At 39.1% G+C, this 71,806-nt stretch overlaps 4 protein-coding genes across 7 annotated transcripts in view; 1 reads left to right on the forward strand and 3 right to left on the reverse strand.

Moving 5' to 3' along the window:
* The window catches only part of LOC115436935 (BTB/POZ domain-containing protein 2), a 6,035-nt gene extending 4,827 nt beyond the window's left edge, over positions 1–1,208 (reverse strand). The window contains exons 1-2 of the mRNA XM_030159955.1: positions 652–1,208; positions 421–540 (exon numbers count right to left, since the gene is read on the reverse strand). Coding sequence (XP_030015815.1) covers positions 421–540; positions 652–1,208 — 677 coding nt within the window. The remainder of the gene's footprint in view (positions 1–420; positions 541–651) is intronic.
* Positions 1,209–6,126: 4,918 nt separating this feature from the next.
* On the forward strand, positions 6,127–42,710 carry LOC115436922 (protein unc-13 homolog A). 3 transcript variants are annotated; one of them, XM_030159923.1, is made up of 43 exons: positions 6,127–6,538; positions 11,473–11,502; positions 12,453–12,552; positions 13,745–13,862; positions 15,156–15,279; positions 15,943–16,013; positions 16,233–16,287; positions 16,727–16,756; positions 18,257–18,470; positions 20,049–21,143; positions 21,553–21,655; positions 22,629–22,672; positions 23,246–23,324; positions 23,716–23,721; positions 23,841–23,915; positions 24,012–24,231; positions 24,963–25,190; positions 25,283–25,424; positions 25,797–25,966; positions 26,141–26,256; positions 26,644–26,807; positions 27,367–27,520; positions 27,809–27,877; positions 28,104–28,193; positions 28,526–28,660; positions 28,915–29,042; positions 29,591–29,676; positions 29,895–30,021; positions 30,119–30,215; positions 31,934–32,077; positions 32,188–32,265; positions 32,765–32,842; positions 32,928–33,016; positions 33,129–33,272; positions 33,471–33,596; positions 33,978–33,981; positions 34,243–34,302; positions 34,398–34,478; positions 36,776–36,923; positions 37,194–37,250; positions 38,060–38,146; positions 38,247–38,403; positions 39,412–42,710. In XM_030159923.1, exons 1-43 carry the CDS (start codon positions 6,517–6,519, stop codon positions 39,698–39,700), a joined length of 5,634 nt encoding a protein of 1,877 aa, XP_030015783.1. In that variant the 5' UTR covers positions 6,127–6,516; the 3' UTR covers positions 39,701–42,710. The 3 variants fall into 3 exon arrangements, with proteins under 3 accessions (XP_030015783.1, XP_030015784.1, XP_030015785.1); XM_030159924.1 differs by lacking the exon at positions 33,978–33,981 and adding an exon at positions 33,733–33,738 and having other exon boundaries at positions 33,471–33,594; positions 34,246–34,302; XM_030159925.1 differs by lacking the exon at positions 33,978–33,981 and having other exon boundaries at positions 33,471–33,594; positions 34,246–34,302; positions 39,412–39,700.
* Positions 42,711–44,929: 2,219 nt separating this feature from the next.
* Positions 44,930–54,137, reverse strand: LOC115436931 (RNA-binding protein MEX3B). 2 transcript variants are annotated; one of them, XM_030159941.1, is made up of 4 exons: positions 53,748–54,137; positions 52,640–53,216; positions 50,534–50,775; positions 44,930–49,936 (listed from the first exon to the last, which is right to left on the reverse strand). In XM_030159941.1, exons 2-4 carry the CDS (start codon positions 53,148–53,150, stop codon positions 48,725–48,727), a joined length of 1,965 nt encoding a protein of 654 aa, XP_030015801.1. In that variant the 5' UTR covers positions 53,151–53,216; positions 53,748–54,137; the 3' UTR covers positions 44,930–48,724. The 2 variants fall into 2 exon arrangements, with proteins under 2 accessions (XP_030015801.1, XP_030015800.1); XM_030159940.1 differs by having other exon boundaries at positions 48,725–49,936; positions 53,744–54,137.
* Positions 54,138–68,869: 14,732 nt separating this feature from the next.
* On the reverse strand, positions 68,870–71,799 carry uqcr11 (ubiquinol-cytochrome c reductase, complex III subunit XI). Its single transcript, XM_030159979.1, has 3 exons — positions 71,668–71,799; positions 70,583–70,713; positions 68,870–69,237 (listed from the first exon to the last, which is right to left on the reverse strand). The coding sequence occupies exons 1-2, from the start codon at positions 71,715–71,717 to the stop codon at positions 70,593–70,595; spliced, it is 171 nt and encodes a 56-aa protein (XP_030015839.1). The 5' UTR covers positions 71,718–71,799; the 3' UTR covers positions 68,870–69,237; positions 70,583–70,592.
* Positions 71,800–71,806: the final 7 nt, after the last annotated feature.

Here is a 71,806-nt window from a genome sequence, read left to right on the forward strand (position 1 = left end):
AAGTGCAGAGGAGGGACAGTGAATATGTGGGTAGAAGGATGATGAAGATGGAGATAAGGAGGAAGAGCAAAGAGGAGATTTATGGATGTGATGAAGGAGGACATGCAGGTAGAAGATGCAGGGGACAGGGTCAGATACTGTGGTGACCCCTGAAGTGATCAGCCAGGAGTTGTAATCGATTTTGGAAAGAAAAAACAAATATGAGTAACACTCTCACTCATTGGTTGATTGTATGTTTTCACGGTGTGATGCTATATTTCATTATGTTTAGAGTGTGACAGCATAACGACGTGAGATTTCTGATTGTAGTTTGTGATGTTTGAGAGCCTCAAATGACTATACTGTCTAAAGGCTGACAACAGTTACACGCCTACTTGACATGACACTACTTCCATTGTGTGTCACATTATTGGGTCTTACTTTAGAAGGGCCAGAAAGGCAGCTGGTTCCACATCTGGGAGCTCGATTTCCGTGGAGGTAGTCGCCATGCCGCCGTTGAACATCGCATCAAACACAGCGCTCCCCACAGCCAGAACGAACCTGACAAAGGTGGACAAAGAGCGACACAACAGGACAGACGTTACCTCCTGTCGGCTTGCACACACACAGCTAGCTTGCTAATGTTTTGATGACTCCAGTTAACCCTCTCACCTGTGTGCAGGTATCCTCTGAACACCCATTCCTTTGCCCACTAGAAAATGAACGTCACTGAGCACCTCGTTGTTAAAGAGGAACGCGAATCTTTCTTTGACGGTGCTTTTTGTCGCCTGCCAGTTGTAAACGGGCTCTCTGTAAACCAACACGGACGCCGCTGCCAGAGTGGCGGTCGGTGCTGTGGCCGGGTTCGCGTTTGACGCTGCGGTGGTTGCCATGTTGGACGCCGGGGTGGCCATTGCTCCGGCTGCCGCAGCACCTGCCGCAGCGGGCTGCTGCAGGGAGTTCTGCGCAGTCGGCGGAGCCCCGGTCGAAACACCGTTGCTGTCTCCTCCTCCAGGCCCCAGTTGCGGGTTGGGACGCCGCGGTGGCCCCTGTACTCCCCCGGCCGCACCAACCGCACCGCCGTTGGACGCAGGCATAGAGAAAACGCTGTTGCTGGGTTGACTGTTTCCCAAAGGACCCGGACCGGAGAAATTAAGGCAAGGAGGCCTGCCGCTGTTGTCTCCAGCAGCCATCTTGAACTTAGCGTAGGCGTAAACAACACACTTCATCGCTTTGTAGTTTGCTGGTAATTTCGCTGGACACAAATACCTACTCTGCCCCCTGGCGTTTGATTTTGGAATGACAGGCTGCTCTGTTTACTATGGGGGTAATATTGACATGTGACACGGGGGTGCCACCAGGGATCTGGGGCCCCGTAAAAATATTACTTCGGGGGCTTGTACCATACAAACCCTATAAATACAACACTGCAGGCATGGATCATTCTGCTTACAACAGATTTTATGATTTGATGCAAGATTGGTGTGAGCCTTCTCTAACATATTAATAATATTTTTTTTAGGGTAACAGTGTTAAATTGCCTTTATAATGATATAGAAATACAAATAAAATATAGTTTCACTTTATGAATGGACATATACACTCTCAAAAATAGAGGCACGAGATCAGAACATTTATGTACCTATAAGTGCATTTTTTAAGAATGTTCTCTCAAAAGTACAATATTGGTCTTTAGGAGGCCAGAATTGCACCTTTAGACTATGAAAAAGGGTCTATAGTTCTGTAAAGTACAAATTTGTACTATAAGGTACCCTGCAGCATTAAAAAATGTGTGTAGACCATGAGAATAGGCTATAGGCTAGGATAACTTAACAGTAAGCCTAATTATAGTTAAAACATTAGGCTTAGCACATTATTTATTATGTATCATACTGTAATTACTCTATATTATATTTAATAATAATTTGTGTTTTAATTTAATAGCCCAATTACCTCAGTGATAATAGCCTAATAATTTATTTAGCTTATTAGAACCTCTGATTATTGCCATAATCTCTGTTTTATCAAGTTTTCATTCACACCTCCATGTCTTGATGTCGCAGCTTGCCTATGCTGTTTTTTTTTTTTCTCAGTTAGGCCACCGGTTCAAACTTTAAACATCATGGCATTATCAACTATATGAGAGTTTTCTTTCTATGTAAAGTACTTAAGGTACAAAAATGGACCATTTCAAAAGGGTACAGAAATGTCTCTCAAAAAAGTACACCCCCAGCGACAAGCATTTGTACCCTTTTAAGTACAAGCTGGTACCTCTGTTTTTGAGAGTGTATTTACTAGCATTAGCTAGGAGCTCTGGGGGGGTGGGAGATTTTCTTCTTCTTCTGCATATAACGAATATGTTTATTGTGCCTTGAGAAGTAAACATTATATATCTATCTATCTATCTATCTATCTATCTATCTATCTATCGATCTATCGATCTATCTATCTATCTATCTATCTATCTATCTATCTATCTATCTATCTATCTATCTATCTATCTATCTATATCTATCTATATCTATATCTATATATATATATGTGTGTGTGTGTGTGTGTATGTGTGTGTGTGTATATAAATATAAATATATATATATATATATATATATATATATATATATATATATATATATATATTTTTTTTTTTTTTTTTTTTTTTTTTTTTTTTTTTTTTTTTTTTTTTGGTGGTGGTGGTGGGTAATACCCTGCTGTTTTTAGGGCCTCTGTCAGTCATGGGCCCTTAAAATTGTCACTAATTTTCTCCCCCTTATGGTGCCCCTGATGTGACACTTCAGGTCATTGTCACTATACCTTCCACGAGCTACAACTTCATGGCTTTGTTTAATTCAGTACTAAAAAAAGTAAGCTAGTGTTATTTGTTCAGAGCATTTACACACAGAGTTACACAACAAAATTTGAGTTACAGTAAGTCAGTTACACCACATCATCTACCATATTTAATAATCATTTTAATCATCAACAGCCAGTAGGTTAGTAGTTTACAAGGACCAACAAATGAAATACAAATTACAGTAATATTTTGTCTTATTGATTTGTCATGTACAGTATATGTACATGTACTACCTATGTATATATGTATATTACAACATGGCAGCTCCTTAAACTTTTTTTCCCCCAAAATACTTTACAAATGGTACAGTGACCCACTGTGTAACGTTTGAGTCTTCTTGGTTTTTGATTCTTCTGTTTGCACCATCTTTCTTTCCTGTCATCTGCTGTCTGAATCAGCACTTATGAGATTCATATTTGATAGCTCCCATTTCTCAGGAGAACTCAGCTTTTTCCTTCATCTCAGATGTTTTTCTTTCCTTGTCAGTTTGGTGAAACTGATTCTTATTGTTCAAATACTGACTCAGTATATTGTAGGGTGATGATTTTGGTACTGTATATATATATATCTATCTATATCTATATCTATAGATAGATAGATAGATAGATAGATAGATAGATAGATAGATAGATAGATAGATAGATAGATGGGCAGACAGACGGACGGACGGACAGACAGACACGCAAGCAACATGGCTTTTTTTTCAAAGAAATTATTACAGTACATTTACAGACTAATGTTGGCGAACCTGGAGAAGTGGCAGTATGCACTGGGAAAAAGAGGAATGAGTCAGCCAGAGCAAGGAAGAATATGTGAATGAAAGGAATGGAACAGTGAGGATGCAAGAGGGGCAACTGTTCAGAGCAATGGGGAGGTTTGATTGGTGGTGAAAATGAGAGTGCAGGCAGGGTGGAATGGGTGGAGAAATGTTTCTGGGGTAATGTGTGACAAAAGAGCATCTGCAAGAATTAAAGGAAAGGTGTAGAGGATGGTAGTGAGACCAGCAATGATTTAAAGATGGCTACACTGTCCAAAAGACAGGAGGCAGAGCTGGAGGTGTTTAGATTTTCTTTGGGAGTGTCAAGGTTGGACAGTATTAGGAACAAACACATGAGAAAGACAGCTCAGGTTGGACGTTTTGGGGTCAAAGTGAGAGAGGCCAGATTGGGTTGGGACCATGAAGATGGAGCTGCCAGGCAGGAGGCAAAGAGGAGATTTATGGGTGTGGTGAAGGAGGACATACAGGTAGTTGGTGTGGAAGAAGAAGATGGAGGAGACAGGGTCGGATGGAAGCAGATGGTGTTGCTGTGGCGACCCCTAAAGGGAGCAGATGATAGTTGTAGTAAGACAATTACATTTATTTGTATAGCACAGTTCATACACAGGGTAATTCAAAGTGCTTTGCACAAATTAAAGACAAGTGATAAATACATAAAAAATAAAGATGAAAAACTAAAATATATAATTTTAAATAGAATAGTTCAAAAAATTTAAATAGTTAAAGTAAAAAAAAAAACACAATGGAGCAGATAAAACCATTTCAGTGTGTGTCTGCAGGTTCTTATGGCACCAGCATCTCAGAGATACTGTGGTACTAAGCCATGAAGAGACACGAGCAGGGCTGTTTGAAAGTCTATACTCTTACAGCTATAGGTTAGCTTTGGCAGACTGTGTCGGCTAAACTTTCTTGTAATAGTGGTAGTGTTGAGTTTTATAGGTTTATAGAGTTTTAGCAAATGGGTATCCAGGACCCCTTTTGCATACATTTGGAAAGGTCAAATGGGAAAAAAAATAAAGCAGAGAGCAAAGAGCAATGTGTCTGCACTCAAAGAAAGCAGGAAGTGATATGTAGATTTAGCAGGGGTGTCAAACTCACTTTAGTTTATGGGCCACCTACAGTCCAATTTGATTTCAAGTTGACAGGACTAGTAAAATAATAGCATAATAGCCTATAAATAATGAAAACTCCTAATTTTTTGTTTTAGTGCAAAAAATGTAAAATTAAATTATGAAAACGCTTACATTTACAAACAATCCTTTCAAAAAAAAAAAAAGTGAAATAACCTGAATATTCTTAAATTTCCTAAGAAAAATAAGTGCAGTTTTAACAGTGTTATACACAGCCTACAGATCATAGTGGATCTACAAATGCATATTTTATAGCAGGTATAGTATTATTAACATTTTGGAGATTAGATTTGTAACTAAAAGAGTTTGACACCCTAGACCACAGGTGTCAAACATGCAGCCCGGGGGCCAAATCCGGCCCGCCAAAGGGTTCAGTCCGGCCCTTGGGATGAATTTGTGAAATGCAAAAATTACACTAAGATATTAACAATCCTTTTAGTTCAGGTTCCACATTCAGACCAGTTCAATCACATAATAGCATATAAATACTCACAACTCCAATTTTTCTCTTCGTAAATGTGAATGTTTTCATGTATTTACACTAAAACAAAGTGTAATTTCGCAAAAACTCTGAACAACCTGAACAAATATGAACAAGCTGAAATGTCTTCGGAGAAGTGCAGTTTTAATAATATTCCACCTGTTCCTAAACATTTTGTGTATCTGTAGATCCACTGTGATCAGGAAGTTATAATGTACATGTGGAAATGATAAACTAAAGCATAATAATGTTACAATTACATTTTTTTTCAGTTTGTTCATGTTATTCACATTGTTTGAAAGGATAGTTTGTAGATGTAAACATTTCCATAATGCAGTTTTACTTTTTTCACTGTAAAACATAGAGAACAGTTTGGAGTTGACATTATTTATTTATTATGTTATTATTTTACTGGTTTGGCCCGCTGCAGATCAAATTTAGCTGAATATGACCCCTGAACTAAAATGAGTTTGACACCCCTGCCCTAGACTGTTAATCTTCAGTGTCATTTTTGCACTTTCATCCTGCAGGCCAGATTTGAACCTTTGGCGGCCCGGTTTTAGGTCGCCGGCCGTATGTTTGACACCCCCTGATTCCGAGTAATGTTGTTTTTCTTTGAAACTGCAGCCTGAGAGTGACTCTAAAGGTTTATGACAGCAGTAGTGGCCAAAACAATGAATGAAATTCCTCTCAGTGCTGATGTTCATTCAGTGCATTAGAGCGGTGTGATGGTATTAATGAGCCCCATCCCATCTCCGTCTCCTCCATTCACCCCATCAGAGCCCACTAACCCCACCGCCACCCCTCCCCTCCCCTCCACCCTGTACCCATCTCCCCCACCTTCGCCTGCTACTCATCAACCGTGACGTCAGGGCGGCGCGGCGCGGGGGAGCTGTCCTCGCGCGCAGGGTGCTACTGCTGAAACAAGATGGCTGTACGCGCAGGTGGAGCAGCGGCGGAGAGCTGAGGCAATGCAGAGGAGGAAAAAGAGGGGGGCGAGGATTTTTACTCCAGTGTGTGTGTGTGTGTGTGTGTGTGTATGTCTTGTCCTGCCAAAAGAGCAACAGCCCCGAAGAGAGAGGGAGCAAGAGACAGAAACAGAGAAAGAGAGAGAAGAGACACGAGCGCTTCTGACATGGAGCTGATTTGTTTCCGTTGCCGTTGAAGGTAACGCTTTGGCGGTTTGATAATTCAGTCTTTTCCCGTAACCAAGAGACAAACAGACTCACCAAACAAATCACGGAGCAGGCACTCAGTCAGTAGAGGACAGCCGGGGACGCTCACGCCGCTATTAGAGATGTCCCTGCTATGTGTGGGAGGTAAGACAAGGAATGAAAGTGGCAATGAGAGGCTTTAGGTTTGGTGTGTTTGATGTATGACTTGCCCGCGGTTTAACTGCACCAGTTGTCTGACAGAGCCTGCGGGCTATCCGCTCCGTGGAAAAGTCTGTGTAGCCTGTGAGCAGTCGATGGTTTGTGCTGAATAGTCATTAAATCACACAGCGGCTGAGCTCGTCTGAACGGAAACACAACACGTTTTCAGTGGAGGATACTTTTAACTGCACTGCTGCTAAATGTCATACTGTCCAATTTTACTGTTTGACCTCAAATGCGCCTTGGTTGGACTGTTTGATCTCAGGAGGTTTTGGGGGTAGCCCGGTCGTGACTGTAATGACAAACACTGACAGGCAGTGGAGTTTCTATAATTGTCTACATGGAGGAGGAGATCCACTGTTTCCTCCCTGAGCTGGTACTGTTGCAGCTGTACTGTGTGTATGTGTGTGTCATCCTTTCTGTTCATTCATGCGTGGGCAGTCAGAGGAGGAGGTGGACGAGGAAAAGCCCCTGCCTTTGCCGCTGCCGCACCGCTACCGCTGCCGCACCGCATGCCGCTCTGCTGTAGTCGTGAGGGAATACTCGCTGCCGGCTGGAGGTGCGCGTCACTTCTTTAACGTTTTCCCTCAAAGGATGCGTCACCTCCTCCCACCCGACTACCCGAAAGCACTTGATGCTGACACTGTTGAGTGTTAGAGAGATGAATAAGCACCTGCTATGACTGCTCATAAAGTTATACAACCATAATATTATGGAAGCTGACAAAGAGGGCCACAGTAACTACCACATCATTACTCAATAATCTATAATCAAACCTGAATGTCACAGATACTTGAAGCCAAAATGACACATTTGCAGGAAAAAACAATGGCATTATGTGACATGTTGAAGTATGTGTGTGGATCTGTTGCTGTAGAGGAGCCAATGAATATTTAAGAAGTCAGGAGAAAGTATAATGATTTTTGTTGAAAACCTGATATCGCTGTAAATACTGTGATCATGGATGTAGGAGATGGTGATAGTTGTTACCTTAAATGGAGTTTCCATAGCGCTCAGCACAAACAGACTTTAGCATTGACTTAAAGAAGGGAGACAACAATGCACCAATACTGTGCATTTAATATATTCAAGTTTCTTCATAACCTGGCTGTCTCAATAAGAAAAGAATCTGTTTTATGTGATAGTATTGAGAACAAGAAATATGCATCAAAACAGCAGTCAGTCACCAAATTAATGAAAGCACATACAAGAATCATAAAAATATATAGTATGAAGCTCTAAGATCTTCCAAGGGAATGCAAGACTTTATATTGAGGACATTTCCATTTAGAAGGTGCAATACAGCTGTATTAGTGCATACATGACGGATATCTGTAGTTCCTAGATGTAAATGAGGTCAGCATCTGGAAGTATCTGGAGTTTAGCTTTACAAATGAACATTACTGACTGAATTGATTGTATAGAAGATGGAAAGAAGCAAAAATGTGATGCAGGGACAAGTGGAAAGTTAAGAGGAGTTCAAAGGCACCTTTTCTACGTCAGTACCTCCTCATTCTGTTCCACCAAATCCACCCACTGACTGTCCCTGCTCTGAGTCAGTCCCAGGTGTCCATTAAGACCCTAAGTCTTATTCATTCATAAACACCGGCTGCGGCTGTCAGTGTCGTAGTCTACGAGACTTGGCAAAGAGCCCTCTTTCTGTTCATGTTACATCATTCATGCTTACCTGACTGGAGCTATTTCTGGCCTCCATAGAAATGCTGCCTCTTGAACAGGCAGCATTTCTTTGGAGCATCTGCCGACAAAGCAGAATTCAGACACAGATACAGATTAACTCTGAAAAACTTGGCTTCTTTTCCTGCAGATATCCAGCATACTTTCAAGTCCAGTTTTCTCCTTGTCTTGATTTGGACATTAAATCAGGGATCATAATGTCTCTGTCAGCAGACATTTCCACCGGTCTGTGTGTATATATGATTACCTTAGAATAAGTCACTATCTATATGAATCAAGTCATCCCTCATTTCATCACTGGATGGCTGAACTCAGTTCACCCAGTCTTTGTTTTACATTTCCTGACAGTTCCTGTTGAAGGGTTTGTTTGATTCCCTGTTGACGATCTGTTTTCTTGGCAATCAGCTTAGTTCTCATGAGTCAGAGTCTGCTGTGTCAGATGTACTTCCTGAAGAAAGTCGCTGTTCAAAAACAGCACAAAATTTACTGGCACGTCTGACAGATTGCACCGTGTATCTTCTGATTAAAAATCACAGCTTGATTTGTTAGATGCTTTAAGTCATTTAATCAGTCTTGATGTATAGTTATGGCTTTGCCCTCGTTTTCTGGATCTAAACTATGCACCCTTAACCTACATTCGAGCCAGTTGATCCTATGTGACAACCTTTAACAGGTTTATTGTCTCTGAGTTATAGACACTTACATGTGTGCTCAAATTATGTTTGTGTGGACTAGTGGACATTTCTCACTGTAACTCACCCTGTCACTAAGATTTATGATTGTGTGCTGTTATTAAGCGTCAGCTTTCTGCTGTTGAAAATCCAATTCCTTTTTTATTGATCCTCCTCACGTACTGATATATTTTCAGACCTATTTTCGTCTTGACACCAAAACACAGTAAGAATCAGGTTCCGATGTGGTCAGCCTAAAGAATCTAAAGGAGAGCAGAAATATAGCCTGGTTCAGTCTTGACATAATTTAATTTTCTGTTCCCATTTACAGCAGGGGAAGGCTTTCAGCTGCAGCTTTGAAAACTGAACTGGGCATCAAAGGATGTTAAGCAAGTGTCAGAGTGGAATTTTCAAAAACACACAGATCTACATGCAGTCGCGGAAAAAATATTAGACCATCCAAAGTCATCTAAAACAATGGTTATGCATCAAGTACTAACTCCTGTGTGTATCATGTGACTAAAACAGACAGAAAAGAAAACATGGAATGCGTAGAAGCACTGTTTTTGGCAGTACAATGCCATAGCTACTGATGTAAGAACTTAAGTGATTTTGGTTATTATCAAAAAAACCATGGAAAATGGCTGGATATCAGCTCTTAAATTAAACTCTTATGAGCTATTTTTGTTGTTATCATTATATTTGTCCAAACAAATTTACCCTTATTTCTACCAGGCATTAAAATGAACAAGAAATTGAAGAAAACAAGGGTGGTCTAATAATTTTTTCCGTGACTGTATAGGGATCTGTGCTGAACTTTAATGTTGTTATGGCACCAACTGAACTCTTTAGATACTGAGCATTGAAAAATGTTGGCTAATTGATAACAATACGTAAGAAGTTAATCTGAGTGTCTGTGCACACAAGCACACATGCATGATGTTTTTTTTGTTTTTTTTTGTTAGTTAATAGAATGATCACAGTAATGGATCTCTTGTGATAAATAGGATTTGTTATTATGTTATGAAACTGCTTAGAGTGCATAAAAATACAGATGATCTGAAGAATTAAACAAAAGATTTGTACCATTATGTGTTATGTGATTTTCCTTTTTGTTAGAAAGGAGAATTGGTACTGGGGAAGAAAAAACCTAGCTATCACTCTCAATGCTGGCAAAACAATAATTACCCATTTAGTGTGTGCATGTTTTTGTGTGATTGGATGTAAAGACATAAATGAAAGCCGATACTGTAGAAGTCACTGCAGTTATGTGTATGCCTATCTGTGTGTCTGTGCCATCTGATGTAACAGCAGGGCACTTAAGCTGCAGATTTAGGAACAGAAAAAGCATCTTGCTGACTCAGGGCAATTTTACATTAACTATCCATTTTGAAGTGGTTACTATGGTGACTGCCCGTCTGGTCTTTGGGGAACATTTCGAGAATGTGTGTTCATTTTGCCCGTTAACAAATAGGTGTGTCGAGCTTGGATGCAGTCCTTTAATGCACATGATGTGTGGCTACTGTGTTCACACCTGCAGCAAAGTGGAGGTACCTTCAGGAGACTGTGTGTATGCGTGGTGGAGAACAGCAGGTAGTAGAGCATTAAAAATGTATGTGTGGATTACGTCAAAGCTGGTAAAAAGGTGCTGCAGTGAGAGAGCCTGGGCTTTAACTGTACACTGAAAAATCCACTGACACATCATGTTTGACAAAGGTGGAAAATTTTCCTTCAACTGCTGTAAAATAAAGAAAAAATTCCAAAGTTAACACATATAATTGATCCCTGAGATATAATTTTTTATTTGCACGCTGGTTTACTATATTTTCTGTTTTTAGAGAGCACCTCCCAGTGTTTTTTATATTGTTTCCTTTTATTTAAAGCTTGCGTAAGTGCATTTTTAGTCTCTATAACAAGCAAGGTAATATGTAGAACCATGATCCAGTTGTAGTATCCATTTGTAGTGTTTTGAGATGTATCAGTCATTAGTATCTGTTTACAAGTAGCATGCCTTGACTTAAAGCTGAACAGTTAATAGAAGTATGATCAAAATTGCAGGAGGTGCAATCATATGATGAAAGTCAAATAAATGCCCTGAGCTACAAATCATATTCTCCAGACATAAGGGAACATTCTTGTTTGTATAGACTCCAACAAAAATAACATGTTCAGGGTTTTTTGCAGTGAAAGTGAATTGCAGAAAATACCATTTCCAAAAAAAAGTCTTGTATTGCAATGTTAACATCTGTCAAAATATATATAATAGCCTATATATTTTTATTGTTCAGCTGTAGTACTGTATGTGTTGTATGCCATCATTCAGTTTCTTTTTAACATTTGTATTCGAGTAGTAATCTACATCTTTAATTAACATCTACCAGTTTTATTTGTCATAAGCTTCATGTCAGTGGTTGCTTTGTGTGTGAAAGCCTGATGAGAGGGTGCATATTTTTTTAGAAGTAAAAACAGATGGTGCTCCTGTGTGTGACTTTGTCCCTCTCTGTGTTTTCACAGTGAAGAAAGCCAAGCTGGATGGACCCCAAGGTAAGACCTGGGATCCTGGAAATAGAAAGCAGTAGATCACACAGGGCTAGAGACTTGCTCTCATGTGACATATATATTCAAGCACTGGCTGGTTGCAGACTAGTACAGATGAGTTCATACTGCATTACATGAATAGAAATGAAGGAAGGAGATCTGTGTGGAATAAAATGTTTATGTCCAAGCCCACCCTGTTCGCCCGAATAAAATGTTACCATTTTATGTTTCTGAAAACCATGAATATATGCATATGTAATCTCAATACTTCTGGACCAAAGATGTTTTTTCTCTCAACATTTCTGCATATGTGTATATCAGTGGTATAGGGATTTAAATGGTCATGCATTTTTAACATTTTTAAAGACCCAAATCAGGTTATATTAACAACTGTGCCTGTCACAGTCTGTCACTATGGCACTATTGCGCTTTTGCACTTTTGTACATTTATGTGTTGTTATTTATCGAGCATTTTTTTTAAATTTTCTATTTTCTAAATATAGAGTTATTGTCATTGATATTGTCTCCAATACACCAAGAAAAAAATCCTTGTATGTGAAAATATACTCTGCAATCAAGTTTGTTCTGTTTCTGTCCAAAACAGCTGTATTATTAAAGTTTTTTCTCTGAAGTGTAGACACTGGCAACACTTGATTTGTCACAGAAAGATACAGAGGTTTGGTTTAATTCAGAGGAAGATCACCAAGATTATAGAAAAGTAACTCACATCCAAGCTCCTCCACAACCAGCCTCTGCATGTCCACCTCTACTGAGGAAAGGCATAAAGTAGTGGATCTTTCAATGACTAATTATGTTTGAATTAATCCACATTTTCTACAAACATACAAGGGCATTATTTTCCCCTGGTGACTGGGTTGTCAAACCTGTAGGAATGATTTTTTTATTACTATTTTATACTGCAAAGATGAAACTCATCTCTTTTGTCTTCTTAACAGAGAAGTTCAACACTTATGTGACTCTAAAGGTACAAAATGTGAAGAGCACAACCATTGCTGTCAGGGGCAACTTGCCCAGCTGGGAGCAAGACTTCATGTTGTGAGTCCTTCATCTTCTTCTGACAAAATCCTCTCTTCTCTTCCGCCTGTCCCTCTCACTCTTTCGTCTGCTCACTGTTCTCTCTTTTAATGCTCTCATCTCACTCTCCTCTCCAGCAGCTATCAACCCTTCTCCCTCCCCTTTTTTCATTCTTCCATCCCAAGTGCCCTTTATTCCTGTATTGTTTCTCAAAGCTCTTCCTCTGCTTTCATACATTCGCCTCCAACAACTGCATCATCCTCTTTTTCATCTGCTTTCCCTTGGCACTTCTGCCCCTCTCATCCTTGTTCTCAACCTTGGCTCTCTCCCAGCCCTCCTTTCCTCTTCTCTGTCGCTTCCTCTAAACACGACTCCTTGATCTTCATCTATTCAGCCCCTCCTCCTCCTACTCTCCCCATTTCAACCATACTTTCCCCATGTATTCTCTATTCCCCTCATCCCTATTCTTATTCTCTAGGTAATAGTCTTTCCATTTTTAAATTAGCTTGCTTGAGCTTGTATTTCAATTAGTAATTAAATGGTACCTTGTTGCAAGCACTAAGCCTTTATGTAACCCCAAGTGTTTGGCATCATTGATACCATATGGACAATAAATGGTAAGAATCATTTAGCATGTGGGATGTGTCAAGCTGAATGCAGAGTCCTGTGCATTTGTATGATATTGAGAGGCCCTGAACATTATAGTGGGTGTGCATCAGTGAAGCCATGTTATGTAATGTTTGGACCACAGAGAGTCTATCCCTTCCTTCAAACTGCCTTAAAGTGACTCTGGCCTCTCCGTCACTGCCATGAATCAAACAGGCACTTTTCTTAAAAGGAGTCACCACTGAGACGGGAAATCCAGTCCCCTATTTCTTAATTAAAGTTCCCACTTTCTCCCTCCAGGCGTGCGATACAATCACCTCCTCCAATGCCTTCATCACACTCTTTGCCTCCCTCCCCTAATTCATCCCTCTCTCACTCTCTTCCTTTCCTCCTTTCTTTCTTGCTGTCTTGTGTTAGGTTCTCTGAGGCTTATTCCCACAGAGACATGTCTTATATTTGTCACAGCGAAGCCCAAAAGTAATTACTGCATCTTGTGTGTTGGGGTGCCTTTGTGTCTTCATCATTTATCGTCATCTTTCTTCTACTACTCTTTCACGTTTGTGTTGAATTGTAAACTTTATATCTCCCTTTCTTTCTCTCTGTGTAGTGAAATTAACCGCTTGGACCTGGGTCTGACAGTAGAGGTGTGGAACAAAGGGTTAATCTGGGACACAATGGTCGGTACTGTGTGGATACCCCTCCGTAGCATCCGACAGTCAAATGAGGTTTGTCACAAACCATCATAAGAATTACAGTAGCAGAACACACTGTACTCAGCTGTACTTAAGAGACATAAAGTGGTTGTAATATTGATATTCAAAACTATCAGCACACCCACACCCACAGCCACAAAAACCACCAACAAATTAACACATCTCCACAGATTCTACTGTATTACTCACAGTAGAAAGTGTTAAGCTCATTGTTTGCACATTTCTGTATTATTCAGAAGGAACACTCACATCATGTTTCAAGCCATTTATTGGAACAAATGATAATACAGTTAAAGTTGGCACTGTTGGCTCTTGGATGCTTCTTGATTTTTAGCCCAGCACATGCTAAGCTAAGTGCAAATTCCCCTATTCAAGAGCTGTGTAGGACAAATAAACATACAGCCTTTGAGAACTTAGTCTAGAAGATGGAGGCTGGGTGGTGGTGACAGTCACTGAGCAGGTTCGAAAGAGCAGAAAGTACTCAGTGAAGGATTTGAGTTTAAATAGACTAGAAGAGAGGGCGTGACAGTGAGCTGAGATTGGATGACTACTGTGATCAGCTGACCGTCACATCACAGCTGGGCACCTGACTACCGTGTCCTGCATGAATTTATGCTAAGCTTCATTAATATCAAGTTTAAGGATATTTTTTCGTCAGACGGCTCAGTTAAAGTTTACTGTGTCACTGAGACAGTCAGCTACTGCATAGCATTCACTCACCTGTGACTCTCACGCACTCCTTCAGCTCCACTCGTTTTGTCCAAATATAGTCACTTCACTTTTAGGCTGCAGACACCCAACATAGTGATTCCCACATTGCAAACTACTGCCTAGTTCAGAAAGCAATGGGTGATGTCACGATTCTTTTGTTTACTAAGTATTTTCCATCCATTCTTTTACTTTAGAGCTGTGTGCAATGGTGATAACAACAGCAGTGCTTCTGTTTTTTTTATCACTTTGTTACTTTCTTTAACTCTAAAAGTTGTCATTAAATGGTTCTAATTGTCAACTCGGCCTTTATTAGTTTTGATCGGCATGGGAGACAGGGAGTGTCTAACTACTCCTTCTTGTGGGCGCAGACATTCACAGTGTGGCTGGGAATAAATTCAGTGCATATCATCGCTATACAATACACTGACATCAGAAGTCTATTTTAAGCGCTATAATGTTATTTTTTAGTGCTTTCAAGTATAAATATTACATATAGCTTCTTTCAGCGCAATGTTGCTGCTGAGTAGATCTGAATCCTCCATTTGTGGACCATGTTTATTGTCTGTCAGCTGTGAAATGTATTTCTGTGCACAGGAGGGTCCAGGGGAGTGGCTCACATTAGATTCTCAGGTCATCATGGCCGATAATGAGATCTGTGGCACCAAAGATCCCACTCTCCACCTGGTGCTGCTCGACACACGCTTTGAACTGCCACTCGGTAAGAACACCAATCCATCACTTTTACAAGAAAAATCAATATTCACATCAAAATCAGACTCTGTCAATAACACCAGAAGATGAGAATATGAAACTATAGGAAATCATAAACCCTCCAGGTAAGGAGATGATGGCATGAATAAATTATGTCTTTCTGTGTAGTTTTCACAGCAAACAATGATTAATGAACAGCAGTAATCTTTGACTGATTAATTAAAGTGGCCTACATTCCAGTTATATTCATTCAGGGCTATGAGTATATGTGTGCGTGTAACACGGGGGTGTTTGTGTCCTTTCTTTCTCAGTGATCAAGCTGTGTTCCTCTTCACATTGATTAGGTGTCATTTTTCTACTGTTTCCCCTTCCTCAAGTCGATATTGCTCACCTGACTCCTCAGTTTGTGGACCTGACCTATTTATAGAGCTTTGGCTTTAGTGCTCTAAATGAAAAAGCCAGATTTCAATGTCAGTGTTTTTAGGCCAAAGTATCTTCTACACATGTTACTAAAAACAGACTTGATCTGGATTTTCATTGGTTTACATGTCATAATATTGGTTATGTTAACAACACATGAGGAAGTTCTCGTAGAATTTTTAAGGAATCATATGTAAGGGTAAACATGTAAGTGGTACACTGCATAAGTTTATCTGGCTTTAATTTTCAGATATCCCTGAGGATGAGGCACGGTACTGGGCCAAAAAACTGGAACAACTTAATGCCATGAGGGACCAAGATGTAAGCTGTCACCCTGTTTGATTTAATACCATTGCATTTCTGTACATTTTAGGAACATGGTTCGCATGATTAATTGAGGGGGGAGCAGTAAGTACTTAAGACTGTTTTTCACACCTACCAACATCATCTCCTGGGTATAAGTGTAGAAATGTCAGTTTTGGTCACTAGTATATTTGAAGTTTTTAATGTAGTGTATGTTTGTCACTTGTCTGACCCCAGTATTCATACCAGGAGGAACAGGAACGCCCTCTTCGTATGCCAGGAACTCAGTGCTGTAAGTGGCTCATCATGGTTTGTACAAGCCACCCATTTGTTTATGCTGAACATGAGAATTATCCGTTTAGCCATGTAGATGTAATTAGATTGCTTCAGTTCAGTGTGTGCATTATGCGTGTAACCACACATGAGTTGTTGTGTGTTAGAGGGTAAAGGGGCTGGATCGCTGTGCTGTTAAAGATCAATAGCGCTATCAGATGTCCGGAGGTGAGCTCCTCCAGGATGCGGCTGTGTTTCGAATATTGGCCCAGTCTGCCCATCCTGCTGAGCAAGCTGTCTGGAGCAGGTGGGGAGACTGGGAGGCTCAATGCTCACTCTGTGCTTTCTTTCCATTAACCTGCGTGGGAGAACTTTGTTTTAAAGGTGTAAGTGCATGTTTCAGTTTTGACACCACAGCATTTAATAATACATTTTGACACCCTGTTGTTTTATTCCAGGTAACTGGAGTTTATGGGGAGACCAGCAAAGTAAGTATTAGTTTCAAACAGTGCAGCTGTGGGAATATGAGAGTCACACATTATTAATCACTTTGGTTCAGTCACAAAGGCTTTAAAATGAAACAATAAGCTAGAAGTAAAGTGCTGAATTTTCACCTTTCCCATAAGGATGCTCATACACATGTAAAATGAGTTGGAGGGAATATTATACAGTATACTGCATGTATACAGACTCTAACAATCTTAAAACTAACAGCGAAGCCATTTTAACTATCACATAACTTGAATAGACAAACTTTCCATCTTATGGTACATAGTAATGTGCATAGTTCATAATTTACATAACACATAATTTGTCCACTTTTATATTCATATCTGTCATTCCTGCCATGTCCAACTAAAATGAAAATCAACTTCAACATATTTTCCTGTAATCTTGAACCCTTTAACCTAAGATAATGTGTAGAGCATACTGTTGAGAGCTTTCACAGAGGCTATATCGTCTATAGAAAGTATTTTCAGTAAAGCGGCCAAGCTCAGCAGATTCTCAGAGTAATTTTGGTCATTTAGTACTTTAACATCCACCATCACAGAGTCCATGTATTTGTGAACTGCATTCATGTGCCACATACAAGTAAAGAAACCCTGCATATTTCCATCTCTACATCTTTTACTATTCTGTCTCTCTGCTATCCTGTCTGTCCCACTCTTTCCGTGTCTCTTGCTGTGATTAGCAGATGGTCTTATATAAGTCTGTCAGACTCACCCACACAACTGCAGCAATTCATCTCTGTTCACTCTTAGAAAAAAAGGGAAGTCTGTGGGGTAATGAAAGATGGAGAGCTGATGAAGTGAGTGAGTGCAAGAAGGGGAGCGAGAGACATGTGGGGAAGTGGGGACACGGTTGAAGAGAGAAACAAAGTTCGATGCGTTTAATTAGTGTTTACACGCCCAGGCAAATGAAGATGAAGGTGTAAGCGGAGCAGCAGCCGCCTTCGTCAGAGTGCGAGAGACGATGATGAATAATGATGAATGATTAATAGAGGCTGGTTTCACTTTTGACTGATTCAGCACTGTTAAAGTCGCTCCTCGCTTTCCTCTGGGATGTTAATCACTGATCTATGGACACCACAGAAAATAAAGCATCTCCTTAGTGAACACGAATGGATTTATGTTCAGTTATGATGAGAATGAGGAGAAAGCTGCTCATGATGGCCATCACATGTTTCATGTATGGATGCACTCTGAATGACCTACTGAATATGGGCTTTGTAGGAGCTCAGTAGCTGCCAGCTCATGTATATTATCTTTTATTAATTATAGTGCTAAAAGATTGGTTCACTGCTGATAAGGGCCTCTTATCACTGTGCCACATGACACATTGTCAATAGGGATAATCTCTTTGATGATTTCTTTCAATTTGCTCTTGCTTTTCTTAAATAAATCTCCTTCGTCTGATTTCTGTCCTGATTGAAATGATAGCTACGACAAAAAGAGACTAGGTTTTTTAAGCCATGTGCCTCTTTGTAGATGAGGACCCAGACAGCGCCGTGGATGACCGGGACAGTGACTACCGCAGTGAGACCAGTAACAGCATCCCTCCTCCCTACTACAGCACATCACAGCCCAACGCCTCTGTCCACCAGTATCCCATCAACCACCAACAGCGCAGCTCAAGAAGCTTCTCCTACCCACGCTCAACTAACAGCCATGACCTCGACTACCACCACCAGAGGACTGTCAGGTGTGGGCCTGTTTTAGTTTCATCATTAGCTGATTATTTTTGAACTTTATTATTATTATTATTATTTATACAACAGTTCTCATTATCTGTCTATCAGTCTCACTATTTGTCATATAATTTAACAATTGTTAGTCTAATAGTATTCCAATATTGTAAAATAAACAGAAAAGACAAATCCTTAATTTCAATGAATTGTAGTAAAATTGTTTCAGTATTGGTGGTGTTATTTGCTATTTATGTCTGTAATCTTTATAGCAGCATATACTTATGTCTTTCAGTTGGTTGCATTCAATAGATGAAATGCTTTTTCTCTTTCAGAAATGTTTACCATATTGTTACTTTCTTCATTGTTTACTGGCATATTTCTAACCGGTCGAGAATAAAACTACAAATCTATTCACCTCATGCTTTATGAATTATTCAGCTGGCAATTTAACGGTCAATACTGCACATAAGATTAGCTGCTCGTGTGAGTGTATTGGACAGGGCAGCCTCCCCACACCCCTGCCAATTCTTCTTCATCTCCTACTCCTTTCAGCTCTCTATACTCACTCTTTTTCCTACGCCTTCTCCTCCTATTTTGTTTCTTAGCTCTCCATTCCCTACCTGTCTTCACTATCTCCCTCATCCATCCTCCTTCTTTTCTGTGCCTCTGCTCTGTTTTTAATAGACCCATTCATCAAGGAGTATAAATACTTTTTCCCCCTGTTTGTTGCATTTCTGGATGCTTGTTCTTTTTCTTTTGTCAGTTTTCTTGGGGCCTCTCACCTTTCTGTTCTGCTCTATTTCTCGCTGTTGTCTGGTACTCCTATATCCCTAGTGCTTTACATCGATTAACCATCAGCATTATTCCTGGCCACCTCAAGACATGCAGAAAAGGTTTTTTTAGTAGGGCTGCCTGAGAGCGAACAAAGCATGAAGGCTATATGTTAACAAAATAATCTCAGCATTTTTGAGATCAGGGTGGGTAAACAAAGGGTAATGAACTTATTCTATGAAAAAGTGCACATGTTCACAAACATATACAGCTAAGGTCAGAAGTTTACATTGTATATTTATATATATATATTACCTTGTGTATATGTTCTCAAAATTGGCTCACATCTCCATCTTGAACAATTCAACAGCTGTGTGATCATGTGTTGTTTATATTTTCTGTGTTTTATTATTTAGTCTATATTTCATATGTTCTACAGAGTAATTTCACAAGAACAAACCAGACTTATGTCTTTAATTTATTTTTCTAAAAACTGAATTCCTTAGGTTTTAACAACCAGCAAAAAAACACACTAGGTCTGAAAGGAGGCCTTAAAATTGGTTATGATATCAGTTTCTAACCCTAACCCTATTCTTAACTTTAACTTTAAGGCGGTTTAAAAACTGTAAACTTGGTGCACGTAAACATTTAATCCTCTGATTATGTAATAAAATAAATTAAAGCTGAAATTTCAAATTCTCTCTTCTATGATTCTGAATTTTCCCATTTTCCAGTTGATAATTGGCTGAACTTAACAAACTGATGGCATATTTATTAAACTTGAATGTCCACATAAATTAAATTGTTTCCTCTCTTTTCAGTCCAACGGGGAGTTATGCATCGTCTGCAGAGCTGAGTCGGTGCAGCAGTCAGCTTAGCGAGGAGGACTATGGTGGGGAGTACGGAGAGAGGGACCCCTATGATGAGAATGACTCTTACCATTCCTGCCACTCCTCTGTTAGCTATAGTAAAGGCTCTCCAGACTGGGACCTCGATGAAACCCAGGGGGCATACAGCGATGAGGGAGGTTACAGTAAAGACGGAGGAGAGGAGGCAGCTCTCTATGAGGAGGATGATGGAGGACTGTATGAGGGAGAAGAGGAGGGCCTCTATGAGGACGAGGAAATGATGTACGATGATGAGGATTTATATAATTTGGATGGAACCCTGAGCGAGGACATGGAGCCTCCTTTCACCCCCACACCAACATCAACTGCTCCTCCAGGTCTGGATGTAGCTGGCTCCAGACCTCCACTGGAGAAACAGCCCTCAATACACCAACAGCAGCCCCCTACTCAGCCTCCTAACCAAACATCTAACCAGGCTCATCCTCCTGGTATGGCCCCAGGAGCACAGCCCCCATCTGGTCAAGCAGCTACCCAACCACCTAAACAGCCCCCACCCCAAACACAGCCACAGCCTCAGCCAGCCCCCTCGGCCACATCCTTCTTCTCAATGGCCAAACCTTTAACAGCCGCTGTCACAGGTCTGGCATCAACTTTCTTGTCTTCTGTTCCTACTGCTCAACCGGCCCAGTCTCACCCTTCAGCCTCAGCCATGTCACAACAATCTTCTGCAGCCAACTCTATCCCCCCATCCCACCCAGCCACCATGGCTAACGCAGCCCCCCAGCCTCCATCCGCCACCACAGGACCTTCCCCTCAGCAGACCCAGTCTTCAACACAGCCTCAGTCCCTGTCTGGTGGTCCTGCCACCACACAGTCAGCTGCCCCTGAAGACCAGGAGCTCCAGCTAGATGAAGAACCTTGGTTAGAAGAAGAAACCATGCTGGAGAATGAAGTCCGGACACCTCCTGCCCAACCAGAGGAGATGCTCCCCATGGAGGATAGGGAGGAGCATATTGAAAGGAGCAGGCCACCAACACCAGTGGAAGAAATAGAGATGCCACCTGAGAGGTAGGAGTAAATGAAAGGAAAATTAAAAGAAATTTGGTCAGAGAAGTAAACCAAAGCAAAACCGTGGATATAGAGGTGGGCAATCTGGCAATGTCATACTGTGGGCAATTTTAATTCAACCTATACTTGGCATTTTAGAGAAATGTTATGGCTCACTGGCATTAAGTAACATTTTCTCATCAATTGAATTATTAATATCCCTTCCAAAACCAAGGAAGTGATTACGGAGGAACTGACAGGGATTGAGTGACATGATGAGGATGATACTCAGTGGATACACTACACATTTTGGTGGTGTTACTTGTATAGAAAACAGAAGACAGCATGGTAGAGAAAGATCACAATTTTACAAATCTGCAATAAAAAAAAAGTTTTCAGAAAAAATAAGTAAAAATGATTTTTCTTGTAGTCCTGTTGTCATAGAGGAACCCAAAGAGCCAGTTGACCCAGCAGTGAGAGCCAAAGAGAACTGGTTAAGACTCTACAACAAGGTTTTAGAGCAGCTTCGGGAGGTAAGTGCACCAGTTCATCCAAGTCCCAGAGCTGGTTTGAACCATATCTTTGTTCCAAATTCTAGTCCAGTCCTCCACAAAGTCTGAGTCTTCAGTGCCATAACTAATTTCAAAGATATACCAGAGTTCACAGAGTCTTAAAAGTGTCTACTAAGTCTTTGAAATATGTATGTGCAATGCATTATTTATGTAGAAAGACAGAGTACATACACTAAGTTCTTGAGTTCTATTTTTGATACTGTTTTTAGCAACACACCAGAAAGCCCACTTAATGTGCTTCATGTTCTATAATTGATACTGTTTGGTTCCCCCAAAAACCTCTGATGGCTTGACAGACCTCAAACATCTTTTTACTGTAGTTCAGGATGCATCACCGCAGCACTGTATGACTGCTTGGCAAAACTGCTTGAACTAGTTTTACACATTTAGTTTTGCTTGATCAGCTTTCACTTGCATATTTTATTCACTTATTAATTTGGTATTCATTACCTTTGAATTCAGTTGTGCAGAGGATTAATCACTTGCTTCAATGTTTATGTTCATGTATGTCGCGTTGCGTTTTTTTTTGTACACTTGGCTTCCGTTCTTTTATGTTTTATTTTTGTTTGTTTGTGCCGACCCACTTTGTTTTCTTTCCAGTTTTATGTCATTGCCATAGTGACACTCACATGCACTTTGCTCGACCATCACTGGAGCTTGCTGACAGGTAGGTGCAACCTGATCGCTGGAAAAAAAAAAAGAAAGGAAATGTTGGCCCATTATAATACATGCAGCAGATGTCTTGTTGAACTCCTCACCATTTGTTAGCGAGTAGTGTAGTGTGAAGTCTGTAGTGAAGATCTTAGTAATAAAGCAGTTTCACAATCAGGACCTGTCAGTCTAGTCATGCATTCTCATTTCATCAGAATATAAAAACTAGAGTAAGTTACAGGCTCAATCATAACCTTAATTCATTTTTTTTTTTTTTATTCAGGCTCGAGGAGAGACCTCCAGCTCACTGTGGTTTGGTAAAGGAGGGTAAGTGCCTGCTGTTACTCTAATAATATAATTTGATACATTTTTAAATTAAACAACAAATATCAAATGCTGTATATATCAACCCACTCTAAAACAACTACAAAATAGGCCAGATCAATAGTATTTTGGATTTTTTTTTTTTCTGTATTCTTTCCGGGAATCCTCTGTTGTGCTTTATTCTGATTTTAGGCTCGTTCTTATTATGGCGTTTGGCCAGTAAGTATTGAGCTGCGGTGGGCTACCCTGCCTTAGTTGGCAGGTCATTTGTTGATGAGGAAAACCTCAGAGTGGAACTGGCGCTGCATACAAAAAGAGTGCTAAGTTGGCCAAGAAAAAACTCAGCAGTGGTGTGTGGAGTATCATTCACACTATTTGAGAAGAGGAGCCTGCGTAATTAAGCTCTCTGATAAAGTCCTTGAGAACTCCTTGACACAAGTATTAAACAATGATTGGAATTATACTGGCCCTGTATAAACAAAACATAATCTCAGGAACAAACTGTGATATAATAGACACACTTGACAGAGATGAGCATGTATTTAAGTACTTAATGTTTCTAATTTGTGTATTTAGAATGGGTGGAGCACTCTACAGTATCGACAGCATGCCTGACCTTCGCAAAAGGAAAGCCATTCCTCTTGTTAGAGATCTGGTGAGAAACATACAAACACACATAAACCAATACTGTATACTAATCCTACCATAAAGTAATGTCCAAATATTGTTGTTTTTGATTGTTTACTATGGCCTCTGATTCTTCCATAGATATTTTTTTTTCAAGTGAAATTAACATATGGACAAATATCTTAACTGATCCTTTTCTCCATGGTTCTAACATTTCATATTTGATGAATACAATACCTGCTATGTCAGTTGCATTAAAGTTTTTGCTGTAATTATACTCTTCTGTTCTAGAAGCTAGGGCATAGACTCTTATGGCCATGTATTCACACACAAAAACATACTAACCAATCTGTTTCTTTTGTTCTCCACCCTTTTCTCCTTCTCCTTTTATTCTGTCTGTTGCTGCATGGCCACCTCAGGCCATGGTAAGTATTTATCTGTCCCTTACAACTGTAATACAGAATGTTTTTTGTATTTATATGCTGCACTTTTGTTTGCCCTTTGTTCTTTGTCCGAAGTCTTTGCTTTGTCCTGTTGTTTTCAGTCTCTAGTGCAGAACTCTCGTAAGGCAGGGATCACCTCTGCCATGGCTTCCACCACTCTCGGCAATGAGGAACTGGTGGGTTTCCTAATTTCAGTTGCCTATCACAATGTACAGAGCTTTCCAGACACCAATTTTTTTAACTTACATTTTTCTTCACCATCTTCTTTGCAGAAGAGCCATGTTTATAAGAAGACACTGCAGGCTCTCATCTACCCTATCTCCTCCACTACTCCACATAATTTCGAGGTGTGGACAGCCACTACTCCAACCTACTGCTATGAATGTGAGGGCCTGCTCTGGGGTATTGCTCGGCAAGGGATGCGCTGCTCTGAGTGCGGAGTCAAATGCCATGAGAAGTGCCAGGATCTGCTCAATGCAGACTGTCTGCAGAGTAAGGATCGATACTTAAAGAGGAGATACAAACCCATATCCATGCACACATTTAAGCACACACTGTTGAATATATGCATGTATTTTACTCAGGTGTACACACACACTGGCCTTCCACACAAAACCAAACCTATTTTAGCTGCTCCTCTGTATCCTTCTGCCCGATTGACATCCCATTATTCTTGTCCTCTATCCACTCTCACATTCTCCTCCCTCTTCCTTTCCAATTTATCTCCTGAGTAATGTGCTGTCATACCCCTGCCTATTTCCTCTCTCACTTCTACCCATACCCTTTGCATTCATACTGCTTTGTCTAATTCAGCTCCACAAGGGGTGACTTATCCAATTCCCATACTGATTTTGGAGTCAATCTATGCAATACATAATTCATTGGTTTCCTGCCTCAAACAAGTCTTGTAAGATCTTGATGCCAAAAACATCTGTTCATGTTTTAGACTCCAACTATCTTCTTCTCGGACCAGATCAGTGGCTAAGTGGATACAGTTTCCAGTGTAATATTAGGATGTTTGAGGTTTGACACATGGCCAAGAAATGTCAAAGACTTTTAAAATTGATCTGATGCTATCTTAACTTAGCGCTCAGCTTTTAAGTGGTGGATTGCAGGGAAATAGGACATTAGCTATTGAACCTATGAGTCATATTATCTGGAATATATTTAATACTGCCAGCTTCTCACAGCAGCTTTCTTTTTCCATCCATCTGTCTCATCAGGAGCTGCAGAAAAGAGCTCAAAGCATGGAGCAGAGGACCGAACCCAAAACATTATCATGGTCCTGAAGGACAGGATGAAGATCAGAGAGAGGAACAAGCCCGAGATCTTTGAACTAATCCAAGAAGTGTTTGGCACAGACAAATCAACACATGGCACACATATGAAACAAATCAAACAGAGTGTGCTTGACGGGACCTCCAAGTGGTCCGCAAAGATCAGCATTACAGGTGAGATCAATTACTGAAAATGGTAAGAAGATAAGAAGACATTTTTGACTACAAAGTGACTACAAAGATAATTTAAAACATTGTATTTCTAGTGGTATGTGCCCAGGGCCTGCAGGCTAAAGACAAAACAGGCTCTAGTGACCCATATGTCACTGTCCAAGTGGGGAAGACCAAAAAGAGGACCAAGACCATTTATGGCAACCTTAACCCTGTCTGGGAAGAAAACTTCCATTTGTGAGTACAGTAGAACGCTCTACCACAAAAGGTTCACTGTTTGTATTTAATTTTATGCCACTATTAAGGATTTTGCAGGTCTCAAAATGACATCCCATAATGACCCAAACGTTTTGTGTTAGGTTTTGAAATTTCATAAGTTGTGTCTGTCACTCCCTCTCGTATCGAAAGTTTCTCCTGTGAAGATAAATTCAATGAATGTTGCATTCAGTTACATATTAAGATCAAGACGTTGCAATGTAATTGAAAAAATAATAATTTCTCCATGAGCAAGCACTTGGCAACAGTGGGAAGCAAATACTGTTTTTAACAGAAAAAAAACTGTTTTTGATTTCTTATGTTTGCTCACTCTTCTGTGTCTGCTTCATGTAGTGAATGCCACAACTCCTCAGACCGCATCAAGGTTCGTGTTTGGGATGAGGATGACGACATAAAATCTCGTGTGAAACAGAGGTTTAAACGTGAGAGCGATGACTTCCTGGGTCAAACAATCATTGAAGTCCGCACTCTCAGTGGAGAGATGGACGTCTGGTACAACCTGGGTGAGTTTTCAAGATAAGAGTAAAAGCAATGGAGAATTAGGGATGGATGAGAGGTGCAGGAAGACTCCCAGAGATAACAGAACAAGAAACAGATAATTGAAGTGCTTGTCTCTCGTAGATAGAACAGATTTCAGCCAACTAAGACGGCGTGTATATCTTACTTTCATCTCACAGACAAGCGAACTGATAAGTCTGCAGTGTCAGGAGCCATTCGGATGCACATAAGTGTGGAGATTAAAGGAGAGGAGACAGTTGCTCCTTACCATGTCCAGTACACATGTCTACACGAGGTCAGTCTGACTGGACATCTTTTAAAAATGTCCCAAATCTATAATGATTATATGTATTTTAAATGATTCATATCTATGCACAAATTAAACATAACATTTGCAAGAGAACACAGTATTTCTGACTTAATTTGTCCCATTCTTTTAAAATATATTGTATTTCACATCAAAAACTGTGTAAATTCTGTTCCTGTCTTTGTTTTTTTTCCTAAACCCATGAATGCGTCAGCATATTTTAAAGGACTGTAGCAGGATGAAGAAATAGTCCCAATGACAACCCCAAATCATTGCTCCAATGAATTAAATTACCAAAATGGGACATGTTTGTTTTGTGTTTTTGTATCTGATATCCAGTTACCAAATACTGATTGGTCTATCCTATATGTTCAGCATCTTTTCCAGTACACCACTGAGGAGCAGAATGGCGGTGTAGTAAAGATTCCTGACGCCAAAGGGGACGATGCATGGAAGGTGTACTTTGAGGAGACAGCTCAGGAGATAGTGGATGAATTTGCCATGCGATATGGAGTAGAGTCCATCTACCAGGCCATGACGTCAGTCCCTCAAACATTACTCTCAGTGTTTCAAAAAACACCATCAGTCCATGATTAAAGTGATAAATTTGATCCCACCTGCTACTATAATAGCCTTATCTTTCTTATACAGTCGCGGAAAAAATTATTAGACCACCCTTTTTTTCTTCAATTTCTTGTTCATTTTAATGTCTGATACAACTAAAGGTACATTTGTTTGGACAAATATAATGATAACAACAAAAATAGAGCTCATAAGAGTTTAATTTCAGAGCTGATATCTAGCCATTTTCCATGGTTTTCTTGATAATAACCAAAATCACTTTAAGTTCTTACATCAATAGCTATGGTATTGTACTGCCAAAAACAGTGCTTTTAGGCATTCCATGTTTTCTTTTCTCTGTTTTAGTCACATGATACACACAGGAGTTAGTACTTGATTGCATAACCATTGTTTTTGATGGTCTAATAATTTTTTCCACGACTGTATGTTCTGTTTAGTAATGCCACTGGTTTATAAATGAATGTAAGGGAGCAGATAAAAGTACTGAATTTTCTTCTTGCATCTTTCATCCAACAGCCACTTTGCCTGCTTGTCGTCCAAGTACATGTGCCCAGGAGTGCCAGCTGTGATGAGCACCCTACTTGCCAACATCAATGCTTACTACGCCCATACAACGCAATCCTCCAACAATGTTTCTGCTTCAGACAGATTTGCTGCATCCAACTTTGGTGTAAGCCTCTGAGAAATACTTTCTAGAATTTAATCTGTAAATGTGTCCTTAATTTGATATGTTAAATGTTTTACTTGAGGAGATCATAGTGCTGTTTGAAAAATACATTTGTGGATTATCTTCCTCCGGGGTTGTTGATGGAAGTCAATAATGTGGCCCTACCCACTTTACCAATGATATGTTCCTTCACATGTCAGGTCTTGGGTTTGCATAGTCAACAGAGTAACACATTTTTTGTCAGTTGAGTTCCTGAGTGGTTTGTTCCTTTTTGTTTTCTTTCCTCTACAGAAGGAGAGGTTTGTCAAATTACTGGATCAGCTGCACAATTCCCTGAGGATCGACCTCTCCATGTACCGGGTAATGACGAAATTTCTCTCATCACAAGTTCTGAACATTTTCAATCTGAAGTGCCTGTTTCTGTACTGCTACAGGTGCTGTTTGTTAACTGTCTTTACTTGAAGGATTTTTGAGAGTGATATGAATAGAATTGTCCTCCTAAGCTCACCAGTAATATTTTTAACCAAAGATTTAAAGTTTACAAACATTTATGCAGTTTTTAATTGCCTGTAAATTTGTTTTTCAGAATAACTTCCCAGCCAGCAGTCCTGAAAGACTACAAGATCTCAAGTCTACTGTTGACCTGTTGACAAGCATAACTTTCTTCAGGATGAAGGTAAGAATTGCTAAAAGACTAACCTTTTCCTTTATCTTCTTTTCTATTTCTTAGTACTTAACTCTAGAACGATTACATTGCAAATTTCCAGTACTTTCTGGAAAGTAACCTGAGGCACAAACTGAAAATGAGCTTAACATTACCCTATCTAAATTGGGGCTATTCTCATGAAACTGTGCATTCCTTTTAATAAAAATGGTGCAACTTTTGCAGCTCATTGAGTTTATGGTTGAAATCCCATAGAGGTAACACCCTGCCGAAGCTTTGTGGGTTTGACAGCATTTGTAAGGTGTTTTGGATTCAACCATATGCTTTCTTCCACTTGTGTTCAGGTTCAGGAGCTGCAGAGTCCCCCCAGGGCGAGCCAGGTGGTGAAAGACTGCGTCAAAGCCTGTCTCAACTCCACCTATGAGTACATTTTCAACAACTGCCACGACCTCTACAACAGGGAATACCAGACGGACCCTGTAAGTCTGTGTGTGTGTGTGTGTGTATGCGTGTGTGTGTGTATATAGAAAAAAATTGTGTGTTCAGATGTTATAGTTGAATTATGCATTGCAGTGCAGCTACTTTGCTATACTAACATAATACTATAAATGGTTAATAATATCTGCAGGACAGTATCTCCTTTATTAAACTGTAAAGTTCCCTTTGTGATGGAAGTGTTTATATTTTGACTAGTATTAAATTAGTAATGACTTTTCCCTCTTTCTCATTCTAGTCAAAGGCTGTCCCTCCAGATGAGCAGGGTCCAAGCACTAAAAACTTAGATTTCTGGTCCAAACTCATCACCCTCATTGTGTCCATCATAGAAGAGGACAAAAACTCATACACTCCATGTCTCAATCAGTGAGTCTATACTTCAAAATCAAATAAATCTTTCCATTTTTAACATGCAAAGACAGAGCTGGATCTGATGACGTAAAACAAGGTGCAGTTATTTTGTGATGTATTGAAAGAGAAGCAGGAGTGTATTAGGAGAGTCCAGAGCCAAAAGAGAAATAGACCAGACAGTGAACAGTATGGGTTTATTTTGAGGCTTCCTGGCAAATACATAATGAATATAAACAAGGGACTATGACGTCATGTGAAAAAAGCACATCTTATTTTAACATCATACAACACTATCTTTTATTGCAAATCTCAATTGACGCACACTGTTAAATGTGTGATTAATTATATAATAAATTTAAATGAGCTTAAAGGGCTTGGGTAATAGCTTTTTGTTAATTTCTTATTTACCTTGGTGTATTTATCATACTGTAGCTGCAAAAGAAATACAGATGAAACATTAAGCAGTTGCATAGAATCGAGGCTGCTTTTTCTGTTAAATAATAAAGTAGCATTACAAGATGTAGAGCTGAATTTAACACTGAGCTCTTTGCTGCCTCCTATAGGTTTCCTCAGGAACTGAATGTCGGCAAGATCAGCGCTGAGGTGATGTGGAATATGTTTGCACAAGATATGAAGTATGCTATGGAGGGTAGGTTTCTCTCTCTCTCTCTCTCTCTCTCTCTCTCTCTCTCTGTGTGTGTGTGTGTGTGTGTTGGACGACAGGTCAGTGGGGTTAAAATGACTTCAGAGAATAACAGAGACAGTGTGGGTTTTGTTTTTTTTTTTTTGTAAACTTTACAAGTAGCGAGGTCAGACATTAATATTAAAGAGTAACTCCCTGATTCTTCCTTTGTCTTTGATATTCAGAACATGAGAAGCAACGCCTATGTAAAAGCGCAGATTATATGAACTTGCACTTCAAGGTGAAGTGGTTGTATAATGAATACTGCAAGGAGCTAACCACTTTCCAGAAGCATGTGCCTGAATATCCAGCGTGAGTATTTTAATAACTGCACTGCTTTCTCCAGAATTAAACTTTTAATGCTATAAACAGACACTGAGATCAGCCCCGCATCCTCTCTTTTCTGCAGCTGGTTTGAACCATTTGTCATCATGTGGTTGGATGAAAATGAGGAAGTGTCCAGAGATTTTCTCCACGGAGCCCTGGAGAGGGACAAAAAAGACGGGGTAACTGCTTTCACCTACATCCTTTACATATAAATCCCTAAGGTACTGACATAAAAAACAAAAAAAAAATCACAAGAGACAGCCATGGTTATAGCTTACATTGCAGCAAATATTATGGTAAGATTAGCCTTTATTGTCTCCCTTAGGAGAAAGTTTTCACAGGTGTAGCAGCTGCACAGGGCGTCTCCACACAATACATCTGCATACAAGTACAGTCAAACCGGATTTTATAACTCACACAGATCTGTGGTTACCAGTGCATACAGACTAAAAACATTGCACATAAGCCCTGGGTTGTACATTTCCCCCAAATGAAGCCTTAATGTTGAATAATGCAAATACAGTTCATCAGTATATGGCAAATGCTGTTATGTATCAATAAGGAAAAACACCACACTATACTCAACAACTCCGACAAGAAATGGGATTTTTATCAGTGCCAGTTTTCCACAATTTGGTATGTAGAAATGGGAACATTTTTTTTTCTTTTTGCTGCACGTACACTGTGGCCCATAAAGTTATAGAAATGTAATATTTTTACCTCTTCTCATGAAATGATTGTGACAAGGTGATTTATTCTTGATAGATAAAATGTAATTGGTACTCTGTATGTAATCATTGCACCAGGTGGTTACTGTGTGTGTATGAAAAGGAATAAAAAGAGGAATGTGTCTGAAAACAAAATTATTCCAACTTTATGGGTAACAGTGTATTTGGAACCGTTTACAAGATGCATTAAATCATATTTTGCCCCTGTAGATTTTAAATTTTTCATATTAAAATTATGATCATTGATTAGGTTCTGTAAAATGTGCATATTTGTTATCCTTTACACATTTTCTTGCTATGCTGTGCTCTTGACATCACGAAAAATGAGGCCATGTCCTCAAAAGTTATTCAAAGATTAAACAACGAATAGAAAAGAAACAAAAAGAAGAGAAGAAACAGGTGGTCATGTGGAACCAAACTTTAACTAAAACTCAATTCTGCTGAAAAGGGAATAAAATATGAAAGCTTAGATTTAACCTGCTACCTGCAGCATCCATCCCTGGCTAAAAAAATGTATTCATGCATTTCTCATGCAAATCGGTGTTTCACATCAGCTGTCCTGACTCAGCACATTTCAGGCCGAGAAGAGCAGGCTGAAGGCCTCAAGGCAATCAATAATGACTCAATACCAAAGGCAAATGAAAAAACTTTACTGCAGAGAAGAGCAGATGCTGCCGCACAAGTCAATGTACACACACCCACACACATCACGTACCCACTCACGCCGTGTCTCGCTCACTTCTACATATCCACACAGGAAGAAGGTCGATACAAAGCAGCTGAAGATTCTCCCAGCTCATATGTCAGCAATCCTTTGGGTCCAATTACTGTCGCCTCAGGCAGCTTTTGCTTTCCTGTGTCAGCGAAACAGCAGTCCCCAGGCCCAGTCACATACCATAACACCACTCACTTCTGGGCTAATGGCTGCGCTGTTAATAAGGGCCCTGCTCCCCATCATAACCCTCTTATTGTGTCCATCGTTTGCTTTGATTTAGACCTTACATTACTATGTGTGAGCTTCTCCCATGGGTGTCTCCCGTGAGAATCAAATTCTTTACATTCAGTGTTTCTCGAGCTCAGCTAATTCTACTGCAGCATCAGCACCGCAAAACATCTTCTCCCTTCACACTTTTTCCCTCTGGTCCCCTTTCTTTCTTCTCGTGCTTCAGTTCCAGGTCACATCAGAACACGCTTTGTTCTCCTGTTCAGTGGTGGACGTGTTCTCTCAGCTCAACCAGAGCTTTGAAATCATTCGCAAGCTGGAGTGTCCTGACCCTCAAATTGTTGGCAACTACATGAAGAGATTCGCTAAGGTGATGAGTTGAATGATCCCTCTTAATATCTTTACGTGAGCATTTGTTCTATATGCAACTCTCCCGTTTTACTCCTTATGCTTAAATACATTCTTTAATTTCTTTCTTAGACCATTGGCAATGTTCTGCTGTCGTATGCTGACATCATTGCAAAGGACTTTCCAAATCATGTCAAGAAGGAGAAAGTGGTAGGTGTAAAAAAAAAAAAAAAAAAAAATGGAAGACATACAACAGCATGTAAGAGTAGAGTAGTACAAGTTAACAGATGGAAAATAGTGTTAACAAAAGCAGTTAATGATTAAAGAGTTTCATCTGAATTCCATCAAGACTTAGTTTAAAGATGGTTGCAGTTCTGTGCATGTGGTTGGGCTGATTAATTTCAGCACAATAAACCACTCTCTGCTCTAATAGCTGTGTCCAGGTTGCAGTGTTTCAAAGTGAATTGTGTAATTAGCTGAATGTGATGTAGACTCTGGGAAAGTGGGCTGCACTCCCAGAGAGACCGGCAGCCTCGGAGGAGCAGTAATTACTGAAAACTTCTGCCCTGCGTCATCATGGGTGATTTTGCCAAAGAGGCACTATAAAAAGTTAGGATGACTAACCTTGAGTGATTACAATAAAAACCTGAAAGCAGGAGGAGGAAAGAGAGAGAGTGACTAGGTAATGATTTTGCTTTTTTCCTCTCAGCCGTGCATCATCATCAATAACATCCAGCAGCTCAGAGTCCAACTGGAAAAGATGTTTGAGGCCATGGGAGGCAAAGATGTAAGTTTCCATCCACGATGCTCTTGCTATGGTTGTATTTACACAACACAGTGTGTATTCATCCTGTTTCCATATCCCCCTGTAGCTCAATGTAGAGGCTAGTGATTTCCTTAAGGAGCTGCAGAACAAACTCAATAGCGTCATGGATGACCTGAGCCGAATCTTTGCTGTCAGGTCTGTAATAAAAGGATTTTACTGGCTGTTCATACCTGCTTGAAACTGAGAAATGCTGTCTTTTTATTTGATGTCTTTTTAAAGTCTGTGTTCTGTGTGCAATGTCGTCTAGCTTCCAGCCCCAGATTGAGGACAATGTGCGGCAGATGGGAGACATCTTGGCACAGGTCAAAGGTCAGACTGTTCCAGCCAATGGTAGTGTGGTTCAGGAGGCAGACAATGTTCTGCAGCCCATCATGGACTTCCTGGACAGCAAGTGAGTAGGAATGTGTATCAAACATCTGTACATTTTGAGAAGTGGTGATCAGTTTGAAGTAAATTTTTTGAAAGCCTCAACCTTTTTTTTTTTTTCCTAAAACAACCTAATATTATAAAAAAGACAAAGGACATTGTTTGGCCATAACAAGAGAATACACTGATTGAATGTTGCTGCTTTCGTCTCTGTGTGTTTTAGTCTGTCGCTGTTTGCAAAGATCTGTGAAAAGACCGTCCTGAAGCGAGTACTGAAGGAGCTGTGGAAGCTGGTGATGAATACAATGGAGAAAACAATTGTGCTTCCAACTCTCACTGACCAGACGGTGTGTAATAAACCCAGACATCCTTTTTTTCTTTCATTTTTCCACCCACATCTTTTCTAATTTTCATCACTTTTATTGTAATTGTACTCTGACCATCTCGCCATTACCCCATTCTCTCTCTCTTCCTCCTTTCTGTAGGTTATTGTAAGTATGTGGATGTGTTGGCATGTGTGTGTGCAGCCTCTGTAAGCATGAACAAAAACACTGTCCATCTTTAATCTAGGCTGTTTTATTGTTGTCTGTAGTCTTTCTCATGGTTGTCTTCGCTATCTCTGATGGCAGCATGGTGCACAAGAGACAACACTACTTGCCTTAAAGCTCCTCCAGTATAAATTGAACTTTACACTAAAGCACCTAAACCTTCTGTCTCTCCTTTAAGAAAGCATTACTAAATCCAAACATTCATATGTTGTAAGTTTTATTTGAAAGATCTTTTTAATACTGAATGTGTGAATGAATGATGTTATTTTAGGAGTTTTCCTTCTGCCCCATACACATTTCAGACTCATCTCTGGTGTCTTTTGCTGTTTCTCCTCACCGATCCTCCTGAATTCACGTCTCACTTTGCAGAATGTCCTAATTTGCACATCTCTCAAACACCACTCTTTGATTCTTTGTACCTACTTACTGAAGTCTGTCTCCCTTTAACAGGGCACTCAGATGATCTTCAATGCTGCTAAAGAGTTGGGCCAACTCTCCAAACTCAAGGTGCGTCAAGCAGAAGGCAGGACAAAATGCTTAATGTAGCTCAAGTCTGGACAGCATTTAACTTACCGCTTTGTGTTTGTTTGTCTGTCCTGCAGGAGCACATGGGCAGAGAGGAGGCCAAGGCTCTGACTCCAAAACAGTGTGCAGTAATAGAGCTGGCACTGGACACTATTAAGGTAGGGTGTCTTAGAACAGCTGGTAGAAGGGCTGGTAATCACAAATTACACTGCCATATAGGCAGAATTCCTGTGGGGCCTTAAAAAGTCTTGAATTTACAAATCTGCATTTAATACCTTAAAAAAAGTCTTTAAAATCTGTTAAATTTGATATGGTAGGTCTTAAGTCATGTTGCCATAAACTTATTGGCTATATTGTGTTTAAATGTGACTGTCCAAGCAGCAAAGAAAGTAAAGTTAGTCGACTCAGTTCCACCCATTCCAACCCGACAATTTATATCGAAATTAGGAACCAGTCATCGCTAACTTTGCAGCCCTTGATGAGAAACGACTCAGAACGGCGGGAATCAAGGTGTGAATAAATCAATACATTTTCCAAAATTCTAGGAGTCGCGCATTTTGCCAGTATGGCTGTGAAATTGACATTAAATTCTGTTCTAAGTAGTCTTAAAAAGGTCTTAAAAAGTCTTAAATTTAACTTATTGAAACCTGTAGGATCCTTGTATTTAGATATATGCAATAGTATCACCTCACTGAGAATGATGGTATCACAATACAGTGATTAGGTGATGCTTGATATCCAATACTGTGTAGGCCACCATCAAATTTGTTGCTTTAGTGAAGTTATAATGGCCATACATATGCATGATTGATTTAGTGTGTAAACGACAATAAAACAAAAATTCATAAATAAACTTTAGCTTTAGTATTTAGTCACCTCCCTTTGTACTTCACATGCGTTGAACTCGGTATGAGATTTACCTCATTAATCTTTTGTTTTATTACACCATGTTTCATTTACATGTGAAATGATTTATGTTCGGGTTACTTTTTGTTAAGGGAACAAAGTTCACACTAAATACTGACTTTTGTCTGTACAAGCCGTTTAGATTTTTTTATGTTTTTTTTTTAGCTGTGTACATGTTTCCTGTGTTTTCCTGTTATTTTACCTTACTTTTTCCATTACAACCCTAGAAAAAGAACACACTACAGATAGCCTAAGACTTTCACACAATACTATCCTACAAAACAGTAACCTGCAGTATATCACAATCTCTGTGTAACTGAAGAAAAGTGTATAGAATGTGAGCTTCTGTGGTTCAGTGTGTAAGATTTAGGGGGTTTAGGAGGATCTAATTGCAGAAATGGAATAGGATATTCATCATTATGTTTTCATCAGTGTGTAACAGAGTATAACGTGATGAAGCACTGTTTTCTATGGTACATCATTTTTATAGGGGTTTTTTTGTTTGTTTGTTTTGTGGCATCCAACATCTGGATAGATTACTATTACCTACTTGTTTGTCCAGGGTTAGTGCTCCTTTAACTAAATGTCATGGAGGAATAATTCTAATACTGGCTCCAATTATAGGGACTTTTCCCATTTTTTGCAGCCACTGTAGGCTGTGCATGTGGGGGTGTATTCAGTTGGTTCCAGTCTCAAACTTCACAAGATGTCACTTGAACCTTTAACACACACAAACCATAACATTCATGTCCATGTGTAACATGAGTTTTTATTCAAATATCAATATTTTGTGCCCATGTGTTACTAATACACAGCCTGATTTAACGAAGCAAAAAGGTCAAATCCATCCATTGTATAATTACTGCAGCGATTAATGCGTTTTAGCTGAAACAAGTTATTTAACCTGAACTGAAGCAGTGAGTAGCTTCTCATTTTGTTAAACTCCATCAACCCCATCCTCCATTAATCCAAAAGTGGAGCAGTAGAGAAAGGTCATGTGGTCAATGAGTCCAGATTAACCCTGTTCCAGAGTGATATGTGCATCATGATGGTCACAACCCATGGATTGGCCACCAGAGTCTAGACCTTAACCCCATGGAAATAAAAGACATTGCATAAGCTCATTGAAAAGATGCCACAGCGAAGGAAAAGTAGAGATAAAAGGGGTCCAACAAAATTAGAGTTTGGGTCTTTTTTTGATCAGGTTGTGTGAATAGCAAGGGGAATAAGATAAAAAAAAAGACTCTATAATATAATCTATCTCTAATATTTTGTTTCAGTCCTAGATGGGAGCTACAGTAATGTTGTCAACAGATTGCAGTTGCTTTAATGACTTGTTTAGTATTTCTTAACCAATTAGATTTTTACGACACAGTTCTAAAGTTAACTAGATTATTGCAGCTGGTTGTTGGTTTGGCTATAGTTTTACATTTTCCCCCTCCAGGCAGTTCTCCCTGCCAATATTTCTGTCTCCTTTTGCTGTTCACATACTATCTTCAATCACATACTATCTTCAATACCACTGTCATATGTCATGTCTGGTTCACAGCAATACTTCCATGCCGGCGGTGTCGGCCTGAAGAAAACATTCTTGGAAAAAAGCCCAGATCTGCAGTCTCTGCGCTACGCTTTGTCTCTGTACACCCAGGCAACAGACAAGCTCATCAGGAAGTTTGTCCTTTCTCAGAACGCTCAGGGTACGACTTCAAACAGTAACACATCCACAAACAGCACACAGTGACATCACAGGTTCAGAAAGTTTCACGTAAAAGAACATTCGGAGTTTCTTATAAACCTCCACCTCTTATTCTTACTGTTACCACGGTTTATGGAATTAAATGGGATTATGGGATTAAATAGAATAAATTTCTTACAGTGTCGAGAGCAAATGTTTCATTCATCGCTTCAGTGACTTACAGTGCAATGCTGGAAAATGCAAATGCTTACTTTGTTCTGTCTCCTCTCAGTGCATGGAGGGAAAGGGGTCAGATACACGGCAAATGAAGACACGCCGCCAGAGAAACGTACGTGTCAGCAGTGTAATGTAAAATCTGCATGTCCCCAAGAGCGATCCACAGAAGCACACACTGGCTAAGACATCTGTGTGATCAAACTGTCAGAAAGTAAAGATAACCCGAGACAGTGAGCAGTGTTCGCCTCTGGCACATCCTCAGCTCTCATTCTGCCTCTTCCCTTCCCCCATTTTACTTGGCTTTTATCATCTTACTAAATAAAACTGCAACTCATGAGTGGGACCATCTGTGGTAGAAAACACAGGGACATGACGGTCCAAATAGTAAAGTCAGTCAGAGATTGAAAAGTTTGCCAATAAAGAATAAAAAACAGCATCTGAGGCATTTATGGCAGTAGATTAATCAGCTAAACAAATTGAGATCTGAAAACTGTGTTGGAGCATGAATTCCTTCAGTTTTCACTCATTTTTCTATTCCTTCAGTGGCAATAGAGTGTCAAGTACGAATTACCAGCTATTACTGAATTACAGTTTGCCATTTGCTCAGCATTAGAGCTGGCACCAATGCTGCTTCACCCGGCCAAGACCTGCTCTTCTGATTATCATAGAAAACCTGTGTGTGTGTGTGTGTGTGTATGGGTCTTTTATAGTCTGTGTGTGTGTGTGGATAGTTTCTGCACGTTTAAATTTAGTTCCCAATCTGCTGATGCATCCCAATTGTTCGAGTCATATATCTCAGGTGTCCTACTTTATGACCTGCAAAAAAAAAAAAAAAAAAAAACAGCTTACAGCCCCACTAACGGGCACAGAGCAAACACACCCTCGCTCACATTCAGCTACTTAATGGCCATGTCTTCACAGCATCTGGAGTGGATGCGGTTGGCGAGGTGGTCATGCACGTGGATATCTTACCCCAACCCAACGGAGAACACAAGATCAGTGTGAAAGGTAAAAAGCATCGCCATCTTGTGTTTAAGAAGATTTCTCTGTGTTGTGTGTGTCTTGTCCTGTTCAGACTCACAATGCAAAACTGTCTTTTGTCCCACAGTGGTGGCGGCAAATGACCTGAAATGGAAGGCGCAGGGTTTCCGTCCTTTCGTGGAGGTCTACATCATCGGTCCTCACCTCAGTGATAAGAAGAGGAAATTTGCCACAAAGTCTAAAAATAACAGCTGGTCGCCAAAGTTCAATGAGAGCTTCCAGTAGTGAGTGTCCACTGTGGCTGTTCGATGTCATCTCACATTTCATTAGATCTGACAAAAGTGAATCAAATACTCTGCACATGTACATTTACAGGAGGAGTTTGATATGTTTCTAGGATGATTCCTGAGTCATTTTTGTCTTGATTACTGATACGCTTTAAAATACATGACTTGGTGTAAAGGCACTTTGTATAAAATGTAAAAACAAAGGACTACGAGGGCTGTTCAATAAGTTCATGGCCTCACCCAGAAATACTGGTTGTTATAATACAGGATGTTACATTCTTTCGTGATGGGATAGTGATGCTTGAACATCTATGGACCAAGTGCATTGCTGTAAATGGAGATTATGTTGAAAAATAAAATATAAATTATCAGTCTGTGTTGTTCTGTTCTGGGTGAGGCCATGAACTTATTGAACAGCCCTCGTAGGCATCCACTTGACCCCACCTCAGTGACAAATATATTTTTTTCTCCGCTACATCAGCTTTATTTATTTATTTTTTTATAATTCATATGTGTGATATACTGGAGGATGAAATGTTCTTTTATGGATTGAGAAAATTCTTTAACTTTTTTTAACTAAAACATGCTACATAAACTTATAAAACTCCTGATTCATTTTAAAATGCATTGTCACAAAGCTGAAATCAGGCCTGTTTTTGGAAGTCATGAAAAAATGACTTTTCAGAGACATGTGTTTCTGACGGGACAGTGACAATACAAGTATACGATGCATTACTGTAAGTTAAACTCCGTAACAGGATATAAACTATTTCAAATGAGCTCAAACATCTACAGCAGTAAAATATAACTTATACATTAATGCAATAGTAAAATAAATCAGAAAATATTAACAACATGAAGTGTTTTACTGCACAGTGACTACTTTTACTCATTTGCTGGTAATACATACGCACTTACAAAACTTTTACTCGTAGTGGCTTATTATTTTTTCTGAATACTTGTTCCACCACTGACTCCTCCTCTCTGTTTGCTTTGTGTGTTCAGTTCTCTGGGCACTGAGGTCGGTCCAGAAAGCTATGAGCTGCAGGTGTGTGTGAAGGACTACTGCTTTGCCAGGGAGGACCGTACCGTGGGCATGGCCGTTCTGCAGGTGAAGGACATAGCCAACAAAAACAGTGTCACCTGCTGGCTGCCGCTGGGCAGACGCGTCCACATGGATGAGACGGGCCTGACCGTGCTGCGAATCCTGTCTCAGCGCAACAACGACGACGTGGCCAAGGAGTTTGTCAAGCTCAAGTCGGACCAGCGCTCGGCTGAGGAGGGCCGCAGCTGAAGGAAGTCACATGTGCACAAAAACACAAGAGACTTACCTGACACACATAGTATTATACACACATATAGTTCTCATACCTACAGAGATAAACAACCATGTGCAATACATAAGCACACACATGAAAATGCTCTCTTGTACATATATCTGCATACATTGCAATGTTATCAATGCAAAATGAATAAATATGTTTATAAAAGTTCATATTTAATTTTAAATATTTGGACAGTTGCCCTAATCAGACCTCTAGGCTTTAAGTGAGCCTCACATTAGCAAGCACTTCAATCACTCACTTAATCTTTCCTATAAGACGTCACACCTTTTATATGCTGTACATTTAGATGTGATATAATGCGACGCAGAACAACAACAAAAACCATGTGAATAGTTTGAGAACGACCACTTTGCACTTTTGCTTCTCTGTGTCTTCAGGAGAGCAGTCTTTGCCTAGCTATGCTCTGTCCGTCCGTCCGCTTGCCTGCCTGACTGTGTGTCGTTCTTTCAGTCCGTTGTTCTTTCCCTCCCCCCCTCCCGTCGTTTGCTCTGCGTAGTCTTCCCACGACGTGATGTGTTGTGTTCAGTCGAAGTTAAGGCGCAGATCTAAGATCAGTGTCCGAACGCCCAAAATGTCCAGTAGAAGAACCACAGCACTGACCTTAGATCAGTGTTCAGGGGCAACATCTCTGCTCGTCTGTCCTGTTATGAACGTTCTTGCATGTTGACCCCAGGAACACTGTGACATACTTTGCTGTAACCATAGCAACCGTTCCCCTCTCCCGTAAAAAAAGGGTGCCTCCAGTATTTTACCAGTAAGCATGGTGCACATAACCCTGGTACAGTTATTACTTAACTCATCTTCATTTTCAGACTAAAGAAAAAATGCTGAGACATAGTCACGTGACTTGAAGGAAGAAAATGAGGCCACAACGTGCATTTTTTAAAAAACGTTTCTTGCTTCATATCACTACAGCAGAGCAATACCCCGGAGTATGAGATATCCACACCCTTAGAGTACACATTAACTTCACAAAGGGCTACAGGATCAGTGGACTGGGATGTCAGTTTACACACTAATACATGCTGTCCATGCTTCTGTTGGCAACTTGTCCACCAAGTTCCCATCCAGCTGTTCTGCCATAGAGACACCACCACACCGCAGACACACTAGAGTTTAGAAAGTCTGTCACGAGTAACACTGTGGAGGAACTTCAAATAAATCCACAGCCAGAAGTGGACACACGATGCAGGCCGCTAAATAAACGACAGCCCAGTGGAGTGTTTTCCTCCTGCACACGTTATCTAAACCCATCTTCTAAAGGCAATAGTGGTTTGTACGTTCACGTAACCATGTGGTTTTTGTGAACAACCCCTCTGTGAACACTGCTCTGTCTTTTGTTATTGTGTGCGTGCATGTGTGTGAAGGTGTGTGTGTTTGTGGGTTGATTGTCATAGCTGCAAAATCAGGCTCTAAGATTATGAGCAATATATTGTACCTACATACCCAAAATGTATGCGCTGTTAATAACAAGAGTAGAAACTGCAATATCCAGATCCAAGGAATGGGAAACTTATGATTCTTTTTTTTTTAAATCACAAAGATATTTTTGTTATGGACTCATAAAATCCCCATTCCCGCTAGAAGTGTGTAAGCGTTTTATCAGATGCGTGGGACATATTTTGGAATAATGGTTGAAAAAAAAAAATAACAAAAAATAAGGGAAGGGTTTTTGTCCTTGAATTATATTTGCTTTTAGAAGGACCAAATCTGCACGAACCAGAGCTCATTTTTGTTTGATTCCAAGAAAAAAAAAAAGCCATCAGAGTCACCGCCAAGCATTTATTTAAGTATTAGTTTCAGTCTTGCTGTCATGTTATGTGTTGATGAATCCCTTTAGCTTTCACTGCAAAAAGTGAGCAAAAACTCATAGTCCAGATCGTGTCGTAGTCTCTTTGTGAAATCCAAAATGATGTCAGTGACAGGTGTAAGCAGGCGGAGGTAACGCTGCAGGGCGACGTGTGGAGCTCCTGTACACTATACGACACCAGGCATCATCACTGCTGGCCTGTCACATGTTGTCCTTACTAAATACTGCTGAATTTTACCAAAAAAAACATGTTCTGAATGTTATTTATCCTCAGCAGAGCCTTCTCTCTAGTTCAAGGGATAGTTCGAACCAGAGCCACAACTAACTAGGAAAACGCCAACACATGCCTTTAATTTAGGCGTCCAAATTCCACTTAACTTTATTTTTGTTTCATCCATTTTATCAGTCCTGCTTGTTTTTTTTTTGTTTGTTTGTTTGTTTTTTTTAAGTGAAAGCCTTGTTGTGTGTCGTTGCCACTTTTGACACACAGTGCTGTTAACTTATTTTCATGTTATTAAAGTAATCCCAGGGCTCAAGACAAAAACTTGACATGTCAGGTTTTAGCAGAAAAAAAAAAACCCATAGAATAACATCATGGCGTGTTTTTGATCATCCAGTACGGGGCTTGTTGGTTGCCTGCTTTCATGTATGTAAGCATATAGACACACACACACACTCATGACACACCGACACACATCAAAACACCAATCTATGCTCAAGCACAAAAGGGCACATGTAAGATGACACACATGCATGCATGCACGCTGACACAACTCTGTGGAGACCAATGATGCCCACCCTGTGAATAGAGTCAACTACAATTGCATGATGGGAAACTTAACTGTGCCAGCACGTGTCTCTTTGATGTTACTTGACATATTCTTTCCTTTGCTTTTCAATTTCCAAAGCTATGTAATGAAAACTCATCCTTTTTCTTTTTAAACGGCTTGTGAATACGTCATCTGTAACCAATATGAATGTAGTGTGAACACAGAATTCGCATGAGAGAATTATTTTCTACTGAGGATGTTTCTAATTTGTTTCTTATCATTATTGATTGTTCTTTAATGAGGATGAAGTGGACCTGGAATGCAGCCTGACTGTGATCTGCTTCCTATTAAAAGGACATTTGTGTCACAACATGTCGACTTTATTCTTCCTGTGCTTATTTGAAGCTCTGTGGTTGGATTTGTTTTTCTGTTTTTTTGGTTTGGTTTGTTTTGGGGTTTTTTTGTTTTTGGCCTGCCCCCCCTACAATTGGAGGAAACTTTATTTAAATTATTTACAAATACTGTTTACTCCCAACTGGCCCACATCCACCCCATCCCTTAGACCAGGGCTGTCAAACTCATTTTAGTTCAGGGGCCACATTCTGCTCAATATGATCTCAGGTGGGCCAGAACAGTAAAATAATAACGGTGAAAAAACTAAAATTAAATCATGATAATGTTTACATCTACAAAAATCTGAAAAACATGAACAACTGGAAATACAAGTGCAATTTTAACAATATTATGCCTCAGTGGTAAAATTCCAATTACTTATCTTAAGACATTTCGGGTTATTCACATTTTTTGTAAAAGAATAGTTTGTTAAAATAAACATTTTCATGTAATTTTACTTTTTTATGCTAGAACAAAGAGAAAATTTGCTGTTTTCATTATTTATAGGTTTAATATGATAGTATTTTACTGATCTGACCCACTTCAGATCTAATTGGTCTGTATGTGGAATCTGAATTAAAATCATGTTGAAATCCTTGATTGTTAATATCTTCAGCGTAATTATTGCATTTCACAAATTCATCCTACGGGCCAGATTGGACCCTTTGGCGGGCCGGATTTGGTCCCTGGGCTGCATGTTTGACACCTGTGCCTTAGACTGTGATAGCCCTAATATTGTGAAGTTAAACAGTGAACAGATAACATTGTGAACAAAAACTAACTGGACAAATTAGACAAAATTGGACAGAAATGGACCGATTGTAGAGACGGATATGGATGAATGGGTGGAGTTGGATTTGTTTTGTGACGTTTTTAATCACTTTTATATCTTCAAATACACCTAGAGCTTGAGTAAAGTTACATTTCAGAGGTAAACGTACTTATCTCCAGTAGTTACTTTCAGATCACCGTTTTGCATTTTGAACATTTACATTAAACTGAAGGGGTTTTAAACAAAACAAACTTGGATTATCTGGAAAATACATAATGTAGATGAAAATTGCTATTTTTATGAGATCATGACACTACTGAAGTGAAAGTAATTTACAAAGGGTGGACTCCGTAGAGATACATTGTTCTCATCAGAGAGTGGATATTATAGAATATGAAGCATTGTTGATTAAACTATCAGCAGTAGGTAAAAAGAACTAAACTGTAAACATCTACAGCAATAAAATGATTAAAAATACCATTTATAATAGTAAAAGACTGACATGGATTGTTTATTGCACTTTACTGTTTTAATTTTTCTCACTTGGAGTAAATGTTTGCTGATAATATTGAACACACTTTTCATGAAGGTTTGGAATGTATTTCCCCAGTGTGTGATCTGACAAGGATCTCCACAAAGAACAAGTTTGGAACAAATGTATTGATGAAGTGCTTGAACAGAAGCTGTTCTGTCTCACATGAGGTCTGCACAGTGTCATACTGTCACAAACCTTTAGCTGGAACAACCCACTCCCACTTCAGTGAGCACTCACTCTATTCAGTGTGTGACCTCTGACCTCCCTAAGGAGGGAGGAGGGGACGATCACACAATACCTCTTGAAATATGTTAAACCAGATGTTTCAGCTCCTCATCAATGGAGAGAAAAAAACAGGCCCGTCATGCCTCTCAGAGGAGAGGGTAAAATTTAACTGCTACTATGGACAAGGTTTTTTGTTTGATATGTAATATAAGTGGATAACTGATCATATCTGCAGTACGTATAAAATATGAATCCACTAAAAAGGTTCTGAAATTAAAACTTTTAAGGCATTTTAAGCACATCTGAGATTCTTACTGCTTATTATGGAAGTAAATTATCACAGTTCATGAAGTTGAATCTATTAATTATGGATTTATAGCTGGAAAAACAATTTAACATCACTTAATGTTTTTCTTCTGAATACTCTCTCACCGCCTGAAAGTGTTCAACCAAAGCTTGTCATGTTCTTCCAGTTTCCTTCAGGGAAAACGTGTCAGATTGACAGACTAACATGGACGGACTGCAGACTCCAGTCATTCATTCATGTTTCACTGCGGCTGCGCTGCAGGTGTGTCTCTGCCGCCCCCGTGTGGACGAGGTGCACTGGTAACAATCTGCTGTTCACTCCCACTCCCACTGTGCAGAATAAATAAAGACGCCACACACGTGTCATTATTTTACAGTAAAAAAATGAAACCAAAAACAAGACTTTATTAAAGAAGCATAAAAAATAAAACTCTTGATACATTTCTCATAACCGTCAAGTCAGCTCAAATTATATGATTATACAATTTTTCCGGCTCACGGTTAAAAGGTCCATAAACTTTCAAATAAAATATATTTCAATTTTAAAATTTCTTCAATAATTTTCTCATTTTGTTATAAATTGCCTATATGTAGTACACAGGAAATAAAGAAAATAAAAAAATGGAAAACAAAAATAAATTTGAAGTAATAAAAAGGGTCACATTATTGTCTGGGATATTTAGGTAAGCAAATAAATTGTAAAAAATAAAATGTGTAAAAAGTTTTTTTTTTTTTTAATCTTAAAAATTATTAGCTAAAGCCAGATGGCTTGAAGACATGCAGATGGTTAACTTACAAATAATGATACATGTTCTTTAGAAACTACACTTTTCTTCAATTAAGTCCTTTTGCTTTTGAAAACAAGATCCCAATGATTGTATTCCGGGTATTTACATACAGGTCAGGCCTGAAACCTAGTTTGCTGACGTTTACATTTTGGTTCTGCATACAAAGAGAATTAAAGCAAAATAGGAGAGCGGAGGCTTGAGGGGGAGTCTGTCACCCCTTAATGGTGTGGCTCTCTTTGCATCCCCCCTCTAATCACAAAAAAGGTCAGAGGTCACTGGCTAGCATGCCTCAGGAAACCCTGTTTTCAAACCTTAAGGAAGGAAATGGGGGAGGGGATACGTTTGGCTAAAAAAAATAAAAATCAGCAGTCAACCTCAAAAAATTTGTACCTTTTTTAACAATTAAACTACTGTACATTAAACCTAACATTCGCTCATTGGCCAGAAACATCCTGGTGCAGCACCAGAATTTACATTAAACCCAAACACAACACATTTTATTCCTTGAACACATCAACTTGGACAGTTTTAAGAAGGGCTTAAGATTGGCCTCAACAGACTCACAACAGTCATGACTGCTCTGTTCATTCAGACACTTTCGCAGCCCTGTATCTGATCTGAATGTGCACAAGTAACGAGACGAAACGCAACACTTAACATCAGAGCCCAGATGAGGGATGGGTTGCCAGTTTCAACACAGCAGTCCCACGGGGGGGACTAGGGGAATGAGAACAGGGTGGTCGGGTCTACAGTGCACTGAAGAAGTTAGTCTGAGAACTAGACGCCCTCCTGCTACCGACTGAGTTTGTTCATCACTGCGTTTCAGTGGGGAGTTGCACATAAGCACCGTGGGCCAGACTTCAGAGATTGGCAGTTCAGCTCCAGGGCAGATTTCCTACACATCTGACATGAGAATCAGTGCACTGCTGTGCTCAACCAGGACAGCGGCTTATTGGATTCCTCAGTGGAGCTACTGCCCTCGTCACCTAAGCAGCAAACGAACAGACAGACACCCAGAGAAGCGCACAGCAAATAGGTTCAACACTACACTGGCTGGAGCACCAAAGCACAGCAGCAACTGCCCACTGGGTTCAAGCCCATGTGGCTTTGCTCATTATTCACTCGTGTATAGAGTTACCCTTCTTTCCTTATTCAACACCTCAATACTTCCTGATCTGCATTTACGTCCAGAGGAGGACACACAGCCACTGCAGAGCCCTACACTCAACTAACAACTGTGGTTTGAGGACCAGGTGATGACTGTGCAGGGACCGACCAATTAGAAAATATAACCATTACAGCAAACAAGCAAAAAACATTCTGCAGCTGCTGGGATTGGAACACAAAGAGTGTCTGGAAGCCCTGGATGACCTAGCTACTAGCTGCCTTAAAGGATAAGTTGATTCTTCCTACTGAGAGAGCCTGAAAATGTGATAATGTCTGTGCAGTCAGAGGAAGCCCTTAATAATCAGGTGTGTCGTTTTTTTTAATTCAGTTGTCATGGCTTGTCTCATTCTATGAGCTGATTCCATGTATGTTCAAAGTGGCCACGAACGGCAACCATGTACCATCACGCTGACATTGCCCAAATCATACATACAGTATTAACACTATAGGAGGCAGTTACTGCAAACTCACACGGAATTGAAGAAAACTATAACACACAAACACAAAACAGGGCGCAACTGCCTCAGGAGTTACTCAGAAATGCTATGAAAACAGGACAGATCTCAAACAACTATCCATATAGTGCTCTAGGTTTGGCCAGGAGTGCAGCGCTATATGGGGCCAACAGTGTGTCGTTTGAGAGAGTGCCATACAGCTTTGCTGCGAGACTGGGGTGGAAGACTGAAAACCAAACAAAAACAGTAAGAGCTGTTCATAGTTTCTTTTTTTTTCTTTTTTTTTTTTTTTTTAGAGGGGCCAGGAATTACAGTGCATGAAAAAAAAATTGTTCAATCGAGCCCCTTGTTTTCGTTTCATGTGGAGGAGCAGCCATTTCTCCTTTATCAAGACCCCTATTGGACAAAACATTCATGTGTGACATCAGAAAGCCCTATCTTACCCTAGAGTTGAAAATATGTCTGTTAGCCACACACATGACAGTCAATAGTCATAAAACTAGTAGAAAACACTAAATACGCGAAACTAAGTGTAACAGACAGGATGTGAAAGGACCGGAGGGAAGATGTCCTGGTGTGGAGGGATCACCTTTCTATGATAGAAAGAAGCAGGCGGGCAGCAGGATACGAACCACACCTCCTCATGGCGAGGATACGACAACGCCAATGTGAAACCAGCATGAGAGGGCGTTTTATTACAACTACCCCAATACACACACGCACACACATACACACAAGAGATGTAAAGGGATTGTCAGGCAGCCCAAACGTACAGAGAACTGACCTCAGACACATTCCTTCAGAAGCATTAATGGTTTCTCACTTATTACAATTAAATGTGAATTGATGCAGCGGCCCCATCTGAAATGTGGGCCGGGCTCATCTAAATTCGTCAAACACGTTACTCAATTTCATAAGGTAAAGGAGATGCTTGGTGTTTCTTTCAATAGCATTCATTTGGCATCACTGATGGCTAAGTTCTGCTTATGTCTGTGTGGCAATGAGAAACAGGAATTTATCCTTCAGAGGTCCCTTGGGTGTTTTGTTCTGCAGGTGCCTGACTACATGCTGACCTTCAAAAAAAAGTTCCAAGCTTTCAGAAAATAGCAACCCCCGCTGCTTCATGTCACAAACAACAGCATGAGTGAGAGAGCAGAGGAGAAAAGCGAAGGATTGTGGGAACAAGTTTGCGTCCTGTCAAGAACATTAAAATAAGGAGTAGAAAAAGTGCAGGCCTCGTTGACAGCTTCATCGAAAAATACCTGTTAAGTACAAAAGTGTCAAAAGGAAAAAGGCTGTGAGACAGAAAGCAGGCAGAGATCTGAAGAAGCCAGAATGGAGGAAATGTCAAAGACAGACCAGTGGCCGGCAGCCTGAGCTGCGTCAAGGCTGATCCGGGTCAAAATGAAGGCCTGAAGAGAGATAAGACACTAGTTTCCTTTCATAAGTTCAGCACTAAGAGACTGTCTGAGCCCCGACTGTCTGCAGACTTGTTTCAATTTACTTCACTCTGAAAATAAGTCATTGTCATTATTATTATTATTATTATTATTGTTATTATTAATCTTGACAGTTATCAGCAATAAACATCAACATCCGTATAGTATCATCATCTCTATTAATGCATTTATTATTGTGGTCCATCGTGTGTGTGAAGATTAGTGTGAATCCTTCCATTTCCTCTGCCACAGCTGGTGCCCTACTCCAGTTTGCTCCCTGCCCCTCCTACATATTTACCCCCGACGGGAGCATTAGGAGAAGATACGGATGCACTGTGTGGTGGGGGTGTGGCACACGGGGCACTCTGGCTCAGCTGATTGGCAGATTTGTCCTGCGCATTCCATGCAGAACAGGTTGTGACCACAAGGCACCAGAGCTGCTGTCACCTCACTCTCAAAACACACAAAGCAGTCCCTGTTGACCCCGGGGCTGACGCCGACCAGAGCGGCCACCCCGGGCGCAGAGCTGCCCTTCAGCCTGCTAAGCATCCCCGAGCTGAGGCCCACTCCGCTGCTGCCTCCCTCGGAGTCAGTCGGTGAGCCGCCGGGCAGGGACGAGGCTGAGCAGGAGGAGTATCCGGTCGATGAGCCGCCGGAGCTGGAGCTCGATGCTCCGGAGAAGGAGCCGCCGCTTGTGCTGCCGGACTGTAGCCAGGAGAGAGTGCTGAGAGGGTCGCTCTGGGCACGACGGGCTAACGGGTGATCCAGAGGTCCCATGCCCGTATCCTGAGGCAGAGTGGGAGACAATCGTGGAGTAATGGCGCCGCCGCTCAGGCCGCTGCTGTTTCGGCGGAGAGGCTGCTGCTGGGAGGAGCTGGCCGTCTTATTGCCTGTTCCGTTGACAAAAGGTGCCCAGATGTTGGAAGCGCTGAACTCAAATCCCAGTTCATCTGAAGGCAGCCCTGGTGTGGAATCACCTCCGAAAGTGAATCCTCCTCCAGCACTGCTGGAGCCTGTGCTAAAAGGGCTTGTGGGGCTGCCGCCCTCATTGGCTTTACGTGTGTTGTTGAAGTTGTCGGAGCTCATCCCGCCATTGTGCGTGTTGTAGGCGACTGAGGAGGACAGCTTGCGGTTGGAGGAGTGGTGCATGGCCATTGGAAGAGCAGGAGGTGGGGATGGCGGAGGAGGAGGAGGGGCAGAATGATGGTTGGCAGCCCTGGACCACAGTGATGCCCCCAGCCCACCACTCAGGGCACCCAGGCCCTCTAGACTGACGTCTGTCCCGTTGGTGTGGAAGTCGTTGTCTCCCTGTAGGTCTACAAAGGTTCCAGTTCGCAGGGTGATGTGGGTCTCAATCTCCTCTCGTGCACGATCGACATTCTCAGGCATGCCGGTCACTTCGAAGACCGGGTCCTTCTCTCGACTCGGAGTCACAATGTAGGTGTGAGTCTGCTGCTGGATGCGCTTGATAGTGGCTCCCTTTGGTCCAACAACCAAACCAACCACTCTGTAGGGCACCCTCACCTGCACCAGAGAGCAAACCACTGATTACACCCAAGTGAAAATAGTCATATGTTTATCATTTGTTTTTGATTTGAGTTTATTTTTAGGTTCATAGGTAGAAAGAAAGGTTATTTCATTTTGAGAAGCTTTCTTTTAATTACACATTTTAATATTTTGGTCCACTGTTGTTTATGGACTTCATTTTTATTTAAAAAAAAAAAAAAAAAAATTCTTTGCCCTTTGTTTAGTTTTAAGGATTGATTTTCATTTTCAATAGAAAGCTTTGATTTGTAGCTGAAAAAGGTATATGAGTAAAATATAACATATCATCAAGGTCCAAGATCGTGCAAAGCCTTTACTGCGCACCATGAACCTGTAACACCTAAAACTAAAAGATTTACTGAAAAGTCCCATTTTGTCTCACTTTGTGTATTATTATAATATAATAATATAGCTTTTATTGAGTTTTAATGCATGTCATTTTTGCTTTTATTTCAGCTGATTTTAGGTTTCATTGCTAATTTTAGCCTTATATATCATTCATTCTAACCATTCTGCAAACTTCAGCCTGAATGTAGTGAAGTGCATTGTTTTCCAGAAGTTACAGACGTGTCATACCTGTATGGTTGTCTGTCCAGGAAGATGCGGGGGTCCAGGGAGTGAACCTCCACCACCCGGCCCTCCAGCTTTGCATCGGGATGCCCTGATCATAGAGAAGTGCTCCGCTGCAGATACTATTTCACGTTTAGCCATCTCCACATCCTCCCTGCGACCAGTCACAATGAACACTGGTTCCTCGCCCCTGACTGGAGTCTTTATGTAGGTATTTGTCTTGGCACGCAAGGCCTTGATCTTACAACCTGAGAGGAGAAGGGGGAGAAAATGTGAGATTTACAAGATAATCAACCAACCAATATAAAGTGTGAAACATCTTTATACACACACCCCCACAAATTTATTTAGAACACATTAAGCGTGACTATCATAAACCTAATGAAAACAGTTGTAATATACACTCAGTCACCAGTTAGTTACAGCTAGACACAGACCAGAAAACAATAACCTTTACTGTTGTGAACCCTTTTGGCTTCTTTTGCTAAACAGTGTTTTTGTAGTATTTTATCCAGTTTGTTGATGTCAGAGCAAGAGCTTTCAGTATGATGTAATTCTAACCTTTATGACAAAAATATACAATTTACTGCTGTTCAAGAGTGCAACAACCGAACAAGCTGGTGACAAGACAAACATATAGCCAATAAAGATTATACAGCCAGAGGGATCAAACAGCACATGAAGCTTTGGGAATAATCATTAAACCACCTGTGTTTTTCCAGCCGATATTTAAGTTCTATGTTTTTTTGGATTAGTTTCTAGATTGTTTTTCAGCATCAGATGTCCCTAATTTATATAATTTGTAATGAAGAAAAACGTTATTGCCATCATTCATTTAAATACAGCTTATTCCATGAGTACAATTGTAAAGCAAACATTTTATTATGTGATATTTTTCCCTGCATTAGCTGAAAAAAAAAAAAAAAACGATGACTTGGAGCCACAATTATGATAAATGCAGACATTACACTGCTTTGAAAGAGTGGTCAAATAAATATCACCAACCCAGAATAAATAAAAAACACCCCAGCCCAGACTGAACAGCTGAACACAAAAACAAAAATAGCATAGAAGGCTAAGTGATTTATTAATACGCTGTAGGTTACTGTATTTTCATTGTGTGCATCCACATCTGAATTATATACCACTAGAGGCAAAAGCAGGATGTATGTAGAATACAAATGCAGAAGATACTGTGGCTGATGCACCGCTTGTGTCAACTCATGCTCCTCGCCAACGTTAACATTAGAGCTCTGTGTCTTTAAATACAGACGCTTCAATCCCGTCGGCCAATGGGGTGCACGGAGTGTGATGTCATTCTGGGAAGCAGAAAGCATGGCTTTTTCAAACAAAGAGAACAATGCCATAAAGCGACCAAGACTGCGACTAGATCACCAAACCCAAGACCCGGGTCAATATGGGCTTGATGGTGTATAATGCCGAAAACTGAAAATAAATATTGATCATATAGAAGCGAGCGGCATAGATGCGAGCAGCAGCAGCAGCATCGGCAGACGGAGCTGGGTGCAGGGCGTAACACCGCCCAATCCCGTGTTTGTGCGCCTGCTGCCCCGATTCAGCCTAAATCTGAGCAGGAAAAACAATAATAGTGTCTCATAAGGGTTTGAACGAGTCACTGCTGGGACCGTGTTCCTTCCAGCTGACACTTTAGATCTGGGATGCGCATAATCGCAGTCGTTCGGTACATTTTCTTTGTTTGGTGCAGGCTGCTAGACATGTCCAGACTCCCGACAATCTGCCGCTTTGTCTGACCCTCTCCCACCCCTCCCCCTTCCTCCTACTCATCAACCACACTCACTCACTCATTCTCTTGTCAAGCCATTGTCTAAATACTGTTATAAGGGACATGCAAATACAGTAACTAATGCTTCTTCGGGGGGAGTCCACATTATGCTGGTACTGTACATCCAAAACAGTGAGCACAGCCCAACCTGAGCACCAGGCTGAGGCTGTAAAAGTTCACAGACCCTCCTCCCACCGCGCAGCCACCCAAACAAAGAACAACCAGACTGCATGCTGCCTGTTCATGCAGTCCAAAAACATAAACACCAAATAAATCCTCACTCAGAGCTCACCAAACCATGCTCTTACCTTGTCTCCCTACTATTTCTGCCACATGTTCAGAGCTTGGAACAGGCACACATTCAGTCATGTTGACACTTCTTTTCCTGCTGCAGAGGACGGAGCTTTGTTCCCCGTGAAGCATGGAGTGTGAGCCGGCCATGTGGTACCCGCCCGAGCCGTAATACTCCGGGGATGGAGAGCAAGACGTCGGCGAGTCTCGGGATCCGCTGGGATGGTCCAGCATCTGTAGATCCACGTAGCCCCCTCCACCCACGCCGTTGCAGCTCTCCGATCCCGGACCCTGGGTCCCATCCAGAGTGTCGACCAGCCCGCCGCCTCCGCTACCACCGCCGCCCCCACAGTCCACCTTCTCCAGGGCCATGAGTGACAGCTGGTCCAGGGCGAAGCGGAGCGCCTCTTGGTGATCCTCTTCCCGGGATTCCTGGTCTGTGTCTCGGGGCAGACCGACCCCGTTGTGCTGGCTGCTGATCACCACGTCGTGGTCCATAATCTCGGGGTGGAATAAAGGGCTAGGCATACTCTTTCCGTGGATCTCACATCAGATCACGGATGCCTGTTAGTAGGGAGTTGAGCTCACCCTTTTCTGAAATAAAAATTAAAAAATAATAAGTTGTTGTTTACCACGAAACACAGAGAACAAGTCTTAAAGTGAGCACCATGCAATCACCGACCACCCACAAAAGACAGCCAGAGAAAACAGTATAGATTTGGGCGCCTTGCTTTGTCTGTTGTTGCTTCTTGTCTGACAACTGAAACCATCCAGGCTGCTTGTTTTGTCAGGATAAAGCATGTCCGCTTTAACACGAGTGAATAAAGTACATCCCTGCCCAGATAAGAGCACCCTCCATGCCGCCAACTAAAGCCACTATTGATTGTAAAGATCAAACAGAAAAATTTGACAAAAAGACAGAAATAAGCTGTTGTTAGCCTCACCAAGCCAAGCTAGCAGGTTAGCTCCATATAGTCGGCACTCAGTCACGTTGTCGACCCCTTTGTTTGGGAGCACCAGAGCTAGCTGGTTAGCTTTATTCTGACAGTCGAACTTGTGTTCATTCTCACAGCCCGGAGTGTAGATTTTTAAAATTAAACAAGTGCGGAAAACACATGGACTTACTTTATCTTGCCTTTGTCGACGAGGTCCTCTCTTCGCTTGTGTCTCAGTTCTTGAGGGAAAGATGAGAAGCAGGCAGAAGGAGGAGGAGGCGACCAGCGCAGCGCTAGTAGGAGCTAGCTACTAGTGTTAGCTAACTAGCACGCTAAACGGGGGGCGTAGGAGAAAAACGTTAAAAACCGAAAAGAGGGCTCCGTTGTTTTCCACTTTTTGGAGAGTCAAAGCATATTCCTGGGAGTGTCACTGAGTCTTCATTCTGTACGTCATCAGGGAGAGTGCAGCTGAAATCCAAGGTTAGCTGTTGGCTTTTAGTAACAAAAATAACAGTGATTCTCCGCTGTGTGCTGCCGCCTGACCCCGGTCGGTCCGCCGCCTTTGTCTCGCCAGGCGCACGCCGCTCCGTCTCCTGCACACGGCACTGACGTCACCCGCGACACAACAATGGGTTCAAAGGCCAAAAGCAGCAACGGGAGCATCAACACAGACACACCGCGGCCGCTGTCACTGCCATTGTGTCTGTCATTGCCCACCACAACACACTATTTATGTTTCCTAATGCAGGTTTTTGCATCCTGGTCGCACTGGTACATGTAGAAAAATGTGGTCATGGTTGGGTGTGTTCATCATGGCTACCAGTGGAGAGGTGGTCTAACAGCACTGAACTAATGCTGCTATTACACTGTGTACCTGCATGTGTTGTTTTTGCAAGCATTTGAGGAGAAAGTGGATATTTATTGGACATAAAGACTGCATGCACCACAAATAATAAAGTATGACCATGATAAAATGTTCACATCAGTCTGTTATATCACAAATAAATATTAAATCAGTGTTTTATCCAGGATAAATGGCAATTATTATTATTTTGTGGGTTTTTTTGTGTTGTGTCTTTTATTTGTGTCTATAATACAAGCATGAAAACAAGCAGCAGATCATCCTAGAAATCTAGAGGTAGAACATGCAACTCAAAGATAAATGAGTAAAATCAAACAATATAATCAAACAATGAAACATTGTATGTATTTGTGTCACTAACAAAGAAAATTCAAGTCAAAACTGTTTGTTGGAGATAGTTTTCAAGACATAGTACTGGGTTAAAATGAGAAATTCCATGAATTCACAAGAGAATGGGTTTAACTCAAAGAGGCAGATCCAAGACATCCAAAACAAAGATAGTGATAAATTATACATGAGCAAAATCAAGCAAAACAACAAAACATTATGTATTTTATCTGAAAACTCAACCAAAATAAACCCAAGACATCATAAAAATATAGTTTTAATATATAAAACTATAATGTAACAATAAGAATTTTATCACTCATCCACATATTTTTTTTAGTTTAAGCTTTATTTTCCAAGTAAATTCAAAACATTTTCTTATTTGCCATGTCAGTTTAGAAAGTGCCAGACAACACTTGCAGGGGGAAGGGACAATGGAAAGAGGAAAAAACACACACACACACAAAAAAAAAAAAACAGAACAAAGGATCTTCATCAAACGGGAATTAAATAATATGTCAATAAAGATAACCACAAATAAGACCTTAAAGGCAGTTCATCAGACTACAAAACATTCACAAGGCATCATTTAAATGTCCTTGAAAGCTTAAACTGTGAGAAACTGACAAAGGTTTGGTGGGGGGGGTTTGTCAGTAATTCCAGTTATCAGCAGCAGACTGAAAGGAAAACAGGACAAAGGATGAGTTAGAATGAGGGAACTTGTGTGAATGTGAATTTTGTGATTTTCATTTATTTTATTTCAATATTTATGTGAATCTGTGAGTTTTACCACAGATAATGATACATGCATCCTTTAATCCTGTCATGCAGGGCGTCCTCAACACCTTCAAGTGTCACAGGTTTAGAACAAAGAGAAGGAGATCTCAAACTGGGCTGCATGATTGGAGTAAAAAAACCTTTATGATGAGTCTATTTACTTGGATATCAAAGAAAATTCACTTTGAATATATTATTTTCCAACTAAAATATGAAAAAATCTAACTAGTAAAAAAAACACAAAAGCTTGAAAGATGCAGTGATTCTTCATATTTTACACAGTACCTCTCTCTCTCTCTCTCTGCTGTTGTGCTTCAGTTTCACATATGTTATATTGCGATTTTTTTTATTTTTATTTTTTTTACAGTAGACAAGAATTTATATGCATAATGTGCATTATTACATTGTTATTTATTTCTGCAATTTATATTAATGACAAAATCTTTTACTCAGAAATTGAATTCAGATCAGAAATGACTGAGTTGTTGAAATGTTTAACATGTAATATGTTTTATTATAGTATAATTTTATTATATCGTGCAGAAGCTTAACTTGGGCCAAGAGTTAAAATTCATCCTTTAAACTATCTGTGCAACATATTAGATTAATACTCTGTAATGTTACACTGCATCATCTCTATTAAATAAAATAAATTCAACTCATTGTTTTCTTGCTGTGCTGCAGTGAAAAAAAAACATTTGATATGTTTGATCACAAAGACTCTTTTGATTTGCTTATGAGTTTAAACCTGATCAGACATTAGAATCAGTGAGAATGACAAATAACGTCACGAGCAAATCTTAAAAAGAAAAAAAACATGATAATTATGAAACAAAAATACCACAGTCTTTCATAATTAGAGCAGTAATGACGAAAGAGACTCAGAATCTTAAAAAAACAAAACAAAACTGCATTTATTTGAGAGTGATAATGTCATAGAGAGACAAAATGGTCTTGATGTACAGTATACATAATCATCAGGGTGGTTGTCATTGTATGTTTTTGTATTTTCTAAAGATACACCAGGATACATGTGGGCCTGGCCAAGCAAAAGTGAACATCAGGGTCAGGTTCTTATGTCTCTAAAACAATATATTTGATTACTCAGCATGACAGACATATATCTCTAGTTTCAAAAACTGTGTTGATTTAATTTGTACCTGAAATACAACTGGATATACAAGAAAACATGAGAATACAGTGTAAATTAAGAATAGTAAAGGTCGTAAATGAATGTATACAGCATAAACTCAGAATATAAATAAATATGTTCAGTGTATATATATGTGTCTGTGTCTAATCTTATATTTCATAATACTATAATGATTTTGAATGTTATTTATCATTAAAAAAAAAAACAGCAGAAAGATGTGTATTACATATAGTAATGAAACATATGTGGCCAAAGACTGATATTTTATCAATATCTTTGATTATTATTCTGGTGCATTACACTGAACAAACACCTCGCTCTGTTACTTTTTGGATTCTCACTCCGTTACCATGAATTAATGTCTTTTAAAACTAACATAAAAATGAAATCAGTTTCATTTTTGGATATAATATACTTTCATATAGGAATAAAAGTGTGGTATACTAAATATTTACACTTTCCTTGAGGAACAGCACTGTTTGGTATTTTTTAACAAACCTTGAATAACTGCTGTATATTTTTCCTCATTCCGTTATTTTGTCAACGGTGATAAATTCATGTTTTTATTAAATATTTGGTTATTATTCCTTAATAGCATGTTAAAGTACTTGCTTAGACTTACAGTTTGAGCTATTATGGTTGCTGTTGCTGTAATTTTTAAAAACAGATATGGAATGATTAGTATTACTGTACAGTGCTTTCTCACTCCGTTACTCGCTTGGCCAGACCCATGTGTTTGGAAAGAGTCAGAAATGTCCTTAACTGAGGCAGTTCTGGTCCACAAGCAAAATACTTCCAGAATAAAAGTAATGAAACTACTACATTTATGTCACTAATAGAGAAAATTTAAGTCAAATGTGTTAATATTTACTTTTCAGAATCCTTCAAATGAAAGATTCATACATCTATTATATATCTAAATCTACATTTACAGTGTATCATAACTCTTTATTATATATCTAGAAAACATTAGCCAACCAGCAGTTTAGTCATTTGTTTTCTACTTTATCATATCAAACTATGTAAGACTGTTAACTTCTGAGGCAGATCATTTCCCAAAATCTGTAGACAAGTGTGGTTTTACTTATTTGTAATCAAATAATTATACCAAAAACTAAAGTTACTTGTCATGTTGTCGTGAAAAGGCATGAGACCGACTGCTCCATTTCCATCATCAACTCTGGAAAACACAATACGTTGAATTCTTTTTTTACCTCTTGGCTTATGCCTTGGTTTGTTACTCGCTCTGAGCCTCACACTCTGTTTCCATTTTAACACGAATAAACCTGGTAATTCATGTCATGTCTCAGTACGAATATCAGGGCTGAAAACGTCAACACCTTAAAACACATGGGAATTATTGTGAGAAATACAGTTACAGAAAAAAATTATTCGACCACCCCTTGTTGTCTTCAGTGTCTTGTTCATTTTAATACCTGGTACAACTAAAGGTACATTTGTTTGGACAAATATAATGATAACAACAAAAATAGCTCATAGTACGGTAGTTTGATTTCAGAGCTGATATCTAGACATTTTCCATGTTTTCTTGATAATACCATAATCACTTCAGTTCTTACATCAATATCTATGGCATTGTACTGACAAAAACAGTGCTTTTAGGCATTCCATGTTTTCTTTTCTGTTTTTGTCACATGATACACACAGGAGTTAGTCCTTGATTGCATAACCATTGTTTTTGATGACTTTTGATGGTCTAATCATTTTTTCCGTGACTGTAATTGCAGTACAGGAGTCTTGAATGTAAATGTACGGCAGAGTTTTCTATGCTTCTAGACAAAAAACAGCATCCACAGATTCAGAATATTGAACACATATACGTATTTTTCTAAGGTTTGTGTTTTCACTCAAGCTGTAAAACTGTGTTTATATAGACAGCAGAATCCATAACAGAAAACAGAAATGAAACAATACAGACAGATGTTCATACATACAGAAAGAAGTAAATAAATAAGTTTGTCCAGATTAACAAACTGTAGAATTTCCAATTTAAGGGCAATTGTAGTTGAAAGACACAAATAACAATATACTGTAGGTAAGACCAATGATAGGAAGGCAGGCTCTGAAAGACTTCTACAGTATTTTATTTAATTAATTATTTTATTCTATAACCTGTACACACAGACTTTAGTTCAATATGTAAATGGAAACAAGTTCAGGTGGTGAGCAGTGTTTACTTAGATACACTCGGCTCCATTTCCCCTGAGGAACATGTTAAAAGTAGCAACAAATATTATTTGCGACTGTATGACATGTCACAGTCTGCCACAGTCACCACTATAGATGGAGGGAATGTTTATTTTCTAATATGGGTCTATTTTATCCTCTTGTCTCATATTCTGACATACTTAAAAATAATCCAAAAAGAAAGAAAGAAAAAATAAATACTTAAAATTACACATTTACAACAAATTTTAGCCACCTAACCTAAAAGTGGAACACTAATTTAATGATAATTTACTGTACATATATGAACAGACACTACCTTCGTTAACTCACATCAGCCTATTTGGAAATAAAAAGACCTTTCACCGATGGCAGCAACTGATGTTTATCTCCCCTTTCTTATTCATTTTTCACTTATTACATTTCATATGGTTGAATTTTCTTTCACACACAGATAGGAGATGAAATTCTACAAGACACTTAAGTTACTTTTTTAATACACTTTATTTAAGGTTATATCTCTGGTACTATAGGTGGAATAAATAAGAAATAAACAAACAAAAACATCAGTATCTACTTTGGTAAAATTTCCATTTGGTGCATCCCTCGTTTTAAATTACTTATCAAAACAACAATAGATTGAACAGCGGTGAATTACTACTCGGACAAATATACAATCAGTCCTCTGAACAGAAAATGAATGTAGTACAAAAGAAAATATAAAAAAATATGAGGCTGATCCATTTGACTATTTCAGCTTGAAATGTTGTAATTTCCTTCTGCAATAAGCTTTAACACTAATATACAATTTTGGGCTTTTTTTTTTTTTTTTAGCTTTTGCCAGTTTAAAAATTTGATAGAAAAACAATATAAATGTAGTAAGTACTTTTTACATTTTATTCATCACATTCTTAAAACTAGTGATCTTGAAGCTGTTACATGATGTAACTTCTCACACTGTTACTAACTTTGTAGCATCTTCAGGTGCAGGGTTGTTTAGAAAATGCTTATTAATGAAGAATCTATGAAGAAAAACAGAATAAAACAGTGCAGTAAGTTAGATTTAACTCTTTCCCCGCCAGAGCATTTTCCAGTGAGTTGGTAGCCAGCGCCAGCCGTTTTGGTCATTTTCACTAATCTTTGGAGGCTCACTGAAAATGTTGTGTTAGGAGTATGTGAACACTGAATACATCAAAAGAAAGAACAGAACTTCAACTTTTAAACACAAAAAACTATTTTATTCTATCTTTATTCGTTCGTGAGATATAAACATTTGAATATTGGTCATTTTCAGGAAAAAACTGAATTTTGAGCAAAAAGCTGAGAAAATTGCATTTTTTTCAAAGATATTGATTTTCAAGAGAAAACTGATTTCCTATTTACATTTTTGACTCTTTCTTATTTACCAACAGTAACACTGTCTTCAAAATCACAAAATAAAATAATAATAACAGCAATAATAGTAACAAACAGCTCTAAGATATCCCATCATTCCACAAAATGTTAGGGGAATCCACACCAAACTTTAGACCGAATATCTTGTAAAGCACCAGGTTCCTTCTAAACTTTGCACATTTACATACATCAGTTATAAGTCTAACACATAGTAGTTTAGCTTTTGGATATAAACACCTCAATATTCCTCATTTTCAAGAAAAAAAGAAACAAATTCACTAAATACTGTAGATTTCTGGCCTTTGGCTGCACCAGGTCCTCCTGTTGGACCAGCTGCTGTGTTTGATCTGTAAATAATTATATGGACATCTAGTTATTTATCTCTGTATGAATATATGTATTTATTTATTTCATACAAAAGCCAAATCCAACAGTGTCTTCCATGTGTCCTGCTGACATTCTACAGCTGAATCTGTTCTGTGTCCTCAGTCTGAATCTGAACTCACTTTAACAGATGCAGACTAGCTTTCCTTTGTCTTGTCCCATGTCTGTATGTCTGTCTTCTCCTTGAATGTCCTCTACAAATGTCTCTTTTCTCTTCCTCCTGTCTGTCATTTTCTCCGTGTCGCTCTGTGCCCCCGCCCCCCCCCCCACCCGCACCTCCGTGTCGGACCTGAGCCGCTCCTTGTTTCCCGTGTTCCGTCTTCGTCTCCCTCACCTTCTGTTTCTCCGTTCCTGTCTCTAAATGGTTCTTCTGTAGCTCCATCATATATTGAATTGTCAGACTCTGTCTCCATAATCATCTTTAAGGCTTTTGAAACTGCGCGCGGTTCCTGCAGTCTTCATTTCCTCATTCAGTGACTGCCGCTGGATGCGTTGCCATGGGATACGGAGACTCCAGTGCAAAAACGTTAAACCCGGCCCGTCATTTTTCCGAAAAAGCTGCTTAATTGTTTGTTTTTGGACTAAGGAAAGTAATTCACATGATCCACAACACCTCCAACTACAGTATAACAGTGAAAACACGGATTGACGGAAAATCTCGTCATTGGCGGGGAAGCGTTGGGAAGCAATTGACGGAATATCTCGTCAATGGCGGGGAAAGAGTTAAACAGTAGGATTTTCCTAAAGTCACCAGATGACAAATATTCATGAACATAACAGTCGTCCAAAGTAAAGAATAGTGATGAGACAAGATACTGGTGATATATGATTAATATGTTGGTGTCAAACAGACTAGAGTCACTTCTTGCTGAAACGATGTGTGAATGGTGTGAATGTGTTAAAGGAGCATTAAACTAAGGCTGTGTGTACTTTTTTTATTTTAGTTTGTTTATTCTGTTCATATCTCCGGTTGTCAGCTTGTTGTTTTGCAGTCAACTCTGGTATTTGTCTCATATATCTCCTCCTCCTGACCCCAACCTCTTTCCTTCTTTGTTTTATTTTGAGACATCACTTCAGTCTGTATTAAAAACTATTTACTAATGAGCTGGAACATCCTGACTGTCATTTTCCCAAAGATACTGACACATCCCACTTTTCTAACAACTTTACTTGGACAGACTCTCCATCTCTTATATGAATTAATCATCCTGTCTGAGAAATCTAGTGGTTGATGGTCCTTTCACCAAACCGGTAAGGTGATCAGGCTTTTTTCACTCTTTAAAAAGACATGCCATCCAGATTATGGACACAGATTATTTCTAATTCATTATGGGGTCATTCCATCCCAAATCAACCAGATTTCAGAAAGTGCCCCGTATGACCCCCTCAGAAAATTATGAAAAAAATTCACACTTGTTCACCTACCAAATAAACGAACACATCCAAAATTTTAATGTCACAAAAAAAAAAAAATCACACTTGTTCACCTACCAAATAAACGAACACATCCAAAATTTTAATGTCACATCTGTAATAGTTTAGGAGATACAGCCCTTTGAAAATTTTTTTATTTTTTTATTTTGCTTTTCGGCCAACTTTGAGGAGCTATATCTCCTTAGGTATTCCAGCCAGACTGCTAAAACTTACTGTCTGGGCTGAAATCCCCCTGAAGAGACCATATTTTGCATCAAAATAATTGTAGGTGCCTTCAAGTTTGGTCCATGAGGCCTTGAAATCAGGCGAAAAGGCTGATTCTTCAAAATGTCCTCTCTCTTCAGGCTTTCACTGTGCCATAATGGATGAATGTAGAGACCTAATTTTTTTTGCATGGATTCTTATGGTCAAGATGCAACAATATACTGCAAAAAGACTACATTTCAATGAAAAGTGTTGCTGTGAGGCAATGAATAAAATGGGCCGATTTCAGTTTTTCACAAAAATACTCTTTATTTGAGCACACAAATTACCATGTGGCCAGTTAATGAAAATTTAAAAAAATTTTAACATGTCTTCAAATATGTTTCAAGATGTTTTGCATAAAATTTTAGCTTTGGGATAGAATTGGTTCTATTTTTAATTTTTTTTTTTTACTGCATGACTATATTTTCTTCAAATTGTATACAAACGTAGGTGTAAATGGCATTTTTAACAGTATAATGGCATTGATTATTGCACAAGTCACGATAATACTTGAGATATTTGAACTAGGGTGTGGAACTGCATTATGGTTCAGATAGAATAATTATAGATTTCCCAGGACTGGCTCAGGTTGATGCCTGTAGTAGAGACTTCTCGGAAACTGGATGGAGCTGGTCAGTTGACCCAGTTTCACCAGGGTCAATGACATAAATGTAGCTAAGATGGAATGACCCTATGGACAGAGTTCCTCACTAGAAAATGAACTCTAGCCACTAACAACAACCACGACTAGACTAAAATCCTTAAATATATGTCTAAGAGTCTGAATTTTAACAGAGACACTATTATATACACTGCAGTTTTTCCGTTTGTACAGTCTTATTTTTCATATACTGTATATAGTCTTTGTTTTGTCTTGTCTCATCTATATTATAAAAGCCATGTGACCTCTGTGTGTGTGTGTGCATGCGTGTTTGTTTGTCTGCTTTATAACTGATAAACTGGACAGAGCTAGCCTTTGCTAATGTACTAATGTATTTTGGGTCAAGGATCAGACAGGCGGAAACAGCTTATTGATACGACCAATATTTTTGGAGTTAGTAGTAGGGGTGTAAGAAAATATCAGGTCTGCAATATATCGCGATATTTCATTTCACAGTACTGTATCGATATTAAAAAGTACTGTATCAATATTTTTAGGTATTTATTCAAATGCAGATATAGTGGAGGCTCATTTTGTTTTTTTCTTTTTCTTTTTTGTTTATATTTTATTTATTATTATTTAACACTCTTTTATTAAATAATGTTAGTTCCTTTGTTGGGATTGCACAAAAATAATGTTAAGATGTTAGTTATGAACTAATAGAATATGAAAATTTAAGCAGGATCTTAAACTGTAATGTCTGTAAAATATGATTTAAGTTTTAACACAGGAAAATTTTGTGATATAACATTAGATCCTGTCCTAATCAAATAAAAATGTGTTCAGTATTTGTGCATATTTCTGGTGTAATTAAATTTTTCCAGGATATAATCTTTTAAAGAAAGAAACAAAACAAAAAAAAATTGCCTGTTTAACAGTGTCATGATACATCATGGTATATCGTATCATGATCCTAGTATTGTGATTTGTATCGTATTGCCAGATTCTTGCCAATACACACCCCTAGTTATTAGTTGTTTTTAAAATTACAATGGGTTTACAGGTGGCCTGCGGACGAGTCCATTCACAGCCGCAAATGGGGGAGGGGGGCTGGATCCGGATCAACAGAACTCCCGGGACATGATGGGAGAACTGGGTCCGGCTGAGATCACACACTAACAAGGTCAGTCTGGTTTTTACTGTGACCCAGTTCCACAACACCGGTCCCCGGTCAGATCCAGCCCATTAACATCCCCCTCTGGACCCCCCTCCCCTCACCATAACATGGTTACAGACCGTTCTGCGCAGACTCCGATCAGACAGACCGGACTTCAGCGGATCACTGTTATTGCGGCCATCATGTTCAGTCCTGTAAAAAAGTCTTATGCTGCCTTCACGTGCTACCGGGAATAGGAAAATTCACAAACCGTCATGTTCAGTCCTGGGTCAAAGTCTATGGTCCATGTCAATGTCAATACAAAACAAAATGAGGGCCGTTATATATTTTTTCCAAATCTGTGTATTACACCAGTAAGCTTAACTCTGCTCCCCATTTTATTAACTCAACGCACTAGTCTTCTTCTATTCATTGTATGCTTGATTTGCACTATGTTTCATTTGTGATTCTATTCTATTCTTTCATTTTCTGAACCCACTGTATCCTCGCTAGGGTCATGGGAGTCACTTGGAGCCTATCCCAAATACTTATGGGCGGGGTACACCCTGGGCTTATCACCAGTTCATTGCAGGGCTGACATATAGAGACAAACAATCACTCTCACATTCACACCTATGGGCAACTTAGATTAACTGGAATTGAACCCAGGACCTAATTTGCTGTGAAACATTTGTGCTATCCACTGAACCACCGTGTCACCTTTTTCTATTCTATTCTATTCTAGACTTTAAAATAGAAATAGAAGAATAAATCAGCAATGATTTTGCTACCAGGAGAAAACATTTTAGTTATTATTATTAGCATTATTATTATTGACTTTAGTTATGTCAGGTGCACTGACCCCAAATCTGAAATCAGAATCTCTCCAGCACATCAGGAGTTTGAGTTATTCAAAAACAAATATATAGCGGCTAAAATTAGCTTAGAGGTTTTATTTATGTCTTTGTGCATAATAAATCAATATAAGTGAATCCCCAAAGGAACTTTGTGTTGGTAAATGCAAGTTATGCAAATTTACAGGATTTCAGTTCTGTTGCAACATGTTGATGGTCATATGAACTATGTTTTCAGCTCAAAAATGTCCAATTTCATCATAATTTAAGCTATATTTTCATGTCACAAATGGACAAGTTATATTTTAACTGAATTTACCTGAAAAACAAATATTCTATTCTTTTAGATTCCCCAATTTTTCTTACAAGATTATATACTACATATCACATGTTTTATTTTTACAGGTTGCAATATGGAGTATGGTGCTGATCCATCCTGCTTATGTTACGCCAGAACATACATTAAGAATGTCACACGTCACTTTTTAAATCAACAGTTTTCTAATAATAAGCATTTTTATAAAGAAATAACAATTCTATATTGTTATTTACTCTTTAGTATGATGATAAACTATACAATAAATAATTATGCTACTAGTTTTTGCACAGGGATCATTTGTGAAAACGGTGACATGGCTGCCGAGCATCAGTATGATGGGATCTGTAACAACCATGTCACATCCGTCCACTGCCACATTTTGTGTTTTTGTGTCAGCTGTTATTGTTTTAGATCCACAATACTAACATTTATGAATAAGAGGATAATTAGCAATAGTAAGTATATAAGTTTATTACTAATAAAGTACTGGTACTGACCAGATCATCATGGGTAATGTCACGTCCGTCCACCAGCAAAAGTTTTCACATACACGTGCTATTCAAAATCCAATATTTCTGAAAATATAGCTTCCACTGTCAAATAATATCAGTAGTCTGTGCACAAATGGATTACCATTATTTCAACACAGTTCTATGCATTTCTCACAACTTTTTTTTTTTTGACAAAAATGGCCACTCATTTGACCCCCTAAGTAAATTTTAGCCGATAGGTATTAGCAGCATATCTCAGCAGCGTTTAATAAGCTCAGATGGGTTTCAACACCTGAAAATAAGGTGAAGTCTAAAGTATTTCAAAGCTAGAATGTCAGGTTGGAGAACTCATTGGTGATCCCATATTCCCCTCTATATGACCAACAGCTTCAAGCAGAGAAAAACTGTCAGTTCAACCATACATATATTATGATCAACTGGTTGAGGACATGATAAAAGCATATGAATGTACGCTTAAAAATTCATTTCCACCACTCACACCTTCATTTTTCCCCACACATTTTGGGTTATGTAAGTAATGAGGGTGATGAATGTTTTCATTAAGATATTTGTGAAATGGAAACTAGGGACCAAGGGGCTTCAACCACAAGAATACATGAGAAAACAAACCCCTTTTGAACAATTCAGAAGCTACACAGGTTTATTCTTCCTTCACCATTTTTGCACATACTATCTTCAGACTGTGACTGTGTGTGATTTTTTTATTTCACATAAATCCTTACATCCTGGAAATGTTCTGATTTCAGATTTGGAAACAACATGCTTGATTTGGTCAAGATGTTTTAGTTTTTTTTCTCCAGTAGCAGATGGAAACATTCTTACTGTTGTTCAGTGTAATTACAAAAAGCTGCAGTAAAACTTGAAAATAATCACAGAGGCACTTAGGGGCCCGCTGTACAAGGATATGGCTAAAAATAACTTGGTAAAATAAAATAAGTGAAATGTTGCTGGGATCTGGAAGTCATGATTAAAAGCACAAGAGGTATGACAGGCGTAGGTCTGTGCATTCAAACAAAAGAAAATAAGGGGGAAATTCTCTTCTGTGACAATTTGAGCACATATTTCAAAAGCAAAACCTATCACTATGTTTAGGTTAAAAAAAAACTGTTGCTAATACTAGCAAATTAGGCTACTGGTATTATTATTATTATGTATTTTTGTATTATTACAACAATTATTATTTCCCCCCTCACACACCCCTCTCTCTTTCTCACTTTCATTCACACACACCCCCTTCCCCTGTTCCCTATTGCCCCTAAGCAAGCTATAGTGTTTAGTTGCTATTTACATTTATGATCCTTTTCACTGTAATATGATGTTGTCATTGTTGTTGTTTGTCATTACTCTGTTGTTGTTGCTCTTGGTTTGTTTGTTTATTTGTTTGATTTCCCCTTTATGTGTTGTTGTTGTTTTTCTGTCCACATTGTCTTGTTAACTATCACTAATAATAAATAAATAAATAAATAAATAACTGTTTATAGATAACCCCGCCCAGTCTGATACACATGTCATTGCTTTGATTATTCAAATAAATGCACAAAAATGCAATCATTTCTGGACATTCAAAGTCAAGGTTCATAAGGATCAATGCAAACAAACAAGAGGAAATAATAACCTGAGATTCCTGCAGAAAAATAAAATCACAAAGTCTGCGTTTAACCAAAACAGTCGCTCATCCTCCACATATGATCTATGTTACTTCAAAACACGTGGACGCGTCTATTTCCTGCAGAGAAAATACATGGACTTACATCTTACAAAACAAATACACACTTCAGTTCCTAATCTGGGTTCTTCGTAGTAGTTATTCTGACTGAGAACAGATTTAAAGCCTGTTGTTTACATGTAGTTGTGTATGTGATGAACAGTGTTATTGATACTCACCGACTCATCACCGCTCAGATAGATAACTCCGCCAACCTCACAACACAATGAGCGATGTTATCCATCCGCTGAGTTCTAGAAACTAGTCCATGTTGTTGTTGTATAAACTCCCACACATGTACAACCAATATTTCTTTCTGTTTTTTAACCATGTACTATTAATATGTTTAGCCCTAATAATATAATAAACCTAAGTTTTTCATTTGAATGCTGACTGCAGAGTCATAAATAGATCTTTGATTTAAACTGTGCATGATAATTCAGCACTGGCACTGCATTTATTTTGTTTCATGGCACAGCTTCATTTTGCTGGCACTGAGCCTTTGTTTAATTTAATTGCAGATCTCATATTATGTGGAATTCATCACATAGTCAATGGTGTAGATAGAATACATGGAACACCAAATGAATAATACAGCACAAACATAAAAATAACTGCATTTAATTCCTAAACTGTAATGCTCAGAGTACAGTGACATCCCTAAAATCAGTAATTATATAAAATGAATATCCCCTTTTTTTCTAAAGTTTGCATAAGCTCTAAAAAAAAAAACATATCTGCAGTGTAGTCTACCTGTCCAGACACCACACACAGGTATACAGTTAGAAAAAATGAATTTGCATGATTAACTTTAGGGTATATCTTTTTATCTATTCCATAATAGGGAGAATTAAGCCGGCTTTTTTTGGTCTTATTTTTATTTCAATAAAATAAGCTACAAGGCAACAAAATGCACTGAAAATTCAGTGTTATTTTCAGGTTAACTGGTTTTCACTTTAACTCAAAAAATAAAAAGGTCAAGCAAAAAAAATGCCTTCTTTCCTGTGTTGTCATGCAACTATTATCTGTATACCAAGTGTTGAGTTTTGTATCATGTGAATAAATTCATTTATACTGTTACATGCAGTAATAATGTCACACTTTAAATAATTCCAAAAATTCAAAATGCATGACTTAGTTTCACCAATCTAATGAAATACAGTCAGGGTTGTGTATTATGTAATTTATAGTATAATATATGTTTTATTAAAGGGTTTTACTTACTTATTTCAGCTCTCTATATAAAGGACAATGTTTTCTTAACTTAATATTGCAATAACTTTACAAATTCAGGCTTATGCTTTATTTTATGGTCAACTGAAACAAACTGGTTGGATACAGACATGTAATTTCAAAGGATGTTCAGAATAGTAAATGAAAATAATCACACATTCACAAGATAGGATATAATCTCACATACTTTACTTCAGAACAATACAGTGTAACATGAAAGACACTGAGTTCATCTGTGAATCAGAACGCACACAGGAAATTGGAGATTAAAATAAATACCTGACCCCAACCTAAGACGAAAAGCAAAAAGTCCATGTTTCATTTGTTTTCATGTTTCTTGTTTCTTGACATCGTCACCGGCTGAGGGAGACAGACTGAAATGCTGAACCCCAATGCATTTCAGAGGATGGTATGGTGGAAGTGTCGATGTTAAGGTGATGATGGGATCCACTGGCCGGTCATGCTTTTGGACCACAATGTACAACACCAGCTGCTGCAGATGTTGCTCTTTATTTTAGTCATTGTGCAGAAACACCTAACAGAGACAAACCTGAAGTCATTACATTGAACATTTTTTAAAGGTTATTTATAGGATTTTATAGGTTGATGTCTATTAGTGAAGCTAGACAACATCCCTCTGACCATCACTAAAGATGACTGCAAAAACATCAGAGCCGTTGTTTGGTTGGTCCGTTCTGGTCTTGTTACAAGTATTTTAACTGACACTCAAACATAGAAGGCATACACCACAAAATAATATACCACAAACTATGAAACAGTACAAAAAGGAGAATGGATGAAGAGGATTAAGATTAAAGTCTGTTTGGGACAAAATCCTCCTAAATATTCCACTCTAGACCTTTCACATACATAAATGTAAGAGCCCTATACAGGACTCACTCGACATCCAGGATTGTTCATTAAATTAATATTTTCTGCGACAAAAAATGTGCTGCAGAGTAAGACAAGGACCCTTCCTGCTACATAAAAGCTTAAAATAGTTGTGTGTCCTGGACTCTTGTCTCAGGAAATCAATAAGACTACATGGTTTATTGTTCTTTCACTGTTGTCTTGTATTTTGCTGAACAGAGTCCTCACATTCATCTGCTGAAGATGGAAAATTTCTGTGTTCACTAAACATTTGAGTTTCATGTATGTACTAATGAGAAAAACGTCAGCTGACTTCTATATTTTACGGTGAATCTCACCTTGAATGAGACTTGCATCATAAGAAACAGCATTTTCATCTTCACATAGTTTTCAACAAGACACTATTTTTTCTGATGCTAGTTAATATGTTTGTGGAAAAAAGATGGACACACATTATCCATAAATAAGTAAAATGTTTCTGTTAAGTCTGTGTGAAAATTATGGTCTGACCAATATATTTTTTTCAGTGCTAGTACAGATATCGATAACTATATTAGTAAAAATGTAATTCTTTATGTTTTTAGGATACTTCCCTCTCAAAACACCATTGAAAGGCCTTTAAGAAGGGTGACAAATCAAATAATGAAATTAGAGTTCAATAATATTTAAGGAGCCTTTAATCAAGGAGACCAAATACTCACTTGATCTTAAGTGGTCCATCCCTACCGTAAAGAAACTATGTCATGTGGCAAGTCATTTTTTTCTGAATTTGTAATGTCTGCATATTTATTCTTAGACTTATCATGATGAGTTGTGTCTTTAAAACAAAGAATAATACCACTATATTTCTGGGATTCTACGGACAAGGGCTAAAGTAAAGTTATGTAAACCCAAGTGAAAGTATGAACATGAAGAATCAGGAGGAAAGGTTTGAAAGTATCCTGAAGACACAGACATATGCAAACTAGACATGTTTTGACAGTCATCTCTTTGATTTCATTTGGACTAACCTGAATGCCACTACTCATCCTTCTTAAATTTGCCACTGATGTAGGGAACATAGTCCAAAAATAATCTCCAGTCTGTGAAGTGGACTAGTGCTACACCTCCAGCTGTGCCCCATACAGCCAGAGTTGGGATCCTGTGAAGCAGAAAATACTGTCAAGATGTGCCATGTTGCCTTCTATTTTACTTTGAGATTTTTTTTTCAATCATCTGACCTTTATTTTGACTCAGTATATATATAACATGGGAAGTTCACGCTCAGGAAAGTAAAGTAAAATACACAACGTTCATACACAAAAAGTTAGAATTACAGTCATTAGGCTACAATACACAAACAAACAATCATCTAAAACAAGTAAATTAAAAATGACTGTGGAGGATCTCTGCAATTTGTTTCAGTTGCAGGGGGAGACTGGCTCATTATGCTGACTGGATTTTACAATTATACTGTAACAACATGTTAAATAATACTATGTACTGTTTTCACTTTTTTCCATTGAACTGAAATCAAGCTAAATCTAGTCTCATCCTTACATCTTCATGTATGGCAGAAACATCTTTCGGCTTTGTCTTAAATTTCAGTGGGTTTACTGAGGAAATATCAACATACTTAAAACCTTTTATGCGTTTCGGAAAACAGCTAAAATATGAGAGGCTGCTTTCTTCATTAAGTGTCACATTACTCAAACTAGAAAGGTAAACGTTCTCTACGTACATTATACAAACATACAAAATTGTAGACAAATAAGACATAGATCCCAAAGATAAACTTGAGCAACAAGATGCCCATTTACAAAGTAACTCCGGACACAAGAGACAACAATAAGATTTATGCTTTAATTGAAGCGTTTAGAACCGCATTTCTCGTTTGAACAAAACAGAAGATTTCGGAAATAAGAACTGAAATGTAGATTTAGTTTAGGTCCAACACAGAGCTGCTTCTCTTCTATTTTCAACAGCTATGACCTCCGATGTGCTAATGCTAAGCTAACGTCAGCTAAGGACATGGGGATCACGTTAGTTACATTCTACAATTATTCCGTTTAATTATAATTATTAATGACAGAATCTTAATGTGATAAATACTTACCATGATTTAGCGATAGCCGCGTACTTCGGACCAATTATTTTACTGATCATTTTGGCAAAGTTGTACTCGACACACTAGTCGTGCCGCTGCGAAGACTTGAAGGAGCTTCCGGTTTTCATTCGCATCATACACTGTCTAC

This window comes from Sphaeramia orbicularis, chromosome 17 (genome assembly GCF_902148855.1).
Source record: "Sphaeramia orbicularis chromosome 17, fSphaOr1.1, whole genome shotgun sequence".
NCBI lineage: Eukaryota > Metazoa > Chordata > Actinopteri > Kurtiformes > Apogonidae > Sphaeramia > Sphaeramia orbicularis.

Bases quoted from the DNA above. Each gene is read 5' to 3' on its own strand.
- LOC115436922 (XM_030159923.1), top strand. From the start codon at position 6,517: ATGTCCCTGCTATGTGTGGGAG. The intron at 25,191-25,282 runs GTGAGATCAATT...TTGTATTTCTAG, and splicing joins CGCAAAGATCAGCATTACAG to TGGTATGTGCCCAGGGCCTG. The intron at 26,257-26,643 runs GTCAGTCTGACT...CTATATGTTCAG, and splicing joins AGTACACATGTCTACACGAG to CATCTTTTCCAGTACACCAC.
- LOC115436931 (XM_030159941.1), bottom strand. From the start codon at position 53,150: ATGCCTAGCCCTTTATTCCACCCCGAGATTATGGACCACGACGTGGTG. The intron at 50,776-52,639 runs GTAAGAGCATGG...TTCTCCTCTCAG, and splicing joins AGAAATAGTAGGGAGACAAG to GTTGTAAGATCAAGGCCTTG. The intron at 49,937-50,533 runs GTATGACACGTC...TCTCTGGTGCAG, and splicing joins CTGGACAGACAACCATACAG to GTGAGGGTGCCCTACAGAGT.
- uqcr11 (XM_030159979.1), bottom strand. From the start codon at position 71,717: ATGATCAGTAAAATAATTGGTCCGAAGTACGCGGCTATCGCTAAATCA. The intron at 70,714-71,667 runs GTAAGTATTTAT...TCTGCTTCACAG, and splicing joins GCGGCTATCGCTAAATCATG to GATCCCAACTCTGGCTGTAT.